The sequence below is a fragment of the Saimiri boliviensis genome, chromosome 15 (genome assembly GCF_048565385.1).
Source record: "Saimiri boliviensis isolate mSaiBol1 chromosome 15, mSaiBol1.pri, whole genome shotgun sequence".
Classification (NCBI taxonomy): domain Eukaryota; kingdom Metazoa; phylum Chordata; class Mammalia; order Primates; family Cebidae; genus Saimiri; species Saimiri boliviensis.
Genome location: NC_133463.1, coordinates 49,909,418 through 49,981,506, shown reverse-complemented (window position 1 = coordinate 49,981,506; position 72,089 = coordinate 49,909,418). Strand labels below are relative to the sequence as shown.

Here is a 72,089-nt window from a genome sequence, read left to right as displayed (position 1 = left end):
GCTTTGGAGAAGATGATTTGAGTCTTACTCCATCTCCCATATGGCATGGCCAGCTTCATGTCTATTAAACTCTTTCTCTACTGCAATACTGTGGTCTTTCTTTATGCAACAGGAAAGAACCCCTTGAGTGGTTACAAATTACTCCTTCTCTATCACAGTGCTGTGGTTTTTCTTTATGCAGTGGGCAAGAAGAACCCTACGGGTGGATTAACACCCTTCTCTGTTGAAATTCTATTTTTTTCTCATGATTCTGATAAAGTACTTTTTTTGTCCTATGAAGCTTTCCCTATTGTGCTAATTAGAAATGCTCACTCATAAAATTGATAATGCTATGTTTTTACTTTTAAAACTTTACTGATTAACCTTTTCTTGAGCTATGACTACTGTGTATATCTTTTGCCTTACTCAAGCATGAGTTACTTGAAGGAAGGGACTGGGTCTATCTATGTGTCAGTCTTCAGTGGCCAGCATTAACTTCTAATTCATAGAAGGGTCGCAGTAAATGTTTGCCAAAGGTTTTCTACTGCTGTTGGATTGATACTTTTAAAAAGTATCATATTCTGAAATACACAGAAAATATATTTGGCTAGAAATATATTAAAGTACAGCTATTTATTGAAAAACAGCTGCATAATGATCTTGACTTTACCTAAAAGGCTGTGTGAAGAACATGTTAGAGTAGGTATATAGGTGGCATGAGCCGTGCAGGAGAGAGCTGTCCCCCACCCCACTAGGAATGTGAAGCAACCATCAGGTGATGGTCAGGCAGTTGTCACACTGACTCTCTAATTGGTTGTAGCCAGTTCCAGGAAAGGCGATTTCATAATAGACAGAAACACCTGAAACTGCTAATCAGGAGCTTCCTAGTAATATCTCAGGAGTTGGGTGTCTAGGCTGAAGCTTCTTCACTAAGGGGCAATATGGCGAGGTTTAACTGGTATATGATCTTCTGGGGACATTCCACTGGTAAACAGAAGACCTCAGTGAGCATGCATAAGACTCCAATAAACACACTATATGTGCTCCCTTCCCAAGTGCTGGAAGGCTATTGCACATACAGACAACCCCTGCCAAGGGAAGAATGAGGGGAGAAGGAATGAAAAATCCCAGAAGTATGCCACCATATAAAACCCTAAGTCAAAAGGTCAAATCCGGAACTTGTCCTCCAAGATGCCACTTGACCCTCTTCGAAGTGTATTTTACTTTCTTTTCATTCCTGCTCCAAAGCTTTTTAATAAACTTTCACTCTTGCTCTAAAACTTGCCTTGGTTTCTTCTCCTATCTTATGCCCCTCAGTTGAATTCTTCTTTCTGAAGAGGCAAGAATGGAGGTTGCTGCAGACCCATACAGATTCACCGCCAGTCACTCAGATATCTGCCACTGCTAACAAACAGGCCAATGTGTAGTGCTCACCTTACTGTAGATACAACAAGCGCAGGCCCATGATGTGGGTTTTGAGTCTATGGGTTCACATTCAGTCTTTGCATACATATTAGTGGTGTTTAGGAGTGGTTAGAGACCACTGTTTTTTATATTGAAAGAGGGCATGATTATCAGACACTATCTTAATATATCAAGAGAAAAAATATGCCACTTCAGCTCCTCTTTCCCCCTTCAAAGTTTTGCTATTTTCTTACCTCAGAAATGGACCCTACTAATTTCTCTTCTTTGATAACATCACAGGTAGATGTTACCAATATATACAAGCCAAGAGAAAAAAAGGCAGCTGTCCCTCACAGTTTTCAGTGCTGGCAAATTTTCTTTGCATTTCCAAATGTGCGAAGCCATTAACACAACTCCATTTGGCTAAAATCTCATTAAAGGTCACTTCTGACATGAGGTCCAACCTCAGCCAGGGAACTGATGTGGAATACTTCCAGGGATTATCTTGTCATTTGAATATCAAAGAAGGGGATGCTGAGTGACCCAAGACTCTGGACCTCCTTCCCTTCCTAGAGCTCAGGATCTCAGAGCTTTTGGCTCAGAACCTCTGCCAGAGTGAAGTTGTGGTTCTCTGAGTTGGTCATTGTTATTATTATTCCAGTCTCCAAGACAAAATACAATTGTGTGACCAGCGATGTAGGTAGTGCCAAAAACTACCTGGAAAAGACCCATAGCTGTCACAGGGCCACATTGAAATGTGAATCATTGAAACTGCTGACTGCTACAAAACCATGGCAATTTTGTTTTTTTGCCCTCAGCCGGATAATAGTTAAATAAAAGGACCAAAGTGAAGGTATTTAGAAGAGTTCAACTTGCTAAAAGTGACATTTATTTTCTTCTGACTTACTATGGCCCACATAATGTTATTTTAACTGACCTATTTAGAAACATTTAAGAGTAATATAACAAGCAGTTGGTGGAGGATTGGCAATTTTCTTAAGCTGGTTCATGCGTCACTCTGCTTTTGTTTGTCCAGCTGCCAGTATAAATTATGATCTGTTGAAGTGGATCTTGCTTGGCATTCTCTGAAGTTGGCCCGAACATTTGAGTAATCACATGTACCTCTTTCTGAACAAGTGCATCATTCGATGTACTAATGTAGCTCAGATGATGCACAGATACTCTGTGAGTACAGAGGCAATCACTATTGGTGGGAAAATGAAACAAGGAGAAAGACCAAAGGACACTTGTGTTTGTGCAGTTCTAAATGTTACTCAGTGTGCTGGAACAGTGTGACACTAAGACCTCAATGATGTGTCTAGACATCTGGGATTTCACAGATGTTCCCACTGAGTCTCTTTACTGCCTATTTATCCTACACATTCCCTCTTCCCTTCCCCTTCTCAGTTTCTTCCTCCACTTTTCCAAGTAGCCACCTTCTTCAGGAATTGGTGTAGGCTCCTCTGGCAGCTGGTCTGACCACCTCACACTGAGGTTAACAGTGGCATTGTGAACAGTGTGGGAGAATGTGATCCTTAGAGATAGACAGTTGCTTCCTTTTGACCTGTTTTTCTTCTTTCTTTCACTACGCTAAGTTCACATTTCTCAAAAATGTAATTCTATTACTCCCTTCCCAACCATGTACAATTTTTTTTTGAGACAGAGTTTTGCTCTTGTTGCCCAGACTGGAGTGCAATGACACAACCTTAGCTCACTGCAACTTCTGCCTCCTGGGTTCAGGTGATTCTCCTGCCTTAGCCTCCCAAGAAGCTGGGATTATAGGGCTGTGCCATCACACCCAGCTAATTTTTGTATTATAGTAGAGACGGGCTTTCTCTATGTTGGTCAGACTGGTCTTAAACTCCTGACCTCAGGTGATCCACTCGCCTCAGCCTCCCAAAGTGCTGGAATTACAGGTGTGAGCCACCACACCCGGCCATCAGAACATGTTCCTTTTCCTCTTCCTTAAAAAATCTGGACATTCTCCTTCCTTTCATCTCTTGCCCTCCCACCTCCTCACTCTCACAATTTCTCCCCTCCTCTCAGGGTTCTTGGACACCCGCAGAAATGCCCTAGATGTGCTATGTCATACATACATGTCTGTATAATTGTGTGCTAAGTGCTTTTCGTAGGTTACTGCTTTTTAATTCTCACAACAACCCAGAGAGGTAGATTATAATCCCTCTTTTAAAGAGGAAAAAAAAAAATCAGGTGTAAGAAGGTTAGGTGACTTGTTGACAAGCCTACAGCTGGGAAGCAGTAGAGCTGGACACACACTGGAGGTGACTGTGTGTTTCCAGAGGACATGATCTCAACTGCCCTGCTGGGCTGCCTCTCACTTTTCTTCTCCAGTATAGAAGAAGCTTGTGGTAAATGTGAGGTTGACACTTGAATAAACTGGAGGTATCCTAGAGCTAGGAAATAAGAAGGAAGAAATCTTAAGGCTTAATTTCTACCATCTCCTGAAGAAGAAAAATACAATTTTCTGTGTTATAGATTTTTTTCAGCTTTTGGGTACCACTTGTTACTTTTCAGATTCTTGAAGAGTTGGATTGAAGATATGGTCTTTGGCCAAGTTTACAAATTTAGGGGAGTTAAGAGATTACATTGCTGACATTACATTGTGGTAGGAATATGTACACTTAAAAAAATCCCTATGTTGGATAAACAACTGGAAATTACAAGAAAAGTGAGTAATATGGGATGACTTTTCCACCACAATGTTGGCAAATTGTTCTCATTGCTTTAATTACTGTTAATCAGAGACAGATATTGCACATTGTTGTTTGTGAAGGACAATTCAACTTGAGACATTAAAGGGGCACACACAAAAGGTACCTTTCATAGGAGTTTCTAAGGGTTTAGTTTGATCACAATGCAAGGATTTTTGTATCATTCTCTTTCACTCATACTATGGTCATTACTTCTCATTAAGCTAGGTTGCCTTTAACTTTCTTATGTGTAAATAACTGAACGACCAAAAAGTATTTATTGAGTCTATATTATGCACAGATTACCTTTCTAGATACTATGGGGCTACAGAGGATTATAGTCTTTGTCCACAAAACAAAACAAAACAAAACTGTGATGTATGGTAGTTAGCAGATTGATCCACATAAAGCAGAAGGAATAATATTTAATCAAATACAAAAGAGTGACATCATTGATAGGATAATTCAGAAAAATGAGATAAACAGTGGTTTGCACTACCTCCTCTTGTCCCTAAAAAGGTTTTGAAACAAAGCATTTGAGACAACTTGTGGAAGTAATTAATACCTTGTAGAAAAGATTTGCAGAGGTGAAGAAAGAATGAATTTACACCACTGCAGAGACATACTGTGAAGACTGGATGACAGCACATTTGCTTACAACATGGCTTACTGAATATTTTAAGCCCAATATTGGGATCTACTGCTCAGAGAAAAAGATTTCCTTCAAAATATTACTCCTCATTTACAATGCATCTAGTTACCCAAGAGCTCTGATGGAGATGCCCAAGGGGATTCATACTGCTTTCATGCCCGCTAACACAACATCCATTCTGCAGCCCATAGGTCAAGAAGTAATTTTTACTTTCACATCTTATTGTTCAAAAAATACATTTTGTAAGGCTATAGCTGCTGTAGATAGTGAATCCTGTGGTGGATCTGGACAAAGTAAATTAAAAACCTTCTGGAAAGGATTTATCATTCCAGATGCCATTAAGAACACTTATGATTCATGGGATGAGGTCAAACAATCACATTAACAGGAATTGGAATGAGTTGGTTCTAATCCTTACAGATGACTTTGAGGAAATCAAGACCTCAGTAGAGGATGTAATTGCAGCTGTGGTAGAAAAAGCAAGAGAACTAAAATTGGAAGTGAAGCCAGAAGATGTAACTGAATTTCTTCAATCTCATGATCGAACTTAAAGAGATGAGTTGCTTCTTATGGATGAGCAAAGAAAGTGGTTTCTTCTGATGAAATCCACTCATAGTAAAGGTGTTGCAAACATTGTTGAAATGAAAACAAAGAATTTACAATATTTCATAAACTTAGTTTATATAGCAGCATCAGGATTTGAGAGAATTGACTTCAATTATAAAATAAGTTCTACCATGAGCAAAATGCTATCAAACAGCATTACATGCTACAGAGAAATCTTCTGTGAAAGGAAGAGCCAACTGATGGAGCAAAGTTTTTTTGTTGTCCTATTTTAAGAAATTGCCACATTAACCCCAACCTTCAGCAACCACCACCCTGATCAATCAGCAACTGTCAACACTGAGATAAGACCCTCCACCAGCAAAAAGATTATAAGTTGCTTAAGGCTCACATGGTAGGGAACATTTTTTAGGAATAAAGTATTTTTAAATTAAGGTATGCACATTTTTAGGCATAATGCTATTGAACATTTAATATAATATTGTATAGTGTAAATATAACTTTTTATAGTCATTGGGAAAACAAAAAATTCATGTGACTCATTTTATTGTGACATTCACTTTATTGTGGTGATCTGAAACTGAATCTACAAGATCTCAGAGGTATAACTGTAGTCTCTTCTGGTATTACTGAGTTTGAAGCCCTTTATCTCTTAGAAGGTACTGTGGAGTATGAGGTTGGGGTTTGAGTGAGAAGTTTAGTCTGAAGATAATAACCTTTCAACAACTTTCTTAGAGAAGTACTGTTGAGTGATAAGGAACCCAAGGCCTGAGATTTAAGGCAGTGGTCCCCAACTTTTTGACACCAGAGACTGGTTTTGTGGAATCCAATTTTTTCATGGACCAGGGAGGGGGTTGATACAAGTACATTTATTGTACATTTTATTTCTATTATTACATTGTAATATATAATGAAATAATTATACAATTTACCACAGTGTAGGATCAGTAGGAGCCCTGACCTTGTTTTCCTGTAGCTAGACGGTTCCATTCGGGGTTGATGGGAGACAGTGACAGAACATCAGGCATTAGATTCTCATAAGGAGCGCACAACCTAGATTCCTCGCATGCACGGTTAGCAATAAGGTTCATGATCCTGAGAATCTAATGCTGTTGCTGATCTGACAGGAGGCAGAGCTCATGCAGGAATATAAGAGATGGTGAGCTGCTGCAAATACACATGATGCTTTGCCAGCTCACCTGCCACTCACCTCCTGCTGTGAGGCCCAATTCCTAATGGGCCATGGACCAGTACCGGGGGGGGCCCTGATTTAAGGCATATCAAAAGTTACTAGGTAAAAGTGAGGAGGGGCAAGTTAAACTTATTTAAAAATTGTTCAGAAATAAGTAGAATTTGTGAGAAATTTGAGTCAGGGAAAAGTAAAAATTGTAGAGAAAATATACTGAAATCGTTGGAAGGGGAAGTAATACTTGTAGATGTGATATGCCTCCTTATGAAAGTGAGATGACTCCTTTCCACATTTATTTCTTCCAGAAATGCAGGAAATCAAGGTTGTAAATTTGAAGATTTAATTTTAAGAGAAAAAAAGATGTATTTCTCTAAGAATGGGGATGAGGGATACTAAATTAGACATAGGCACACACACACACAAACAATGTAGTGAGATAAAAATGAGAGTAAATGTGTTCGTTTAATCATTAATTCGGTCCATGCTTATTACTGTGCTAGGTATCAGCCCTGGGGGAGTCCAGAGATAAATGAGACAGTCTTCTCCTTGTCGTATTACCTGGTGAAGCCTGCTTCATTAGTATGAAATTAGCGACTCTAACTATACAAATAACAACAATATTCTTCTAAGCCAGTTGTTCTTGTGGTCCCCAGACAAGTAGTGTCGCCAACAACTGAGCATAAGTTAGAAAAGCAAATTTTTGAGCTCACTCTGGTCCTACTAAATCAGAGACTTTAAACCAGTTAACGGTGTGTTAACAAGCCCTCCAGGGAATGCTGATAAATGCTCGAGTCTGAGAATCTCTGCTCTAAGAGAATTGAAAAGGTAAGGCCAATTACAACAAGTGGGGATTGGAAGGTCCTTAGGGACAGATAATCTATGGCTTTCAAGGTGTACGTATGAAGAATCAACTTATGGCATTAGTGTATGGATGGGAAAAGAAGGTGGAAAGTATCATGAATGCATTTTAACATTGGCCTTATGTACACATTTTCTTTGCATTTCTTGACCATTTCATGAGGGACTCTAAGTTTGGGCATTTTCATTGGTGAAAGGGCAGGGAGGGAGAGGGCGAATAGTTTGGCGATTAGGTAGTAAGTAGAATCTTGAAATTTGCTCAAAACACAGCATAATTGGTCACTATATATCCATGGATCACCAGCATAACACAATGACATCTTTGCAATATTCAAGGACATTATATGATATTATACAGCTTATTATACTATATTTATTTTTATAAATCTTTTAAATGCAGATAAGGTAGAGTGAAACATAATGAGTATAATCATAGTTACAAAAATGCCAACATAGTTCCTTCTTCTTCTCTTGGTCATTCCTTCATTTTATCTCTTTCTCTAACTCCTTTTATTTTCCAGTGACTGTTCTCTGACCTATACATTTTGCTTTCTTCCATCACTTCTTAAATGGCTAGTACATATTTAGGAATTTTGTGAACCTCTTTAAATATTAGCTATTTTTTTTTTAATTGCATTTTAGGTTTTGGGGTACATGTGATGAACATGCAAGATTGTTGCATAGGTACACACATGGCAGTGTGCTTTGCTGCCTTCCGTCCCCTCACCTGTATCTGTCATTTCTCCCCATGCTATCTCTTCCCACCTCCCCACCCCCCGCCCCTCCCCCATTTCCCCCCAACAGACCCCAGTGTGTAGTGCTCCCCTCCCTGTGTCCATGTGTTCTATTTTTATGCATAGTCTTTTAAGAGTATTTTTGAGTGTCTAATGCTCTTTATTATAATGATAGCTTCCAAAATCTCATGGCATTCAGTCTTCATTTGCTTCTAAAGACACACATGTTTATCTAATCACTCATCTGTAGCTTGTGACATATGACTAGGGACTCAGATGAAAGACTATATTCTGATTTTGCTTTCTTCTCCCCTTAAATTGATTTCCACTTCTTTCTTCTATCCATATAGACTTCTTACATTTTAAATTGGTTTCCTTGCCTGAGCTAAGAAGATTCACTTATCACATATTTACTAATGCTCTGGTGTTGACTGGTTTCTGGACAGAACCTGACCTTCAGTGTATTCTGCGTGTTGGTCTCATCTGTCCCAGTGTGATAAATCCTGACCATTACTTAATTCCCAGTACAAGGTCTCGAACTCTACAACCTGGTATTTCTAACTGGATATCATTTTAAACTGAGCACATGCAAATTAAGCTTCTCATTTTATTCTTCAAATTTATTATCCAAATTCTTGGTGGAACTTTGTTTCCAAGCACGTAGGCTTAGAACTTTTGAAGCATTCAAACCTTATTATCAATCTACTTAATAAATCCTATTTCCTGGATACACCTAATAGATCTTCTCCCCCAACACACTATCTCTTATTTTTGCCTTTGTGCTTAATTTCTAACAATTTCCTTTATGTGGAAGTCTCTGTCTTCACCATCAATTTTATTCTTAGCATCCTTCAGATTCAGCTTAATTTTCATTTCCTGAAAAGAAATGCCCAGTTGACTTAATATTTGTGCATTTCCTTTCCTTTTAAAACTTCCAGATGAGCTTCTTTTACTGCTTAGTACATGAATATATTTAGCTATAAATTATTTTCTATGGTTTTTAACAGTTCACTATATATTAATAACTAATATATAAGACATTTAACACAGGTGGATGGATTATCATTATTACTACTATTGTTGTTATATTTAGTGCTAAAAAAAGACTGAAAATAATTAAGCATCTAATCATTGTTTAATAATTGATTATTTATTTAAATAATCCCCACTTTACTTCAAATTAGTGGTATATAGCAACTAGGAGATCAGGTTTTTCTCCTAGATATAGGTTTGCATCCCAGCTCAAGCATTTTCTAGCTTTGTGAATTTGAGTAAATTGCATAATCTCACTAAACCACAGTATTCTTAGTAGTAAAATGGAAATGTATAGAAACTTTTTCATAGGTTATGAGTTGTCATGAGGGTGAAATTTTATCTTAGAAGAGTTGCTATCACAGGAAGTCTCAATATGCCATGGCAGCTATTATTTTTTATCATTATTTGCTGTCATTAATGAATACTGGGTAACATATAAAAATGAATCAGAACAATATTAAGGGGAAAAGCAATAATTGAAAATCAGGACGAGCAAGAACACAAATAGATCAGTGACATAAAATCTGAAGGATACTTAGATATGCAATCCTAGAGTGGCAGCTAATGAGACTTTCCCACTCTGTTCATCCAGACCTTCTTCACAGTGACACGACTGGAGAGAATTTTTGATTCTGGCCAGAGCGCCCATGGGTTTTGGACAGCCTAAGTTTATCCTGGCTGTGTGCCCAGGTCTTGGATTAGAAAAAGGCCATGCTGATATAGCTTTTGCTTATTTATAAAATTTAACAAATATCCTTTGAATGTCTACTATAGGCAAAATCTGAAATGATGCCATGAGTAAGTGCATTAACATCTCTCAGTCTACTTGACCACTGAATAGACATCCTATGGGGCTTTATTTTGACGTATTATTGGCGTGTGAAACATAAATACCCTACTCGCATGTCACTATTGTTTTTCTTTTTTAGCATCAACTTTATCTTAAACACAGGCTAGAGTAGAACTTCACTGCTTATCATTTCTGTAGGGTAATCACATAATTTCTGCATGGTCCTAGCATCTTAATCCTTTCCCCTCCACCATATAACCAACAATCATATCCCAACTCCAACCATCTGCCATTAAGATGCCTTGGGTTTTTCATGGGTTTCAGCAGATATAACCAATATTTCCTATCAGAATTGTCCACTGTCACTATAACTCATCTACTCACTCTGAATGTGATTTTGCGTTTTTTAAAGCCAGATGATTATAAATTCAATTACCTAGTCTTTGAAACCTATTAAAGCCCAATGGTTCTACAGTCCTTTTAGTGGAGAACGGCGTAACTCTCCAACTTGCTGTTTTGCTGACAGCAACACAAATGCACCAGCTATTTGAGAAGTTTCTTCCTGCTTATTCTTCTTCAGGGCTGGCAAAGTCCAGATCGATCAGGTTTAGTTTAGCTTCGAGATTCTGCTTGACTTGCCAGACACTTTGTTCTTTTTAAGAGCTTTCAGCTTATTGCCCAGGCTTTCAGAAAGATGTCTGATAGAGAGAGAAAGATGTCTTTATTTTAAGTACTGATTAGAAAATTCCAAAATGAAGGTTACCCCCTCTTTATCCAGGGCCATCCTACTGTACTGTAGGAACAGCCATATACATGCTAATTCAGAGCCTCATTTCCTACATTGAACTGGAAGATAAAAGCACAGTCTCAAGCTCAGTAAAACATGGAACTTAGACAAGGGCCATCTAAAACATTGAAGGGTTATTCCCAGAGTAGGGTGACTGAATTAGATTAAAGCTCCAGCCAGTTAGAAACTTCTGTAACATAACCAAGCCCAATGAGAGAAATACTAGGCAAACTCAAATGTAGTTTCAGTTTTATCTATGTCTCCAGTTCTGTTATGTGTTTATTTGTTCATTGAATATATTTTAATCCACACAGTTTACCAAATTAATTTCTATTAATTAGTAATTATCTTTTATGCTAAAGTTGCAAATGTATATAATTTTCAAAGTCAAATAGTTTCATAAAGTTAAAAAAAAAACATTAATCCCATGTTGCTCACTCCCATCTATATTTCTGCTTTCCAGAAGCAACCACTTTTACCTCATAAAAAAGTTTCCTATTGGTAGTTAACTCCGAATATCCAAGTAATATAGATATTTATTTATTTTTAAATAGCTATTTTCATTAGCAAATACTTTCAGGCTGGGCACGGTGGCTCATGCCTGTAATCCCAGCACTTCGGGAGACTGAGGTGGGTGGATGATGAGGTCAGGAGATCGAGACCATTCTGGCTAACATGGTGAAACCCATCTCTACTAGAAATACAGAAGTTAGCCAGGGGCAGTGGTGCTCACCTTTAGTCCCAGCTACTCAGGAGGCTGAGGCAGGAGAATCACTTGAACTTGGATGGTGGAGGTTGCAGTGAGACAAGATCACACCACTGCACTCAAGCATGGCAACAGAGCAAGACTCTGCCTCAAAAAAAAAAAAAAAAAAAAAAAAAAAAAAAAAAAAAAAAAGAGAAACTTTCAAATTTTATTTATTGTAGATTTGAGGGTATATATGAGGTTTTTTACATGGGTCTATTGAATGATGTTGAAGTTTGGGTTATGGATGAGCCCATCACCCAGGTAGTGAGCATGTACCCAATAGGTAATATTTCAACACATGCCACGGTTTCCTCTGCCATCTAGTAGCCTGCAGTGTCTATTATTCCTGTCTTCGTGTCTGTGTATACTAAGTGTTTAGCTCCCATTTATAAGTAAGAACATGTGGTATTTGGTCTTCTGTTCCTGTGTTAATTGGCTTAGGATAATGACCTCTAACCGCATCTATGTTGCCGTAGAAGACATGATTTTATTCTTTTTAAGGCTATGTAGTATTCCATGGTGTATGTGAACCACATTTTCTTTATCCAATCCACCACTGATGGACATCTAGGTTGATTCCATATCTTTGCTATTGTAGTAGTGCTGCAATGAACAGATGAGTACATATGCCTTTTCTGCAGAACAATTTTTTCCCCTTTGGGTATATATCCAGTTATGGGATGGCTGGGTTGAACTGTAGTTCCAGTTCAGCTATGTTCCAAAATTTCCCTATTGTAGCCAGCCTTCAAGATGACCCTCAATAATTTTCAATTACTGGTTCACGGCTTTAAGTAGTCCCCCATTACATTGAATAGGTTGGAGTGACCCATGTTTACAATAAGATGTGAAAATGCTGGTGTGTGACTTCTACAGGTAGGCCACACAACACATTGTATCTTCTACCTTGCTCACTCTTGGATCATTCAACTTGGAGGAAGCCAGCTTCAATGCTGTGAGGACGATCAAGCAGCTCAATGGAGAGGTCTATGTGGTGGGGTCCACATATACTGGCCTCCCTCCAGAAGCACTCAGTTGCCAGTCATGTGGATGAGCAATCCTAGAAGTAAATCCTGCAGCCCCATTTAAGCTGCAAACATAGGAAGAGATTGTAACACATATATATTTTATAAAATTTCTCAAATATTTTGGTAATATAGTATTTTGGCATTTTATAATGATATATAAATGTAAAGTATATAATATGTAAATATATAATGATATATAATATATTTATATCCTAAAATATATAATACAAATTACACAGAGCACTCAAAATTTAAAAATATGTTTTGTGTGTTTATAGTCAAGGCTCTTGTAAGGCAGGTCAAGGCAGTTGAACTTGGCCTTGTGGACGATGGAGAGCCAGTAGAGAGTTAGATGTAGTTGAGTTAAATGATTCTGTTTGTTTTATAGCAAGGTAGCTGAAAGCAGTGTGGATAATGGGTAGGAGAAGAGTCACTAGAGTGAGAAATATCAGCTAGAAGGTGATTATTCTAATTCTAGAAAAAGATAAAGGCATTAACTTTAAGTAGTCACAGTAATAGTGACCATGATAAAAAGAGTAGATTGGCAAAACAGGTCAGAGACTGAAAAATACACATGTATTCCGGAGTTATTGAATGTATGAAACAACGTGAGAGAGTGAGGAAAAATGTATGATTTGGGCCTCTGTCCTGGGGAGACGGAATAAAATAATAGTTTTTTATTTATATGCCACATCACAGTTTATGAGCCCTTTCACATATACTGCATTTCATTGTTTCAGCAATCTTGTGATGAATTAATATGTATTAAATTAAAAATACAGTTGATAGTAATCTTGCAAAGGTTTTCACCACTGCTAAATAACGTTTTGCAAGATGCTGTGTGTTCTTTTCCCAGTCTTTCTTCTTTTGAGACTGAGTCTGTCTGTCACTCAGGCTGGAGTGCAATAGCGCCATCTTGGCTTATTGCAAGCTCTGCTTCCTGGGTTCAAGCAATTCTCCTTCCTCAGCGTCCCAATAACTGGGATTACAGGAACATGCCGCCATACCCAGCTAATTTTTGTATTTTTAGTAGAGACGGGATTTCATCATGTTGGCCAGGCTGGTCTTGAATTCCTGACCTCAGATGATTCACCCATCTCGACTTCCCAAAGCATTGGGATTACAGACATGAGCCCCCAGACCCCTCTTTTTTCATATAAAATAGAGGTTGACTTATGTTCTCCACTTCAAAGACATTTGTGCATACCTCTATTGTCTTGAGTTCTCTCCATGTTACTAGATAGATCGCCTTTTCCAATAGCTGATTCAATGGGCATGTGTGTAGTAGATTGTGTCTCTGTGTCTCTAAAAATATAGTGATTTAGATAGTACTTCTCAACTTCTCAAGTCTTAATGTGCATATAAATCGGAGGATCCTGACAAAATGAAGATTCTGATTCAGCGAGTCTTGGCTGGACCTGAAATTCTGCATTTCTAACAAGCTTCCAGGTGATCTCAAGGGTACTAGTTCACAGAACATATTTCAATTAGAAAAGAATTAGACTACAGTCAAATGCATATGTGGCACATACACACATACATGCACACACACACACACACACACACACACACACACACTCACATACACACACCAAAGTAGCTTTGCTTAAGCAGGTGTACCATTCTGGAATGCTTGCATCTGGTTTCCATTTTAAAGTAACAACCATTTTCTCACAGGTTTCAAGACACTGCCGAATGTATATGCATTTCTTCTCAGTAATATAACGACATTCCATTTCTGACTCTGTTGGCAAGCAGTTCCTAAAGGTTTCAAAACATGTCAATGGTCTTTTTCAAGAAGAGTCTTCATAAAAAAACACCTCATTGTTAGTTGTTCATTAATAGTCCTCTTACTGACAACTTGGATATATGCCTCTTAATTTTGCAAGTATTTTAAAATTAAAATTACTTCCAAAGCATTTCAAATACTTCTGGCAATAATGTCTGCTTGGAAGCAGAATTCTTAACTTTCCTCCCACAGGTCTTTTCTTTTATGATTCCATAGCCTTGCGGGTTTCCTTAATAGTCCGAAATTCCGCAGCATAATCCATGTGTGCTGAAAGACATCTGAAATCACTGACATGCCTCAGGGTCTCTGGATTAACCAACTATCAGCTCCGCCCTAATGTAATTGGACTCAGAGGTGATCTCCTGTTTAGCTATGTCTCAGAAATTCCTTCTCCTCCTCCTCCATCCCGCCACTTCCTGCACTTAGAGGAAATCCATTTTTGGTATAGACAAGTTTCTCAAGCATCACAGTTTTATCCCTATGGAAGTCTTTCAAGTCAAACCCCAAGAGGTGGACAATACCTCTTTGTGTATATGACAAAGGGTGTAGTCTTAAATATAACTTTTGATTCTTATGAGGTTCAAAGCAAGAACTCAGTCACCCTGGAGGATGAAAGGCTCATGACTACTGTTCAGGCATTAAAAGCCTCTAGTTCCTCAGATAGCTGGGAAGCTGTATGAGAGATGTAGAGAGAGTAAAGGGTAATGTACGCTGCCACTAATTTCTCAAAAAGTCCAGGGATCGCCAGGTGCGGTGGCTCAAGCTTGTAATCCCAGCACTTTGGGAGGCCGAGGCGGGTGGATCACGAGGTCGAGAGATCGAGACCATCCTGGTCAACATGGTAAAACCCCGTCTCTACTAAAAATAAAAAAAATTAGCTGGGCATGGTGGCACGTGCCTGTAATTCCTGAGGCAGGAGAATTGCCTGAACCCAGGAGGCGGAGGTTGCCGGTGAGCCAAGATTGCGCCATTGCACTCCAGCCTGGGTAACAAGAGCGAAACTCCGTCCCAAAAAAAAAAAAAAAAAAAAAAAAAAAAAAAAAAAAAAAAGTCCAGGGATCTTAGAGCTGGATGGCCTACAGAGAGTTTCTCTTCTAATCTCTGATTTGATTCAGGAATCCTTAATATAGCATCTTTGAAATATGTTTAAGGTGCCCTGAATACTTTCTGAAGTTGTGAGACCCTGGTTGGACAGCTCCACTTGTTAAAGATCTGCAGCTGTGAACAACCCTGTCAATTTCCTCTGGTTGCTCCAATGTTTCATAATATCCATGCTCACCTTCTGAGTTTATATTATCTGTTTGTGCCTTTTCAATTTTAGTGTTAATTCCTTGTTTACAGCTCTCAGTATTTCAGCTAGAGCTCTTAAAACAATTTCACTTTAGTTAGGAGTTTAATAGTCATCAAAATATGTCAAAAACTGACCTTTGGTATATATTATTGTTAACTCTGTGTCTTATCACTGTAGTTTGAATTTTAGTGACACTTCTGGCACACTTCACTACCCTCTTAAGTAACTTGATGACGTCTTTCTCAGCACAGAACATGCATCTTTTCTCTCCCATTTTTAGGTGCACCAATGAAGAGTTAAACAGTGTGCATTTGGCCACACATACTACTTGTGACCCACCTGGGAATATATCCTAGGAAACTTGGCTCCCTGTCCAGTGTGCCACATGACCATCGTTTCTGATGACTGTAAATTCACATAGTATTTCTTCTGCTGAAACATGTGGGAGACAATCACATTAGCAAGCTGGAAAAAATCAGGGTATGTTAAGTAAATTTCTAGAGTGAAGAGTGTGTTTTCCAGGATTCCTATTGCTACTGACTGTAAATGGTCCATGTATTGTTAATGAGGTCAGGATGCATTTTGGGGAGAATCCTTTCAATACAGAGCACCAATATTCACATTCTTCTTCTTGCTTTGCCTGACACGGATTTTGCCTCTATGACATTCTCCTAACAATTGTTGGCAGCTGGTGCTGCTGTTAAAATTCTTCATGGCCTCTGTGTTGTGCCCTTCAATATGTTTCCTGAGAGGCTGAGCTATTCTCTGCTTAAAATTTCAACTATATGCTTCTAAACCTGAAACAGATGTTATCTTGGCTGCTGTCATTTGCCATGAGCTTCTCTATTCATGCTTTATACAAGGCAGGTAAAAAGCAAGTAATTTCTGACCTCACTCTGTAGAGAAAGAAAAAAGGGAGAGAAGGCAAAATGAGAAAGGGAAGAATAAATATATAAAGTTCGGGAATGCGGCCACATTGAAGCAGAGAGCACAGCCACTTGAGCATCTATTATCCTAATATCATATGCTATAGTTTGGTTACTACTGATTTGCCTGGCATCCCTCTTGAATCATATTTGTGGCCACCCAGATTAACTATGTTAGCTGATCTCTTGATTTAATATCAGCTTGTTCTTTTTAGCTCCCATGTCATTTACCGTCTTTAAAAAATGTACTGCTGTTACTCAACCGTCTGTGTTTTCATGAACCCACAGTCTTTTTTTTTTTTTTTTCTTTGTTTCTTCTTTTTGTATGGGAACTGGGAACTAGAAAGCATAAAATGAGAGAAATTACTCACAGAAAAGGTGGAAGCCCAAAGAAAAAGGGGTTTGTCTTTTATGGCTTGCACTTTGTAAGCTGTGGGTGTGACTCAATTTCCTTACCACCCACATAAAAAAGTTGCCACCAATCACTGTTTTTTCTACCCCAAATCCCTCCCATTTGATTTTGGCTAAGAGAGACCCTTAGAAAGACTGCCCTTTCTGGACGTTGCAAACTGTGACATATAAAAGCTGTTAGCTGCTCCTGAAGCCAGCAGCATTCAAACCTTGCAGAGCTTTGCTCTCAGAGAGTTTGTAATAAGACACACTCCTCTTACAAGAGTTCATGCTACAACATAGCAAAGAACTTTAAATTTTTGGAAGAACAATATATTCATTTTGGCATTGTGCAGAGAGGTAAGCCATTTAGTTCAACAAGTTTATATTGCATGCCTTGATTTTAAAGTAGCTCACATTTTTTTTTTAAAGAAATGAGATTGGATTACTGTAAATTTTGTATGTGTTCTATCATTTGGTGTGTCTATATGTCTGGCAGACATTATCAGCACATTCTCTGTTGTCACCTGTGATTCATTTTTCTTCACTCTCAAGGTGAATTTCAATTCCTGAAGATTTCCCACTGAAAATAAATATGCAGTAATGCATTTTGTGGTTCAGACATTTGGGGCAAATGGTTCACATTCATTTCAGTGTTAGTGGTTATGCTGTTTATTTTTCTCTGCTGTACGAAGTTCCTCTCAGGGGTCTGCCTCATGACACTAAACAAAATAAAAGGGATTTTACTGTAGGTTATCTCCTAGGCTTGAGTTCAACATTTGTTTGAATTTTTGGAGAAAGTCAAATCAAGCAATGCTCCCAAATGATGACTTTGTAAATTCATACCCTCTGGCCATATTTTTTTTTCAAAGACCCTAACTCTACCTTTCTGCTTTAAAGCAAAGTAAACTCGGTGGCCTCTTCTCCACCCCTCAAAATGATAGCAGTCTCTGCCGTCGGCAGTGCACTCCTGTTCTCTCTTCTCTGTGAAGCAAGTACCGTCGTCCTACTCAATTCCACTGACTCATCCCTGCCAACCAATAATTTCACTGATATTGAAGCAGCTCTGAAAGCACAACTGGATTCGGCGGATATCCCCAAAGCCAGGCGGAAGCGCTACATTTCGCAGAATGACATGATCGCCATTCTTGATTATCATAATCAAGTTCGGGGCAAAGTGTTCCCACCAGCAGCAAATATGGAATATATGGTAAGAAGAAGAATTCTCTTTTTTTTTTTTTTTTTTTTTTTTTTGAGTTCGGAATGAGAAAGCTTTCAATTGTACATTAGCAGAAGCTCAAATGACCACGAGTTTTTATACATCAGGGTATATGGACTTTTTACATATCTTAACATAAGATTTGTATGTGCCTAATAATGTTTAGTACTGTTGCATCATAGAATCAGAGAGAGAGAGACAGAGACAGAGAGACAGAGACCGACAGACAGGCAGACAGAATATACATAGACTTTCTTCTTAGAGTTCCATAGCTACTGGTGGATTGTATCTTATATAAGAATCATAGATAAAGAGTGGGGTATATTGACTGATCACATTTGAAAAGTCCACTTAAAAAATGTCACATGAACATTTTCTGTGTTTATCTAATAGTCATATTTATCAGTTATGACATTTTTTGAAAATACTTTTAAAAATTATAGGTTTCATATGCATGATTTATTCTCTGGGTAGGTATCTTTTCCCTTCCTTGGACAAAGCTTTTCTGACGCTAATCTATTTGTATTCTAAGAGAACATGCTGACTTTTTCTCCTTGTGATTTAATGCTTTTCCATCCAGATAACAGTGAAGCCAGTGGATTTGCACACTGTTCCAACTTGCTGTGAACACATTCTTTGCTCTCTCTTAAAAATAGACAATGTTTAAATCATTTTACTTAGGAAGTAAAAAAAAATTATTTAGTATTGAAAGGAAAAGGTCTTGTTAAAGTTTATATTTGGTTTTGAATTTATGCAAGGTTATGATTTAAAGGTTATGATCCAGCATCTTACAAGAGCATAGTTTGGAGCCTGTTTAAGGCGATGAAGACCATCAATATGGTTTTTCCAAATTGGGCTGAGGGGAGGTGGTACCAGTAACAGTTTTATATGTGCTGAACTAAAATTTGGGATTTTTATCATATTCTAGATTCACTTATTTTATATAAATAAGTTTTATATTAAAAACTTTGGCTAGTTGCAGATGCCAATGTCACAGGAAAGCTAGAAACTTGCTAAATGATGTAAGAGAGTCATAGTTCAAAGAAGTACAATTTAGACTCTGTGAAAATGCGTATTTTAGAATTTATAAAGAAAGAGAAGATGTAATCAGTCCTGGTGTGTGAGGAGCAATATAGTCTCATGATTAAGAATGTGGGTTCTGTAGTCTAAATGCTAGGGTTTGAATCCTAGTCCTGAAGTATATGCTGAATGAACTAATGACCACATTGTTTCATTTTCATCATCTCTAACATGAAGATAAAGGTGGTGTCTGCCACATAGGTTGTTATGATAAATGTATGAGTTGAGGAATAATCAGACCAGAGCCTATTGCTAACTAGATCTTCAACAAACATTAGTTTTGATGGGTTTCTTTGAACTTCTTGTGAAAGATGCCCAGTGAAAACCCATTCAGGATCTAAAGGCAGAAACAGTTACTCATACAAAAGAGATGTTTTTAGAAAGTGATGTAAATATATAAAAAGTAGAGGAATAAATGTGTTTTTTAAATTACTAAAAATTATGAAAGAAATATGCCTAAGATGCCACACAAGCTCAGAAAGGCATAATATCCCAATTATGAGTTTAGAGAATTTGCAGCAATCACATGATTCTAAAGTGAGGACCAAGACTACTGAGGCAGCTTTGAAGGCGAGCTCATCTGGTTTAAATCCTAACTCTGCTGCTTACTTTGTGGCCTTGCACAAGGTATTTAACATGTCTAAGACCCAATTTATTTATCTATAAAATGAGAATAACAGTACATATAATAACCAATCAAATAATGCAATTCACTATTTTTATCTTATTGAGGTCAGCGGTTTCACCATGAGGAAAGGCATAGTTAGGTAAACACAGTAGAAGTAGGATGAAAAAAGACACATTTTTTTCTAGCTTTATTTTCCCTCACTTATCAAGAATTAATTCATTCCACATGCATTTATTTAATTGCTTCCGTATGCCAAGGACTTGACTAATTGTTTCCACAGATGATCTCATTTGATAGCTTACATTCTTCGTGTGAGGTTAACATTGTGATCTTCATTTCACAAGTGAAATCACTTAGACCCGAGATGTTAATGACCAGGCCAAGGTGGTAAGGATAATGAATGGTACCGCTGGAATTAGAATTTAGGTCTGTGTAATTTCAAAGCCCATGCTTCTCTTGGGGAAGATTTCTCACTTGCTGCATTGAGGAAATGCCCCATAGCGGGACCCCTGAAGATGTCAAGGTATCTTTCTTTCTTTCCTTAAAATGCCTTCTGAAATCCTATAATTTCATACTGTGTTTATTATTCCTTTCTTAATTTTTTTCAAGTATCAGAACCACTATATATGATTTATTTTGTAAGAACTAGAGATCCATTGCTGATTACATAGTAGATGCTTTGTAAACTCTCCTTAATTCAGTATAAATAATGAGAACATTAAGTGCTAGAAAGTAAAATAGGGCTTGTTTCAAATACTCATGTAAGTAGAGTGCATATATTTGATTCACCGATGTATTTGTTAATTTAATACTTATGAAATATTTAATATTTGTTGAGCATTGACTATATGTTAGGCTATATAATTGGGGACACATTCATGAGTAAAATAGACAGACAGCTTTGGCTCCCTGGGTAGAGAATTAGACAATAAGCCAGGTGAATAAGTTACATAGTATGTTAGGTGATAAAGTTATGAAGAAAAATACAGAGGATGTAGTGAGAGTTTGATTTTTTTTTTTTTTTTTTTTTTTTTTTTTTTTTTTTGAGACGGAGTTTCGCTCTTGTTACCCAGGCTGGAGTGCAATGGTGCGATCTCGGCTCACCGCAACCTCCGCCTCCTGGGCTCAGGCAATTCTCCTGCCTCAGCCTCCTGAGTAGCTGGGATTACAGGCACGCACCACCACGCCCAGTTGATTTTTTTTGTATTTTTAGTAGAGATGGGGTTTCACCATGTTGACCAGGATGGTCTCGATCTCTTGACCTTGTGATCCGCCCGCCTCGGCCTCCCAAAATGCTGGGATTACAGGCTTGAGCCACCGCGCCCGGCCAAGGGTTTGATTTTTAATAGGTAGCCAAGGAAGAGAGCTCACTGAAAGGGCCTGGAGATGGGCGAGGGAGTGAGCCACTCTCATAGATGAAGGAAGAGAGGTAGAGTAAGGAGTCTGGACAAGGGCCCGGAAGGGGAGAACATCCATCACTTCATTTAGAAAAATGTGCTCAACTGAGTGAAATCATAAATTAGAAGGACTCTTTGAGTAAATTGGCCACTGGAAAACGTTCATCGCGATTCCTCATGAAGATTCGGAGGAACTTGGAAGGAAATACAGTATAGTAGGTGGCTTGGAGATTGAAGCAGGGACTATAAGTGACTTTAATTCTCTAGGCTAGACAGAAAACGCAGATCTTAGTTTGACACTGTTACCTTTAGTTAAACTTGTTCAACATTGATTTGGATTGTGAGCATGTGAAAGATAGCAGAGTTCGTAACCTGTTCTACGTACCTCGGAAACTTAGGACACCCCTCACTTGATACCTCACAAATATATGTGCTCTGATCACCAGCCGTGTGTTCAAATTCTCCTCAGTGAGTGATATCACCCAAGGGAACTTCATAGAAGATGGTCTTTGGCTCAGGGCTTCTTCTAATTGCACAGCCTGATTTGTAATTCCTTTCATCTACAACTCCCTGAGCCTTTTAACACTCCATTTTCTCTCCCTCTGAAATCTCTTCTTTAGTTTATCTTTTTATTTACAATCCTATCCTTCAAGCTTTTGATGTCAGAAAGCTTCTTATATCCATGACCACAAGTGATTTCTCCTACTTTCGAGCTGGTATAGCACTTCATGGTCCCATAGCTTGCTTTCTTCAAGTGAGTTACAGTTACTTGTGCATGTCTTGCAAAATTCCTGATTTTGAGCTTTCTGGGTGCTGTGTTTATATTTATTCATTTTTGTATTCATTTATGTTTTCTTAGGCAATTTCTCGTATATAGATAGTGATCGACCATCGTTTGTTGTATTTAGTTGAAATCCCTGTGAACTGTTATATGTTTATAATTAGCATCAATTTTGATATTATAAATGATTTAATAGAGTTTTCTCATCATTTATAATAATATTTGATTCCACGCCTGAATTAAAAGTTTTTCTTAGATTCTAAAAAAATTCCTTAAAATCAGTTTTACTTTCCTTAAGTAAATGCTTATATTAAACAGTATACACTTGACTAAAGCACAAGCAATTTGAACACTAGTGTTGACATTCATCTTACAGTCGTATAATATTTTGTTCAATTATATTGTCCATGATTTTAGTAAAAAGAAAAAAAACATTTTTTTGAAATATTTAATTTTCTAAAACAGTGTCTTTTCACAGAAATAATATAGATAGCACTTAAAATTTGCAAGTAAAACTTTCTACTCTTGGCTTCTGTTCTACAATTAGTTTATTGACTAATTTCCAGAGCTCCTTGGACACCAGCTGTTTTTTATTCTTCCTGAGGGCAGCTTAAACCATGACTCTAAACCACAAACCACACTAGTTTCTTAGAATAAGAATTATCTCCAAAAGAATAAAATTGCAAGACCCACACATAGAGTAAAATTTGTAGGATGTTCTCTGAATTCAAGTCCATTGAAGAAATTAATTTGAAAAACTTTGAGGTCCCTCCATGACAGAAAGAAATCCAAAGAAAACAAATATTTTTGTCTTTAAAGTCTAAACAATACAGTAAAAACAAAACAAATGGAAAAACCCACTAAGGATATAATTCCGTATAATACACTGCTGCATAAGATTGATGCAATAAAAGAGATGCAGACAAATACCATGGAGGAGTTGAAGAAGGGAGTGATAATCTCTAGTTGGCAGATCATGAAAGGCTCCTTGAAGGAGGGGCATGTGAGATAGTTGCCCAGGAAGAGGCAGGGTTGGCTGTTACAGCAGGAAAAGCAATACGTGAACAAAATGTCAAGCAGAGGAAAACCATTACACTTGAGCTGTATGTTTTAAGAGTTTGAGAAAAGATTGAGGATTCCTTATTCCAAAGGCAATTAGGAAGACTGTGAAGGTTTTGGAGCAGGTTAAGGGTGTGTTTTAGAAAAATGATCCTGGCAGTTGATGGAGCTGATATTGGCAGTGTAAGTGACCAGAGAGGTGGTGACCCCTGAGTAAGCAATGCCAGTCCTTCAAGCAAAGGTAAGGAAGAACCGCACAGCTGCACCAGCATGAAGCGGCAGGCAGGACAACTCCCGGAAGTGTCATGCGTGAGACGGCAGTCTTCACAGACGACATGGAGTGGTGGAAAGGCAGGTGAGGGACAATGGGAATATAATGATGGAAATGACCCGATCACCTTAAAACTGAAAAAAACAAAAAAACCAAAAACCAAAAAAAAAAAAAAAAAAACCCACGTAATTTTAAGAAGCCAAAATAACTCTATTAATAATACAGTATCTATCTTATTTGGTGCCTGCAAATATTATTTGCAGTGCTACAGAAATAAGGCTTCCTATAGTTTTTTGGAAAAAAGAAAAATACTGCATACCAAAGCACAGCAGGTAGTAAAGTAACAGAAAGCGTGACTTGAATGAATGGAGAACAGATTAATCCATGCTTGAGAAGAGCCAACGAACTATTTGCCTAGGATGATAATTTATGACTTGGGAATAAAGAAAAATGCTGATTTTGTTTATTTGGGCTGCATGTGGAAGAGAATGTAGATAAGGTAAACTACTTTTTGTTTATCCTTCTTCAGCAGTTGATTAAACACTTGTAGTGTCCGTCCTTATATATACATGTGTACATCTGTTTTAACAAAGCCGTATATGGTCCCACATGGCACATTTCCTCTCATTTGGGGAGGATAACTCAATTTTCTTGCTATAAACATGAGAATTTTAACACATATAATCGGAATCTCTCCAATGCATGCTTTCATGACCACTAGAAGGCCTTCTGAGAGCCCCTGCCAGCAGGCAGTGTACTGAGAACAATTGCTGGCAGGAGTCATTTCTCCAGCACATTCAGAACTCTGCATTCCTGCTTTCCTAGTTGTAAAACCTTTTCAATGTCTTGGCTTCAAAAAGAGACTGGGCACATTTTGTAGGAATTTTCTTCCAAGGTGCACATTGCTTAGTATCACTTGAATACACCTGAAGAAGGTAGTAACCTTAAAGGTTCTTGCCTTTTGCTCTGCTCTCACCAAAGGGAGCCAGTCAAAGGTAAGAATGTTTCATTTGTCACCATTTTCAATATAGGCTCTAAAAAATGCAAATGTAGCAATAACAGGATGTGATTTGGAACCTCATCATCAGTTGGTAGGCAGAAAAGCTGTGATTGCAGGTAGGCCACATAGGTGGTGGTGACTGTACTTCTGAGTATCGGACACAGTTTTTTTGGAGGAAAGTGGCATTTGACCACATATAACAGTGTAGAAAAATAATTTTATTGTGTTCCTGCTGAATATTTATAGAGCCTAACATCATGTTTGCTCCACAGAGAATATGCAGTAATTACTCAATAACTATTTGTAGAACAATTAAATGAGGTATTTTAACTTTTTCTGGTTAGAGTGTGTGACTGTGGTGCTCTGGGGGTCAAGGGTATGCAATATTCAATCCATAATTTTTACTCACTCCATAATTTTTACTCATGTTCCAGGCACTGTGTGCTCAGGGAGCCAGTGGGGAGCAAAGGGACCCTCTTTGGTAGGAAGTACTATGAACAGACAAGTTAGGTGCAGAACAGCTTGCTGAATGCTGAACTAGGATAAATACAGGGTGTTTTGGGATCCCATGGGAGGACCTAGCTCAGATGTAGACTGAGGGTAAGAAGGCAGGAAAGGCTTCCCGAAGGAATGATTTTAAATAAAAAATATACAAGATAAAGTGAGTTAAGGAAAGAGGTGAGTTTCCTTAACTCAGGAGTGAGTTAAGGAAAGAGGAATTTATAGTGGGTATAGGTGGATGTTCTAAGAGGGTACGTGGTACACTTGAGACATGGATAAAAATTGAGTGAGGCTTGGATTAGTGTATAGAAGAAAGAGTGGTGTTCGATCAAGTTGAGGAAGGCACCCAGAAACTTGTTTGAATTTCGTTCTAAGATCCAGGGTAGTTATTGAAGGCTTTAAGCAGGGAAGTTAAATAACAAAGAAGTGAAGAAAAGATGCAGTCAAGAGGCTGTTAGGGTAGTCTAGGTGAGGTAGAATCAAAACCTCTGCTATGTTTAAGGCAATAAGGATGTTAAAAAACATAAAGTAGGGCTGTGAAATATGAAGGTATAAATCCATAGGAGTAAGTAGTTTACATGATAAAGTAGAATGGGAATTTATATGGTGAAGCAGACAAGGAGGATGTCTCCGTTTTTGATAAAGACAATTAAGTTTCTCTGAGATAGAGAACACAAAACAAGGAGCAGAATTCTGGAAGCCATTAGTGGCTGCAGGTTCATCACTCAGCACACACACCTGTGGGGATTGAAAAAAGTAGCTAGTGTGGGGGAAGGAACATTCTTCTACTACAAAGAATTTTGGATGGAAATATTCTTTGGTAGTCAAAATAAACCACTTTGCATAATAGAAGTTGGGTAGAGTCATGGAGACAGCAGGGATTAATTATTTTATACCTGGGAATCTACTCAACAATTATGCAAGAAAGTATCCCTCCTCCCTCCTCTTTTTTTTCCTAATGGTGTCATGAATTTAGTATTTATGAAAACCATTTACTAAGTAGTCGATGGCCATTAAATAGCTATGAACTTGAGATACTTGGTTGTCTATAAGAATTTCTGAAGAACAGTATGAAGGGGGCATGGAAGATATAAACTCTCAGTTTAAAATGGTCAAGAGAGATGTTTGGCATAAAATACAACCTAGACTGTGGCTTGGAAGGATGGGATTTGAATTCTTCCAGTCTATGCTATCCATAGCATTTGAAATCAGGTACCAAGCATTTTTTCTTGACATAAATATGGAAGAATGCCCAACAAGTTGTTTTTAGACTAAATCCTTCATAAAATATTTTAAAATTTCACACCACACACTCCAAACTGAAGTTCCAAAGTGTTACTTAAGGATACAATTTTGTTTTCTACTAAAAAGTGCATCAAATCCACTTTTCATAATTTAGTTAAATATGAACTTTCTACCAAATCTATCTCTGCATTCCAGAGAGATCATGTTTTCAGCAGGCTGTAGGTAGGTGGAAAGGCATTTGAATTCTTCTGACCAAGTGGGCAATGGCAAGATATGAGGTTTGCTGGAGTACCACAGGGGAGTTCAACAATCTAGAAATCAGTTCTTAAAATACAACATAGAGTTGGTAAAAAAAAAAAAAAACTAAACACATGTAGAAATCTCTTATTGGCTTATAATTACAGTATTAAATGATAGCTGGTGGGAATTATATTTTCCTGGAAAGTGGGATGATTGTTAGACTCTATCAGGAAGTGGGTTCATATCTTAAAAAACCTTTATGTCATAGATTGAATCCAGTTACCAAAACCCTTCTTAGCCTCCATATCCTTTGTGTTAAACACCTACACATATGTTAAACATATACACAAACTTCCCATCCAGATGTTGCCAGCGTAAGCTGTCAGGGGAAGCTACACAAAGACATTTGATTTTTGAATATCCTGGAAAAGGTAAGAAGTTTATTATTAAGGAAATGGAAAATCAGGACACTCCCCACCTGCCCTTACTCCACACATGCACATATGAACAGTGACAGTGAGATCATCTTGGGACCTGGAAGCCCTGAGGCCCTGAGCAATGAATTCCCATCACTGATTGCACTTTCTGGTTGGGTTACAACATGTGTGTGTTCTGACAGTGAGATGCCTAGGATTTATATGACAAATTACTCTCTAACTGCTCTATTTCTGTGGAGGTATCCTAATGCTAACTTGGCAGAGTCAGTGGCCACATTCTCTTGCTGATTCACATTCTCATGAACTAAGCTGCTTGTAGGTCAAATAAATGTGTGGTTTAAATGCAGACGATGCTGTTATAATGGAAAGGGATTAAGTTTTTAACCTTTGTTTCATTTATAGTCACTGCTGAGGTAAACTCATCCAGTCTTATGAACTGAAATACTGCTTATATGCTGATGATATTTCAAATTATATTTATAGCTCTCTCAGTTGAATTTCAAACTAATTTATTCACCTATGTGCTTTTACAAAATTGAGCTCCAGATTTTCACAACCTTACCGCCATCCCTTCAAATCTTACTTCAGAATTTTTAAAATCTTTTAAAGAATTTTGGATCTTCAGAAAGTTTCATACATATTTCTCACATGTGTCACATTAGGTATTTCAATTTATAAAGCCATTTGGAGTTTCTGTAAACATAGAACCACTTCGTAAGTACATGTTCAAGGTCTCCGACCTTGAAATTTTGATTTGATATGTTCAGGATCGAACTAGACATCTGCCTTCTCAGGAGTTCCCTGGGAGATTCTAGAGTTATTTCCCTGGTGAGAACTTTAAAATGTCCTTTGAGGTCATGGTACAGAATCCCAAACCGAGTTGAGAAAAATATTATATGGTTGAAAGATCTACCTATCTGTCTATATACTGCAAGAATTAATAGGTTAAAACAAAAATTATTCTGGGAACAATTTTCATATTATCACATTATTTCACTTGATCATTCAGCACTTACTTCTAGAAAACATGTGGGTACTATGGGTGAGCTATAGATATCTACAACAGGAAATGACCCTTACTTGGAATGTGCTTTATTGATTAAGAAAACTTCAAATGTTGTTTACAAAGCACTTAACCAAAATATGGTTTCACAGTGCACAATTAATGATGTATAGACTTAGAACACTAGAAATTTCATTCCTTGATTTTTTAATCAACAAGCTATTTAAATACTCTTTCTCAAAATATATTTCTCTTTCATCTATTCCTTAATTAATTTATATATTAAGGCTGTGTTGAGCACACTCTTAGAGTTTTTTGTTGTTGTTGTTGTTGTTGTTTTTTTGAGACAGAGTCTTGCTCCATTGCCAGGCGCCAGGCTGGAGTGCTGTGGAACAATCTCAGCTCACTGCAACCTCTGCCTCCCGGGTTCAAGCAATTCTTCTGCCTCAGCCTCCCGAGTAGCTGGGACTACAGGTGCATGCTACTACACCCAGCTAATTTTTGTATTTTTAGTAGAGACGGGGTTTCACCATGTTGGCCAGGGTAGTCTCAATCTCTTGACCTCATGATCCGCCCGCCTCGGCCTCCCAAAGTAGAGTTTCTTTTAATAATCCAGATAACAAATGATGATGGCTTTGACTAAGGTAGTGACAGTGGTGGTTGTGATCAGTGGTTATATTCTAGATATACAGTATTTTGAAGGTAGGGTCAATAAGATTTGCTCACTGGGCAGATATAGACTATAAAAAAATAGAATAGATGACTAGATTTTTGGCCTGAGCAATAAAGAACAGCAATCAGTATACTTTTTCTGTAAAGGGCGTCATAGTAAATATGCTCAGCTTTGCAGGTCTCATGGTTTATGTTGCAACTGCTTGAGTCTGCCTGTGTAGTGAGAAAACACCGTAGACAATATGTCACAGGCAGTGGGAATGATGTGGCCTGTCCACCATAGTTAGCTGATTCTTGGACAAGAGAAAGGGCATTATCATTCAGATACCAGGAAGACTGCAGGAGTAGTTGGTTTGGAGGGATAGGGGTAAGGTTATGAATATTTGGACTTCAATTTTGGAAAAGTAGATAGTTGAATAAATTAACCTGAAATTCAACTGAAAGGTCTAAAAATGTAATTTGGAATAATACCATCAGTTGGTGCTTCAGTCCATGAGACTGGATGAGTTTACCTGGGCAGTGAACATAAATGAAACAAGGATGGAAAAAAAACAGAAGTTGGTATGAGGACATGGGCTGAGCCCTGGGAACTTTCCAGCACACAGAAGCTTTGGAGATAAGGAAGACTCAGCAAGGGGATAGAGAAGAAAGAAGCAGCCAGAGAAAAACAGGCAAGTGTAGGGTGATGAAACCAAGGGATGGAAGTGTGTCCAGAAATAGCAGGTGGTCAGGCACGTCAAAAGCTGCTGATAGACCAAGGAAGGTGATGACCAGGAGATGACCTTTGATGACCTTGAAGACAGCTGCTTGGGTGGAGTAGGGATGGGGTGGAAAATCTGCCTGGGGTGGGCTCAAGAGAACATGGGAAAAGCAAAACTGAAAATTTCCAGTGAAGACAACTCTCAAAAAATTCTGTTGTGAAAAAAAGGAGAAGAATGGCATAGCAGTTTGAATAGGAAAATGTTTCAAGAGATGGTTTTTACAAATATCTATGTGCTTTTAAGATCTTTATGCTGCTGGCAACGATTCAATTCAGAGCCCCTAAAAATAGTACATCTTACATCATCTCTTCATAGATAAAGAAATTTACATGAAAAATAGTACTCATCTTATTTAAGGAAATACATTATTATCTTTTTTCAAACATTACAAAAATCCTTTGGCTCTCACCTTTATATTTCTTGAGATGCATAATATAGTGCCATATTTCGTAGTTATTTTTGCGGTTGAAGGGAATGCTTTTTAAATCAAGTTTCTTTAATCTTCTCCTTCTACTCTTACAAAGAACTATTTTAATATCATGGAATTAATCTAATCAGCACTCCCAAATTCTCCTATAAAAACCCTTTCTCTTCCTTTGCCCCACCCTCCCCTTCCCTGGACTAACAAGGGCTCAGTGCTGCCCTCCTGTCTGGACTAACTCAAGTTCTTGTATATTCAGCTGTCAGTTTCCCTTACTTGGCATTTCACAAGTATTTCTATCTAATGAGGATAAATCCACTAATTTTAAAACAGAACCGCAATCATGACTATGAAGTGCTTTTAAGCTTTTGGCTGCTTTAAAGGAAAATAATGTTGGCATCGCTTAATTTTTTTAATGGCTTTTTCTCACTTCTGTATGTTAGCACTCTTCTCTCAATCTAAGCAAAAGATCAAATAGCCCTAGCTAAATTATTTTTAAAATAAAATCTTGTCTATGTAAGATGCCTTTGCTTTTTATATTGTATATGTGAAATTACACATAAGTGTCCAAGAAAAAATAAATGTCTATAGAACATGCCATATAGTCTCTGATGCCACTGTTAAACAGCATCCATGAAAATAAATGTAAATCTATCCCCCAGAATTCAAAGGCTGATATTTTTTATTTTTAGCATTTTGTGTATTTCAAAATGGTTTCCATGTGTAGAATGGACTTCCCAAATGTCATTTTAATTTTCAAAATTAATATTCTTGTTTTTTCTTTAAAATTTTAACTTTGTAAATTTTTATTCTTTTTATAAGTGTAGCAAGTTTTGACAATCACATTTATTTAATGTTTGTAACCAGTTGTAAGTTAAATTTCTTAAACTGCATATATAGGTTTAATAGATTTGATTTTTTTTAGTATTTCAATTGATTTATTGATATTTTCCATATAGTTAAATAAGTTATATAATTCTAAGAAATGTAGTGATTCAAGTTCACCTAAATTTTGCAAAATTGTTGAAAAAAATTGACAAATTGTCTTGTCATTTTCAATGTAAAATTATAAATTCAAGTATTTATATGCCTATAGATTTTAAGTTGAAAATGTAAGACTAACATGTTACTGCAATAGAGCATTTTGTAACCATTACATATATTAGTAATACTGAATAAGCCCAGATTCCTTACCCCAAAAGTCCATTCTTTTAACCTTTTTTGAAAAGTAATTTCAACTTTTATATTTTAGGGGATATATGTGCAGGTTTGTTACATGTTCAGGGTATATTTTGTGACGCTGAGGTTTGGAGTACAATTGATCCCATCACCCAGGTAGTGAGCATAACACCCAGTAGTTTTTCTACTGTTGCCCTCCTCCCTCCCACCCCTCTCAAGTAGTCCCCAGTGTCTACTTTTTGCATCTTTGTGTCTATGTGTACTCAATATTTAGCTCCCACTTATAAGTGAGAACATACATTGCTTGGATTTTTATCTTAAATTTTATCTTTGAAAACATTTCTACATTTAATTTTTATATTTGGAATTAAAGGATCTTACCCAATTAAGGGGGAAAAAGTCATCTCAATAAAGTTTAGGAGCAGAGTCCCAAGTAATTTTGGGGGTTGCCTTCCATTTCTTATTGCATTTCTTATTGGCCAGAGATAGTGGCTGGGATTTAAGACATCTTTAGATGTCAGCATGCTTCATGGTCTTGGCTGCCACCATGTTGAGGATCGCAAAACAGGAAAACAGTTGATAAGACAACCTCATACCTGGTTTGGATCAGTATCATCAACTTTTTCTGTCTACTTATGGAAGTCAGCAACCTTTGCCCATGCAGCAGCATTTTTTACTCAATTTTGTATTCAGCTCAAGTTCTAAAGATCTCTGAACTTGATGAGAATCCTGCATTCTTTTCATATTCCTTCTATCTCTTAGGATCACAACTCTTTTAGATATTTAAATGACTTAAGTTTGAATTCTGGATATGTGTCATGTTTTAGTTTGACTATGTGATTTCAACTTCTTGTGCTTAGCAGACAACGTACTGTGTCTATCTCAAACTCTCTAATTTATTTATAAGTACAATAGCTCATGGTGAATATTTTAGTCCAAAGCTAAATCAGTCAATTTATGAGGGGACCAAATGAATGACTCTTAATAAAAAAGAATAGAAGAAAACTGCTGGAAGCAATAAGGCATCCTACTAGCACATGCATGTTCTGACACCATTATGAACCATTTAAATTTGATAAATTAAAATTTATCTAATTTAATCATAATATATAATTTCTAGTGGGTCCTACAGATATTTTTGCATATTTATGCATAATATTCTTAATTTTGCCTCATTTTTAAGTTGAAAGATTTAAGTGTTTATGAGCAAATTATCTGTGAAATACCATATCTATTTAGAGGGATAAGAACTAGGAAGTCAGAATGTTGAATCTGGTTTAATAAGAGATCCGTAAATATTAGGTGTTTAGATCTTCCAAGCATAGATAACAATATGCTGCATATTTACTAGACATTTCATAGAAATAAGTACACACCTGTACCCTTCTTTCTTCCATTGATACATCTGTAGAGTATAATATTTTTATAATATTACATTAAATACTTTTTTTAATGAATGCTACAAACGCTCAGAGAAATTTGTCGAATAGATTGCCTATTAACATCTGGATATTAATAAATTAAGTCAAATGTTTAGACAATTTACATCCTAATTTTCTGAACTTTCATAAGTTGTTAAATATTTCCCATAATTACACTGGCAACATTCATTACAACTTAGAGCTTCCAGATAGGAAATAGTTAATCATAGGTTCTTACAGACCCCACTTTTTTTTGTTGAAATTTTCTATACTTTTTGTTTCTTATTTTTTAAAATTTTTTATTGATACATAATAGAAATATTTTAGGGCATATGTGATAATTTAGTACATTGATGTAATTTGTGAAGATAGCCATTACCTTAAATTTGTGTCTTTTCTTTATACTAGAAACATTTGAAATATTCTCTTCTAGTTATTTTGAAATATACACTAGATTATCATGAACTATAGTCTATTTCTCTATCAAGCACTAGGTCTTATTTTTTCTATCAAACTCTGTATCCATTAATCAATTTCTCTTCATATGGCTCTAACAATTATTAAATGAAGTTATCATTGCTTGTCACTTTCAGACTTAAAAGATCTCATCATATTAATAAATTTAAATAATTGGAGACTAAAGGGATAAATCACTTATCCATCTTTCCCTGGGAATTGTAACCAATGGAGAAAGACAGAGAAAGTAAATGTAGGTCTTAACTTTACCAGAGGATATAATGTAAGTCCCAAATTAATTTTACCAGAGGATATAATGTAATTCCCAAATTCTCACTACTCAAGCCAGACCTTCCCCTGTCTCTCCAGTAGATGGGAATTCTGCCTGGAGACAGAGGCAAGAAAGAGCATGGGGCCCTCTGACATCCCCTGCAGTGGGCATCAGAGGGTAGGTCAGTCCTATCTTCCACATGGAGGCAAAGTCAACCCACTCTTTGTGTGAGACCTAACCAGTACCTGTCAGACTTTTCAGAACCTTCCTTTAGGTTCATGGAGACAGGTAGAAACCCTCCCAGTTTCCTAAAAGGAAACACAGTAACAGAAAGCAATCATTCTTCCTTCCCTGTAACTACCTTCTCCAATATGTAATATTTGTACATAGAAATACCTAAAAGTGTGGATGTCAGTGAACACATTTTCTTCATATCAAAATTACTTATAATAGCTAACAAAGAATGATACAAGATATTTTTTCAGGCATGAACTTTTTAGTTTATCTTTTTGACATATGCAATATTTAGCTTTTAAATATATGATTGAGTATAAAGACAGGATTACATACGGTAAATTACTTTAAAAATTGTTAAATGTCTTATTTTTTCTTTTTATTATCTATTTTTTATTGTACTTATTTAAGGTACACAGTGCGATGTTTTGGTACACACATAGAGAGTGAAATAAGGAAAAAGAAAGGTCTTGAATATGTTTAATTTTTTCAGAAGTAATCTAGATTTGCTTTCTCCATGATATGGAAAAGGCCCGAACTGAGCAAGTCCCAGGCCAATACAACATAGATCTTCCTGGCTCTGTTGCTAGGGCTACTCCAGTGTATCTAAGTCACAGGAAGTTAAAGATGAAAGGAACCCTGGAGATGACCTCATTCAATCTCATTTTACAGATGAGCTAAATGGGAGACAGAGATCATAATTGACCTGGCCTCAGTTGCAGATGACCTTAGCAGTGCAACTGGGGTTAGAGAAGAGGATCCTTGATTAGTCACTGATCCCGATCAGCACTGTGTGTGGACGCTGTGCTGATATCTTAGCATAAGATTATAGGAAAGTGTTTTTAGCAGTTATAGATCTGAGTGCACACTCTAGTTCAATGTGTGCGGAATGTGTGCATGTACTTTTTCCCAAGTAACTACAATTTGTTAAGAACATTTAGGGGACATAATTTGTTGATGCTATTCCATCTGAAATTCTTTTATAAATTAATTATAGTGTTTTGTATTGTGTTGAACTGCAATCAATATTTTGAGAATCAACATTTTGTTAGTATTTGGTCAAAAGAAGAAATATTTGATAAATCAACTTTCAATGGAATGAAATGTTTTTTTAAAGTTCATTTCAGCCCCAGAATACTATCATTTTTTATATGAACTTTGTGAGTCAGTTTATTTTATAGAATCCTAGATCAATTTATGTAAGATGACTTTGTTTTTCCTAATTTAAAACAATTTCTCAGTAACTAACAAATGTCTTTTGAAAGTAGGCCTCCTGAAGTAAGAGGTTCTCTTAAAGAGTTCATCTTTTTTTAAAAATTTTATTTTAAAGTCACTAAATCAGTTTCTTTCAATTAAATATGTTGTTATATTAAATAAATCTATGCAATCCATTATCCTTGAGGAAAATGAATCAGTGATATGGTCAAGAATTCCCATGAGTTTGCTTGAAAGCTTGTAACTTACAGAGACTGCATAGCTACTAATCCTCACCTAGCTGAACACAATCTGATGGAGGAAAAGCAGAACAGCAAAGATTAGCAGGACATTTATATAACTCCTTATATTATCTCCATGTAAATATGAATGATTATAAAACGGTTGCTTCCTTCTTCATACAAGGTCTCAATTACCACTCTCTAGCCACAATTCAAACACTATTTTTTCCAGTTAGAATAATATATAAATATTATAAATAATTTAGGAAATCAGATTGTGACATTGAACTATGATACCAATTTTAAAATAATTATGTTCAACAGTTAAATACATCATTAAATATATTACCACTAGGGAAAATTTTTTTTAAAACTTCTTTTTCTATACTGTGTATAAGAATTATAAATATTCTCTGTTTTGTGTTTTTGTACCTTACGAATTGCCGGAAAATAGATTACCATTTTAGAGCTGATTTATTACTGGCAGGTCCACAAATGCTTGACTTGATTTCCTCTTGCAGCTATGGAAATAAGTATGCCAATCCATATGGTAACTAATATAATTAATGTACGTTAAATCCATGGCTCATTCAAATTTTGTCCTATGATGTTTTTCAATTGAAGAAAATTTGTCATACATCACTAACATCCTTATTAACTTAGCTTCCTCTATAAAGGAAAGCAACAGTTGCTATTTTCTTATTTCATTTAATTGAACCATAAAGTACCGTGTATTTATAACACTGTGTAGCAGTGTTACTTTTATTAGTTTGTTTCCAGTTTATACCAACAAAAATGTAAATTCTCATAGTATTATTGTTATTACCACTAATGATTCAAATTACATTACATATGTTGACTCTATGGGATTTTTTTATACCATAATAGAGTATAACCATATCAGTTGCAATGTAAAATTAGACATAGTTTATTCTGGTAAAATCAATTTGAATAAATTGGATCATATTTGTTTCTTGAAATATGTTAACAACATGGCTCCTGATGGCTGTGAAAATTATCTCTAGGAAAACCAATAGACTTAGTTGGATTCAAATTTCAGTAGTCAGGATGAATGGTCCCCAAGTTATAATTATAGTATTTTTGTTAACCTTTTCTTTACTAAAACTAACATATCAGTGTTGGATATAGATGACACTGAGAGGCAATAATTTTTTGTAATATAACCATATAGTATTATAGAACTTTGAATAATTTGGTCTAAATTTGCTTTCTTTTAGTTATAGTAGTTTCAGGAACCAGAATTAAAAGAACTGTAGGAAGCCTGGAGCAGTGGCTCACGCCTGTAATCTCAGCACTTTGAGAGGCCGAAGTGGGTGGATCACTTGAGGTCAGGAGTTCCAGACTAGCCTGGCTAACTTGGTGAAACCCCACCTCTACTAAAAATTACAAAAATTAACCGAGTGTGGTAGCGCACACCTGCAATCCCAGCAATTTGGGAGGCTGAGGTAGGCAGATATCTTGAAGCCAGGAGTTTGAGACCAGCCTGGCCAACATGGTGAAACCCCATCTCTACTAAAAATACAAAAATTAGCTGGGCGTGGTGGCACGAGCCTGTAATCCCAGCTACTCAGGAGGCTGAGGCAGGAGAATTGCTTGAGCCCCGGAGGCGGAAGTTGCAGTGAGCTGAGATTGCACCACTGCACTCCAGCCTGGGGAAAAAAAATCTAGGAAATGGTAACACTGTTTCTTTCGTTTTACTTTTTGTTTATTAGCAAATCCAGTAACGCTGAAAATTTTTTGCCCCTACAGGTTTGGGATGAAAATCTCGCAAAATCGGCAGAGGCATGGGCGGCTACTTGCATTTGGGACCATGGACCTTCTTACTTATTGAGATTTTTGGGCCAAAATCTATCTGTACGCACTGGAAGGTAGGAAGTAGTTTCACTGATACAGTTCACACATATGGCTTTATTAATTATGAACTCAAGGAGAGAATTACATCGGTTTCAAGTAATATCAAGTACTTACTGAATACTCACTATGTGTCAAGTACTAATGCTTGACACATATGAATATTTTAGATTGCTTTCAGAATTATTTAATTAGGTAAAAGGGCCAGTTCCGCTTTTCACCCTTGGAACAACCTCTCTTAGCATTTTTTTTTTTTTTTGATTTCACAGTATCTTAGAAAGGGTCAAGCCTGTGCTGCATCCTGCCCTCTCCATCTCAGGAAAAAGCTCCGTGACTGTGCAGAGACTGTGTGTGTGTGTGTGCGTGCATATGCATGTGTATGCAACTTTCCCCATAGCTGCATATGCTTGCATATACATAAATATATAAATAAAAATGTATGTATTTACATATATATATTTATACACACATATATATGCAGGTATATGCAGCTATGAGAAAAGCTATTCCCATTGTTAGGATAATTTTTCTCCCACTGTCTAATGCCATTATCCAACACTCCAAAGACCCATCTCCCCCAAATAGGGAAAGAAAATCAAGTGTGCTATTATTAAAATTAAGGGAATTCAGGTCAGGTGCAGTGGCTCACACCTGTAATCCCAGCACTTTGGGAGGCTGAGGCGTGTGGATCACGATGTCAGGAGTTCAAGACCAGCCTGCCTAACATGGTGAAACCCCGTCTCTACTAAAAATACAAAAATTAGCAGGGTATGACGATGGACACCTGTAATCCCAGCTATTCAGGAGGCTGAGGCAGAGAATTTCCTGAACCCAGGAGGCAGGGGTTACAGTGAGCCAAGATCATGCCACTGCACTCCAGCCTGGGTGACAGAGCGAGATTCCGTCTCAAATTAAAAAAAAAAAAATTAAAAGAATTCAGACTGCAGAGTGAAAGGAAAAAACGCACTAAGTTCTAATATTGTGACTATTTTGGTAGATCTAATTCTGGATTATTTATAAAATTCTGAAGGAGGAAATTTTTGACTTGGATTAAATAAGAAATTGATGATTCCTGAAAATATTTGCATTTTCTTTGTGGAATGGCCAGACACATGTTTAGATAAATATAGAGTCACTTGCTCCAGCCCTGGGCATTTCCATGCTTGGCTGTACTTGGAAGAATAGAGGACCCGACTAGATGGAGATCACGATTGTGAGGGGTGGATATGCTTGTGGGTCACCGTGAATAATCTGCAAAAAGAACCATTTCCAGTGTAACATGAGTCTCTTATATATTACCACTGCTGTACTCTAATGTCTTTCTTTTCTTGATATGCAGATATCGCTCTATTCTCCAGTTGGTCAAGCCATGGTATGATGAAGTGAAAGATTATGCTTTTCCATATCCCCAGGATTGCAACCCCAGATGTCCTATGAGATGTTTTGGTCCCATGTGCACACATTATACGCAGGTTATTTCAATTACCTTGTTAATTTTTTATTCGTACTTTTAAAGTATTTGCTAATACTATTTTGGTGGACATGCATTGTCTTAGCTCTGACTTCTGTAACAGTATATTGGTTTATTTTCACAGATGGTTTGGGCCACTTCCAATCGGATAGGATGTGCAATTCATACTTGCCAAAACATGAATGTTTGGGGTTCTGTCTGGCGACGTGCAGTTTACTTGGTATGCAACTATGCCCCAAAGTAAGTACCACGTTAGATTCTATTTCCTGGATTCTTTAAAGATGTTAAATAACCCCAAGCTGATATGTATCTGTGACAGGTAAGTGAGTAAGACTTAGCTAGAATAGCCTCTAATCCTCAAATCCACCATCCTTCCAGTATTTCTGAAAAACAATTAGCTGAAAGGTTTCTTTTCACAAAGACAGGGATTCTAGTCTAAAATTGTAGGCAAAACAATTTGAAATGCTGGGACTCACTAAATTCTCCTTACCATATGTTTCTGTTATGACAATTGCAAAATAAACACGGTACCACACAAACTTTTAATAGCTATATAAAATAAATCAAGAAAAAATCTTCCATGATGTTTTCATCTATCAGTACAAAAATGTTGGCTTACCTTTTTAGCAAAGCATTGAAAGTGAATTCATTCTTCCTTCTCTTATTTTTTAGATAAAAAAATCCACAATTTCATCCTAGGGCATACAAAAATGTATTATGGAAATTTGTCAAACATTATAAGATATGGTCATATTTGTGAACATTCTTTATGAGGATAAACATTTATCAACATTTGGTAACATGCCTCTTGATTACAATAACTCTTCAGATGATAAAATGTTTCAATATTTATACACAATTCTGTTCCCATTTGGAATAAATACCAAAATGTGCAAAGGATTTATGACACTCTTGGTGTCTTCCAAAGTAAGTCTCAAACAAAGAATTTCTCCAGCTATTCCAGCATGGGGAGGGAATGAGAAAATGCTTCACAAATAACTGCATTACTCATTTATATGGTAGTATGCCAATGGCAGTGTTTTTACAAAGTTAGAAAAATAGTGATTCTCCCTGTGTTCTCCTCTTCATAATTATTAGAATGGGAAGATTTGGAAAGCAGACTGTGTCTGCATTATTATAAAAAGCATTAAAATTGTACATTTGTATAAAATTTTTAGTTTCACACATTGCATTTTTCTATGAAGACTTTACCCTTTCTCCCTGACACAAACAGGCCAAGCAGAATACAAATAGTCTAAGAAATTTTTGTTTCATTCATGTAACTATTCATTTTTGGCTAACAGTTATAATTTTCTAATATTATTGATGAGATATATTATTGTTTTATAGGTCCAACATGCTACATTTCAGTGGTAATAAAGAACAATTTTTCTGGAAACTAAGTAATGAAGAAGGTTTTAAAATCCTGATTGGTCGTTGAATATAATTCTTCTAAAGCTAATATAAAATTATGTCAAGTCTAACTGTTATTTCGTGGAAAAAAGAGAGAGGAAGAGAGAGAGAAGGAGGAATGAAAACAAGAAAAAAGATAAGTGAGGGAGAGAGAGAGAGAGAGAATTTAATTAGAATAGCACAAAATAAAAGAATGAATAGTATAAGTATATAAATTGACTGATTCACTGTTTTGAATGTAATTATCCTCTATGCAATAAAATCTGAGATTTATGTAAAAGTTTATAATATACGCTATGTAACAATTTTACTTACAATACAATTTTATTTCCAAGTTTCTGTTTCTAAAATTGTGTTCTCCAAAAATTGTGTGGGAAAAAAACCAATGAAAATATGAAATTAATGTTGCATTGGCTTGGTCCATACGCTTTTATAGCTTTGGTATATCCAAAGAGGGAGGGTCAGGTGAGATGGCTCACGCCAGTAATCCCAAGACTTTGGAAGTCCCAGGCAGATGGATCACCTGAGGGCAGGAGTTTGAGACCAGCCTGACCAGCATGGTGAAACTTGTTTCTACTAAAAATACAAAATTAGCCAGGTGTGTTGGTGCATCTCTGTAATCCCAGCTACTCGGGAGGCTGAGGCAGAATTGCTTCAGCCCTTGGGATGAAGGTTGCAGTGCACTCCAGCCTGGGCAACAAGAGTAAAACTCTGTCTCAAAACAAACAAACAAAAAAACCATAGAGAGAAATAAGATTATGAACATAGAATGGTACAGGATAGGACAAGAAAGTAAGCTACACTCATAAGATAATGAGCCCCCTTGAGCATTTTTGAGCAAGTCCGTGATGGCATCAAAATTATGCTTGAGGAAGCTTGTCCTTAGAGCATAGTGTAGAATAAATTTAATAGAGGTGGGCAGTCTTAAAATCTCATCTCACTTTGTAATATGAATAATTAGCAAGTTTTTCATTTTATAGCTAGATTTTCCCATATAGATATTTTATAGATTAAAGTCTGAATTTTTAACTGACTGGTTGATCAAGATATTTTCATATCCTGTAGGTAAACTTTATGAGTTACTGCTCGGTCTTAGTTGGGTCTTAAGGAAGATGAAGACCTTCTGTTTCACATTTTAGCCTCTTACCTCGCTGTCTTATCTGCAACTCTGAATTTTTACCAATGACAACCAAATTTTCTCCTGAAGATTCAATTGCATTCACATTGCTGTTTATATTGCTATTTCTTCATATTTTAGTTACTTACCATGAAACTACTGAAAACACATTTATTAACTTCTCCTGTATAATTAAAATAGCGAAATAACAGTATGACATCATGGCCATTTTGAACTCTGTTACGTGGATATTTGGGGTTATTATTATGATCATGACCATCAATACAGTGAAAGAAAAATACTGACAATACAAAGTAACTCAATTAAAAGGTTCAGTATTATCAACAATCTAATAGCACTAATTTAAAGAAATTAGTAGCTATCAATTTGCATATGAAATAAAACTTTTGGTATCACCTTTAATTGTTCCTGAGAGACATTGTTCTCCTAATATGAGAATAATGGTATATTGGTTTATACCATTTTACCACATAAGAAGTTTTTCTCATTTCATTTTATGAAGATTGAGAATCTAAAATACTTCACAGCTTTAGAAGCAAATGTCATGAACATATGTAAACATATATATGATAAATGTATATGATAAACATGGTATATTGTAAACATATATCATGAGGAACATGATATATTTTGTTTATATGATAACTTCTTACTCATTTCATTATTTTTAAGTCTCCCAGAATATTCTATTTTTTTCTTAATCATCCTTCGATGAGCATTAGTATGAGTTTGAAAGGAGTAAGTTTAAGGGAATATGGCCTGAGTATGTGCTCCAGAAAGCTGCTGTAATAGGAGAGAGATTTGAGTGAAATGAGCCTGATGTCCCACGACTCTGTGTCACCAGGCGTTGTAGGGATTCATTCCTTAACTGTAAATGAACATAGTATCAACAATACCCAGAGAGAATATATTTTAAAAGCAAGATATACAGAATAAGTTACAATTGAAATAAGAAATGATTATAACTTTTAGTGACTTTCTAAAGCAACTTCTTGAACAGATCATCACATGTCAATACATGTGAACACATGGCTTAAGGACAATCTACGTTTAAAAAATGGGTGGGTTGCACTAATGCTGTCTTTTTTGTTTTCCCTTCTAGGGGCAATTGGATTGGGGAAGCACCATATAAAGTAGGGGTACCGTGTTCATCTTGTCCTCCAAGTTATGGGGGCTCTTGTACTGACAATCTGTGTTTTCCAGGAGTTACATCAAACTACCTGTACTGGTTTAAATAAGTTTACTTTTTCCTCCAGGAAATATAATAATTTCTGGGAACATGGGCATACATATATATATATATATATATATATATATATATATATATTGAATTTTGCACATATTTTGCATATTTTATGATAATCTTGTTTTCCTTTTAGTATTCCTTTGTATAAATTAGTGTTTGTCTAGCATGTTTGTTTAATCATTTGAGATATTTGAAACATCAATTTCTATTTTCTGACCTCTAGCCTAAATTAAAATATTGTATATGTGATGACAACACAATTGATGCATCCAATCCTAAAACTTACATTCCAAAGGAATTATATCATTATGTTCCTAAGGAATAAAATATGTATTTAACCTGTGTGTGTATGTATACATATACATATATATGTGTATGGATTTGTATATGCATACAGACATATAATACGTGATGTAACACATAGATAATAATATGAGTCAGTAGCAAACTTGAGGGAAATTTTTAAAAGACTATTCTCAAGTATATGTAAGGTGATGGGACACCTTTAGCACCCATTTCTCTAATACCCACAAAGTGATAATTTATAAAATAATACTTAGTGATATCTGGAAATAATAATTTAATTAAACAACCTGGAGATAGTTTTTCTTATTAGAGTCCACCAAAGGATAATGCCAACTTGTATCTTATGTAAGTTCTCAAATCATGCCTTTTGCTTAGTCTCATTTTATTGAATCAGTAGTCATGAGTTGAGTGCTTACTACATGCAAGACACTTCGCTAGTTGTGTTCTGATAATGCAGAGATAATTAGACATGGTTTCTTCCCTCAAGAAGCTCACAAAAAATATTCAGGAAGTAATTCAGACTAGCGATTTTACTGTAACATTATTTTTGAAGGGAGCAGACACAGCAATATTTACCTGTAATTGGAGAAAGCAAAACCCGCAGAAAACTAATGAAGTCCAAGAGAAGTAAAATTTAGAGGACAGATATGAAAAGGGTAATTGCACGTAACTACCAGATGGAGAGCTTCAGAATGGCCTATCCTGAGGCCTGTCAGGAGACGAAGGATTCCAAGAAGAGACGTGGAGGTGCTGACGACGCCTCTGTCTCTTTGTTGTTAGCCCATCATTGGATCAATCTACTTATCATCTTGAGTCTTTGAGTATTGTATGAAAGATCCGTGATGCAGACTTCATACAGTCATGACTTTGTTAAAGTAGCCTTCTTCACATGCTTTCTAAGGGCTAGTTATCAACTTTATTTCTGTTTCTGTAGAAGAAACATGTTCAGTTCTTCATTGAGTTTGACTATGAAAATCCATTCAGAGTCACTATGAAAATTTTACTCATGTAATTTGGAAGTGTCACATTTTCCTGTTCATGACATCTCTTTCAGAGAGGAGAATACAACATCTTGGTCAAGATATTTAACATATTGCACTTCAAGTACGTGTGTGTGTGTGTGTGTGTGTGTGATTCAGGTTATGTAATGCTTCCATAGAATTACAGAACAATTTAATATGGTTAGTTTCAGAACAATTAAATATGGTTAGTTCCAGAGTGCAAATAACAGAAGGAAGCTACTTGTTTAAAATTACATACACATTTGTAGTTTTTTAGGTTGGATATTTTGAAAGATGACAGATCATTAAATCCATTCAATGGTAAGGGAATTCACCATCTGAAGGTTGGGTCTGCTTGTTAACGAATGACTGGCCCAATTAGCCTTATAAATTGAACATGGAGACAAAATGCTTTGATATCATACTACTTTGCCTTTGTGGGCACTTACATAGATGCTGTTAAATGTTTTTGGAGATTAAAATGGAGAATAGAAGTAATTACATTATTAGGTGTTAATCCTAATTTTCTAATATATCTAGACAATTGGAGGGAAAGCACATTAGTGGGATGCTTGCTTGATTTATCTAGATGGTCTTTCCTTCTTCAATTTTGCTATATTCATTCTACAGAAACAGCAATAAGTACTATGAAACAAGATGGCTACACTAATTTCTGATTTTTTTGATGAATTGCTTCTGTGAGTTCACTTTTCAATTCTAAGGAAGAATAGTAATATTTGCTACATATTTCACAGAGGTTCTAATGAAGGTAAATTTACTAGATTAATAAAAATTTATGAATATTGAAATTATCATTAATATTATAAAACATTTATTTGAGATTAAATTAAATTTTTCATGAGCTCCTCTTTGGCAGAAACTCTGTTTAATTCTTTGTATTATCCCAGCTTCTTAAATGGTGGCTATAACAATAAACGTTTAATAAATGCTCATATAAATGGATTTTTAGAATTAACTAAAAAGTCAAGAATGACAACAATTTACAAAAATCTCATCTCTCCGTGCTTAAGACAAAAATGTTTTAAATATAAAGTTTTAATTGTATCAAAAATCCAGATGAATCATCAAATGTATCAGATTAAAACTAGGGTCTGCACACTTAGGCAACCGTCCTTTCTAAACCATGACAAGAATTACAAGTTTATTTATAATTTAACAAATCAGCTGAAAACATAACGGGTATATTTGTTATTCTAACTCTATTTTTTAAAGTTAATAATATAAAGTGGCCATGTAAAGTATTGTATTTTCCAGGCTAAAGCAAATCAAAGTTTGCTAGTATCAGCACAGCCTGCCACATTTTTCACAGCATGCAACAATGGTGCTAGGATAGCTATTTTTCACTGTAATTGCCAGAAGCAGGAAAGGTCTGGGTATAAGCTATTTCATAAGAGCAGCTTTAAATGGTCAGTATTAAGGTTTTCGTATGAAACAGTGTCATTAAAAAAAAAAAAAGTAATTGGCATACCTATTCCACAGCATTGATCGTCTCTATGGTGCTGATTTTTTTTTTTTTATATGACGGGTAGAAAAATTGTAATATTTTTGTGGTATAGGTTTGGGGCTTCCATTGTCATCAAAAAGCTGAAAAATTTTAAGTTTGGAATTAAACTGATGGATTTCATGGTAGAATTATCTGTGAGTTGTGTAGGCACAGTCTTAATATTTCTGGTTATGGTAGATAAGTTTGCTCAAGAAATGCAGATGAAGCCATTATTGTTATTGTTGTTTATGCTTTTGTTCAGTCGTCTAAGCATCATCCCTTCTGTGGCCCATCATCCAGCAGAATTGCTTTACAAATTTCATTTGGCAGCCCGATAACATTCATTTGAAAAGTTCATGGAAACATTCATTTGAAAGTTCCATGTAGCTTTAGCACAGAGTTGGCCAAACACTAGGACAAGTTCCGTTTAACATAGAATATTTGAATTGAAACAATATGTATTTTTCTCATAATATGCACTTGTGTGAAACCAACTTATCTACATCATTAAATCTAATATATATTTAAGCCAGTTTAAGTGTTTTGTGTTCACGCTGTGCTTATAAAATACATGCACAAGCTAAACATATGATTTGAATGGGTCTATGAAGGAAAAATAATGCTTAGGCTTTGATGTATGTTCTTCTTGTGTAGCCATAAACTCAGGTTCTGCAGTATCAAAGGATGCAAATCTCTACATAGATGGAAGCCTTTACCTACCAAAGTGTTTAGGGAGAATAAAGTTACATTTGTCTTACTGTCTAACATTACCTTTCCTTTTATGTTTCATAAAAATTTGTCACTATTTGTGTGGGTGAAACATATAATCACATGCTATCATTTGAACATGTGCAAAATAATTTTAAAAATTATGTTATGGTTTAAATTTGACTTATTGGAGGTCAGTCAAAAACTTAGAAGGTTTACCAGTTCACTGATTAATGGTGCTGAAAACACATTACAATTACCACGTATACTTGCTATAACTTTTGAAGTTTCTTAGCAAAGTTTTTTATTCAGTGTGAACTGTCAGTATCTATTCTGGTGCTAAATATATGGTGCTAAATGAATTGTCAGTGTTGATGGCTTTAGTAATGCTCCTTTTATTCATTGTTAAAAGGGTTAGCCATTCAATTCCTATTTCTGAAATATTAATGAAATCCTATGTTAATCTTTACCAAAAATAGGCAAGTTAACTCTGTTGTTTTAATGGAACAGTCCAATGTTATTTAGGTGTTACAGAATTTAAATATATTTCTTTGGGAGTTATCTTTATTATTATTTTTTAAATCTTTTCCAGCTTGACAATGTCCAAAGTCAAGTATCACCTAAACTGATAGAGTACGCCTGGAACTAATAATGTTGCAGGCAGTAGCGCCCTCTGGTGGTAATGAAGACAAATTCTTAATTGCTGCTTGACCCACAGCAAAAGCCATTTCTGTTTCATACAAATTTGTTGTGAAATATTAGAATTTTCATATATTTCCTAAATCTGACAGCATCTAAAATGTTTGATAATATGAACATATGTCTCTAAGAGGAAAAGAGAGTTAATACATTTTGGCACCCACTTTCCCACGTAATGATGTTTTTCGTGATTTTCCAGTTCTGAGGCACTTATTAAAGTGTTTTTTTTTCTTTTCTAAATTAGATATTGCTAAAATATATTTTAAAATTCTGTTAGCTTCATAAATGCAATTAGAATTATAATTGTCTCATTTTCAGAAGTGGTGGTTTATTTTTATTTAGCTCAGTTCATAAGATAAAAAATATATAGAAAAATAATTTCATATATAAAAGGATTATTTCTCCACCTTTAATTATTGGTCTATAATTTGACAATATTATTTGGTCATATCATTGAATGTGTTATTCCATTGAAAGTCCTTCTAGATTGAAAAATGTGTGTAAAAGCTTGGGAGTATATCATCTGTAACTAATATAGATAATATTTTCAGGTTTGAATATATATAATTGACTTCACTTTATATATATAATTGGCTAGGTGTAATCTCTCTGTTTTGACAGATTTCTTAAATTATGTTAGCATAATCAAATAAAATTTACCTTGAAGCCCTTTCTAAAATGATATTTTCAGACTTATTTGAAAGCAGTAGAACTTTTTCTATGAACTAAATCACATGCAAAACTCCAACTTGTAATATGCATAAAATGGACTTACTTATTCTCCATACCTTCTCTAGTGCCTGGGAACACTCTTCTCTGAGCCCTAGGATTGATTCTATTGCACAGAGCGACTTTAATCTAAATCATTTAGTTCCCGCCTTTTCCTCTAAAAACAACCATTCAATGAAAAAAAAAAAATGTGAGGGCCTAAATTATTTCAGTGGTTTTTTTGAAATATTCAATTCAGTTTGTACGTGTTAGCACCCTTTTAGTTTGGGGGAGGGTTAAATACTGTGCTAAGCTGGTGCTTGGATACATACTGCAGCATCTTGTGTTTTGTTTGACAAACAGAATTTTGGTACCAAAATATTTTGAGAATTAGAGATGATTGTGATGCACGTATATAAACACTATTTTAGAAAATATCTGAATATGTCTCACGTATTTATATAATCCTCAAATATACTGTATCATTTTAGATATTTTTTAAACAAATTAATTTGGAGAAGTTTTATTCATTACCTGATGCTGTGGCCAAGAAAAGGTGCCTCTGACCTTGTGATATAGTGTTGTGAGTGTGTACATATATAAAACCTGTGTAAAAACCTCTGTCCTTAAGAACCATAACAAATGTAGCTTTTAAACTCCATGGTATTATTTTTTCTTTTAATAAAAAAGTATAATTAATTGTGTTGTTTTTGAATTATATCTAATTGTTTTCTTTTTTCCGTAGTTTTAAAGTAGATTAGACACCAGATGAATTGGTATGTTGGATCGACCATCTGCCAGTTCTGATGAGAGATAAAGCAGTTTTCTAAAGCAACAATGACTGTATTTTTAATGCACCACTGAAACTTTTCTGTTTTTCTTTCTTCCTTCCTTTTCCTATTTTCTTCTCTTTTTCTTTCCTTCTTTTGCCGATAAATCTCCCCAAATATTTTGAGGCATCGTTATAAAAGATATTTCCATGGAGGGAAAGGAAAAGAATAAAACATGAAGGAGTTCTGACTGGGTAAAACTGCAGCAGTTGAACGTGAATATTTTTTGTTTCTTCATAGGGAAGAAACCAAAGGCTTTTTCTAAGCCTTTCTGAGGGAGCGGCACCATCTCAGGCAACTAGTCTGCCCAAGGCTGGAGACTCCCAGGGTTGCTCTTCCTTGTAGAGGGGTAACTCATTCCTCTCTAGCGAGATGGTTGATCTCATAGGCCAATAGAGAAAGACCAGAATCTAGGACTTCATTTATTATCATTATTATTATTATTATTATTATTATTATTATTATTATTATTACCATAGAGAGAGCCTCACTAACTCAAGCCTTTTCAAAGAGCATCTCTCCCCCCAACCCTGTAGCTCTCTCTCAGCTTCTCTTTCTCTTGCTGGTCGTCCTTGCTCACTTCATTTCCTCCTATTTCAAGCCTCTGGTTTTCCACTCACAATTTGGGGAAGTTCTGTCATCTCTCGAGGAGATGGGGTCCCGTTCACTAATCTGTGAGTGTGTATGTGCATGCATGCATGTGCAGGTGTGTGTGTTGCAATTTCTAGCCCCACAGAGGCCTGATGCTAGCAAAATCTCACTTTTCTATTCTTGGACATCACTGAAGGTGAAGAAATGGGGCAGGGAGTGATGATACCGTTCAGTCTTACCCACTGGTTAGCACTAATTAACCTATGCTCTCATGAGAGGCAATATCCCTGACAAGGCAGACACTGGCTTTCCCAGATACAGCATACTGTACTCTTGTGAGCAAAGCCTATTCCTGCTGTCACTTGACTCTACCCTAGGTCCTTCTGAGACAGTAATGTTGACATTGTGGTCCCAGGGAGCACTGACTCCCCTGTGCTGTACTTACACTTTGCAGGAGGGATTGGTCCTGTCTGGTCCTGTCTTAGCAAAGTGGAGAGGTGGCACACATCCTTAGTTGAATATAAAAGGTATGCATTTACCTTTTAACTCAGCAATTCCTCTTCTACACATCCGTTCCAGAGACACACTGGCAAAATAAGAAATGACATGTGTACGATGTGAATTATTATAGAATGATTTGTAGCTATTTGTAACAGAGAAACACCAGGGATTCAGTCTAGCTCCTGCTGCTCTCAGCATAGAAAGCCAATCATTGAGACAATGATTATTGTCAAAGAAGAAGGCTTTGCAATGGAGGAGACGAGAGATCAGTCTCACATTCATCTCTCTCTGACTAAAATTAGGCATTTATATAGCAGGGAAGAAATGTCACCATGTATGGGAAAACAGGGACTCTGGAGAGGTAAGGAAGAAATCGTGATAAATGAAGGGCCTGGCTTCTCATTGTCTGGATCTGGTGAGTTTCAGGCTTTAAGACTAGGAGGGTCAATCTCTATGTTTATCAAAAACAACGACAACAACAACAGCAACAACAACAACCACAACCACAACAACCACAAATAACTGTCTTTGGAACTACGGGTGCAGTTTCAATAGCAAAAAGCCAGAAACAAAGGTCAATCAGAATGGGGCTGCCTGAGTAGTATGCCCACTTGAGATAATACATTGTCTTCCTCTGTTTGGGATGCTGTAATAAAGTATTACCGACTGTTCGGCTTATAAACTACAGACATTTATTTCTCACAGTTTCAGAGGTTAGAATTCTGATATCAGAGTGCCAGCCTGGTCAGGCTACGGAGAGAGTCCCTTTCCAGATTGCAGACTGCTGGCTTCTCCTCAAATCCTCACGTGGCAGAAAGAGAATCACACCAGCCCTCTGAGGATTCTTTTATAAGGACACTAATTCCATTTATAAGGGCTCCATCCTCACGACCTTATCACCTCCCAAAGGTGAGCCTCTAATATTGTCACATTGGGAGGCCAGAATATCAACATATGAATTTGTGGGGACACGCTCAGTTCAAAAAATTATGCAGTTGAAAAGAAAATCTTTATAAACTCATTCAAAATGGTCTCCCAGGATACATTGCTAAGTGAAAAAAGTATGGTACAGAAGATTATAACTGGCATACTACCCTCATGGGAAGATTCTGGGGGAATACTACACGTATACACACATGCATTTATGATACTATTAGTTTCCATTTGCAGAAAGAAAAGTAGAATGGTGAATTAGAAAAGAATAAAAATACTACCTCTAGGGGGTAAGAAGGGACATGATAAAGGAACAAAAAGATTTGAAATGACTCTAAAACTTAGTATTTTGGGCAGATATCCTTAGTGGAACATATTTTAAAGATAGAGTTGCAAAGAAAGATTTAGTTTTATTCAGTAGCCTGTAAGTAACTAACTACTCTTTTTAGAAATCAAAGTTTTCAATGTAAGAGAAAAGAGGTATCATCTCAAAAAATAACACTGAAGTATGAATTTGAAACATCAGTGTTAACTCAAGATATTTGAGGTAATATAGTCTTAAAATCTCTGAACACCGTGAAGTCCTAGAAGCTCGGAATCCAACAGGGCTGAGTTCGTTTAGTGTACAGATCGTTGTCCGTAACACCATAGGGACAAGCAAGGCTTTGGCTTACTTCAGCGGCTAGCACCTAATCCACGTAATGTATGTCTCTCACGTACATTAATGGAGTCCAAAGTGGGGTTTGTGGTCCCTAGTGCTCAAGAAGCACTATTTAGAGTCGTGCTTAGGAAACAGAAGAACTTGTTTTGATATTTAATTTTATCTAAGAAAAAGAAAGAAAGAAATGAAGAATCCCTGCAGGATAAAGGATTGTAGGCAATGGCTCTCCCTTGGTCCGTAAATAAGGAATGCGTTTCCTGAGAAGAGTGTGATGTCTGAAGGCTGGAGAGTGGCCCGTAACAGCAGCATCATCTGTGCTTCTCACATGGCTGTTTGCTTTTAGGGCTTTTCCACCTACTGTATTTTAATGAACCAGATAAGAGAAATAACTAATTTTGAAATCCAGCTTTTAATGAACATTGGCCAAAAGTTTCATAAAATTTCTGCAGAACCAATATTAAAAATAATTTGGTACTGAATGCACAGGTAACACTAGGAAATGTAAGAGCTGGTACTTCCCTTACTTACAAGAACAAGCTGCTAACCACATTGTTAGGTAAAAACAATGATGATTTAATATGATAGACTAGCCAAGGAATTCAAAATCTTCCAGACTCCTAGGAATAATAAATGTGCTGTTAATAATAAACGTTTGCCTTGATAGATTAGCGGGTGAGTTAAGCCATTGTTAGCAAATATTTGTAAATGAAAATAAATGTGTAATGATTGAAGTGATATACTAAACAAAACTTTTCAAAATTATCGAGCATATTTGATGACGTTGCTCTACTAAAAATGTAAATACTAGCAAAATTTAAAATTAAAATTCTAACAGAAATATCACTGTATTGTTTTGAGGAAAGCAAAATGACTTTATAACATTGATAGCAAAATATTTTTAACATTCGTTAGAAATTTCACTCTAAATATTTTGTTGTTTAAATATTTTATAATATAGACAATGTATATAATTCGTGGAACCTATGGGATCTCATGTGTAATGTCTAATATGTATTAGCACAGCTTATAATTTATATCACGCACAGGGGGGTGAGCAAGATCCAAAGCTTTTTACTATCATATTGCACAGCCAAAAAATTTAGAAGCATTAGGTGAGAGCCAGGGAAGCTTCCTAACAGGTCTCTCTGCTTCCACTTTTGCTCTCTGAATGTCCAGTCCTACAGCGCTGGGACTGATTATTTTCAAAGTAAAACACGTTCCATGACTTTCCTGCACAGGACCTCCCAGCCACATTCCAATGCACTTTTATTTTCCTTTCCTTTCCTTTTCTCTCTTTCTTTCTTTCTTTTCTTTCTTTCTTTCTTTTTTTTTTTTTTTGAGACAGAGTCTTGCTCTATCACCCAGGCTGCAGTGCAGTGGCATGATCTCAGGCTCACTGCAACCTCTGCCTCCTAGGTCCAAACGATTCTCCTGCCTCAGCCTCCTGAGTAGTTGGGACTACAGGCACACACCACCGCTCCTGGTTTGTTTGTTTGCTTATTTATGTATTTGTATTTTTAGTAGAGACTGGGTTTTCCCATGTTGCCTAGGGTGATCTCAAATTCTTGAGCTCAGGCAATCCTCCCGCCTTGGCCTCCCAAAGTGCTAGAATTATAGGCACGAGCCACCATGCCCAGCCTCCAACGCACTCTTAAGGAAATCTGAACTTCATCGCTAGTTGAAAGAGCTTGGCTGGGTGGCTCCTGCCTCCTTCTCCAAGGTCCTTCTCTGCTTCTTTGCTGCTGCTCACTCTTCCCCGACCTCACCTGCTCTCTTTCCTCCAGGTTCATCTCCTTGGTGGGTTTTTTTTTTTTCCACTTGTTCTTCCCTCTACCTCTACCACCTCCCAGATAGTTACATGGCTTTTTATCTCTCACTTTATTCTGGCCCCTCCTAATGGACAGTTTTTGGACCTCCAGATTTAAAACAGCCCTCTTGCCCCTCCATCACTCTCTCTATTTGCTCTAGTGTTATTACCTCCATAGCAGTGACACTGTGATTACTCTGCTAAGATTCTTGTGTATAAGAAATAAAAGACTCATCTCAGGACTAATTTTACAACTAGAGTAAGTAAGTCAGTGTAATATTGGCATAAGAATACTCAAATTCAAATAAATAGAGTGACCAGAAACAAACTCATACGTATACATGTGTGTGCCTGTGTTTCCTGATTTATGACATAAGTACGACTGCAATTCATTGGGAAGAGGTTGATATTTTCTATAAATTCTTCCTTATATTTTTACTATCCATTTAAAAACAAACATAGTAATAATATTGAGACCTACCTCACACCATACACAAAAATTAATTTGACATAGATTTACAGAACGGTAAGAAAAAAGTAAACACCAAGTTTCTGGAAGAAAGCCTAAGAAAATATCTTCATAACTTTGGGGTAGACAAACACTCCTTAAACAGGACACAATAAACATTAACTCAAAAAATAGATTTATTAATATAAATGAACATTGAAATTAAGACCTTTGCTTATCAAAAGATGGCATCAAAAGAATAAAAAGATAAAGTATAAACCAGGAGAAATAATTTATAGTGCACTTTCAGAAAAGTATTTATATACAGAATAGTTGAATAAATCATAAAGATATTTCAAGTAAAAAAAACCTGACAAAATGTTTCAATTTTTTTCTTCAATAATATAATTGATTTTTACTCAAAATTGCTTGGTTATTTATAGTATCTTATTCTATTTATGTTTTTATAGGCTTCTTTTAATTTTTTGAATAAATGAAAGGTAATTGATTGTTTTATAGTCTGCATTTGCTAATTCTAATATCTGCATTACTTGCTAGTTTATTTTTGTTGTGATTTCTTTCATAAAGCCCTCCCTTCCCTAAACACAAACAACACAAACACACACACACACACACACACACACACACACACACACACACACACAGCAGGAACTTTACCTGTAGATAATTTGAGGCGTGTGCTGAAGCTAAGTTTCTCTAAGAGGACTTTGCTTCAGTTAGTCCCATAGGGACACTGCCAATCTGGAGCCACTTTAAATTAAGTTCTTTGATTTAAATTTTTCAGACTGCAAAGACAGAGAGGATTCAGACTGAAACATTTGTCATGTAAGTGCTAGCTTGTGGTTACAAATTCTCAAGGATGATTTTATTATCTTAACAACTTACTGCCAAGATCAAGTCAGCTAAGTTTTCCTGCTGTTCGCTTCTGTGTGGTGGGTTTCTCATCTGCTCCTACACTGCTGGGGTCCAGATTTACCTGGAATCTCCTATGAGAATATCCTGTTGCTTCCCCTCTTATTAAATTGTTCTTCAGATTTCTTCATTTTATGTCAGTCCAGTGATGCACTAAAGCAAGTATTTTATACAGAATTTTAGTGATTTCAAGTATGAGGGTTTTGAAGGTATTTATTTTACTACACGACTAGAAACTTGCATCTTTGCACTAACTTTAAATCTAAATAGGGTTTGGATGAATAGTTGTGTAATATGAAGAAGGGAATTTTTAGCTAGATCTTCAGCTAGTAAGCAAGACAGAATTGAATCCATGTAAGTAAACTCTAGGATATGTTCTTACCAATACTCAATTTCTTCACATGATGACTAGTGAATTAATGAAATTGGATAATTGTTGAATAACAACATTGTTCTTAGTTAAATATTGAATAATTAGTTGAAAATATTGCATAAAGGTATAGTAAAACTCAAGTGAATGTAGCTGGAGTGGAGAAAATTAAGGAATTTTGTCTTAGATGAATTCTCCACATGTTGCTATGTTTACTCATTACATGAGGAGAAATGGTCTGGTTTTGGATCTACCATTTGACACTAAATCATCAAATACTTTTGCATTAATGTTTTTGATTCTCTCTGGAAGGCAGGAGTTTTGCTATAGATAAATTAATTTCTGATGAACTCAAGTTTTTTTTTTAATAAGACTTTTTTTTTTTTTTACAGTTTTTTATTCTTCCAAATCAGAATAAAGCTTTCCTTTTGGCTATTTTAAATTTTTTAAACATGTACTCAACTACCAGAGTTTTCCCAAATTCTCCATTGAAATATTGGTAGGTTATTTTTCTACTTAAATTTTACTCTTTTAGAGATTTTATCAAATTTATAACACTTTTGCCAAACAGAAATTCCCTTTCCCAGGTTTAAAAGAGTCTTTGTTTCAGTAATTCCAGTTTTCATGGATAGGTGGTTGAGAAAGGACACCAATATATGTTTTAAACATAACAGTGAAAGCGCATTTGCTTTCATGTACTGCTAAAATACCTCTGGCACCTACCATATGTAACACACACACACACACACACACACACACACACACACACTTGGTTTTAGTTGTCTTACATATCTTTTTTAATTCTAGAATTTTGTGCAAGTAGGAATAGGTTTCCAATCCACAATTTTATATGTTGAAATTAATTAAGTTGCAATACAAATTTTAAAATAGAAGTAATATGTAATTTAAGCACAATGCAGTAAAATGTAGATGGGTATAGATTTTTAAATAAACACTACTTTGTTACTCCAAAAGACTAGCTGGATGTCTAGAGTTGAGCAAAGGGCAGACTGATAGTTAGGGAACATTAAATAGAAATCAAATAATATGCAAGGTAACTTTTTTTTTCTTAGCAACAAACATAAGCTAATGTTAACTCCTGCTTTGCCAGCTAGATTAACTTTTTCTTTAGAATACTTTTGCTGTTGTTTTGTAACAAGATGGAATTTGTCTCCTGGTTATCTAAGGTTCACAAGTACTTAAAGAAAGTAGCTTAATTTGAGATTTTCCTTACAGGCATCACATTTTATATTGATGAATCATGCAATAGACACTCGGATAGAAGAAGAGATTTGAGAAACAATGTAAGGAGAGAACACAAGATACTTTCATTGCTGTCATTTCATGTTATAAAACCTTAACTAATTTTTAAAAAGTGGATAAAATTTTCAGTACCCTTCAACTTAAGGCTTTCACATGAACAAAAAAGAAAAAATGATTTCCAAGAAATTTTCGTAAAAGCCTGAGAGAACTTTAGAAAAAAATTAACATTTCTGCTAAAAAAAATTACCAAGACATTGTAATCGTTATGAGAAGAAGAACCTATTAAACTAGAAAAGTAATACACATTATTCAATATGAGCGATAAGTAGGAAAGGCTGTTTTTCCAGTTCTAATTTGTAGTGTTTTGTTTTTTTCACCTGTATTTGCTCAATGGGAAACAATTGGGCACTTTTGGGCATGGGCTATGAATGGACAAATATCCACACCGATACTTCCTCTAAAACGTAAGCCTGTTCATTAGTAAGACCATGTCAGCACCTGGAAGGAATCCTCTTGAGCCACGCTCAGCTCAGTTTAGAAACCGGCCATGCCTACATTTAGCTCCCGTGCTTATTTTTTAATGTGATTATTCTTCCATCTGCAGCCACAGGAACCCAGTATTAGTTGACAGGCTTTTACTTAAAATAGTTATCTTTAAAGCAGTTTCTCCAGCTAATTTATTTTGCTGCCATCAGTTAAACTGAGGTTAAAAGAAGAAATATCTCCAATAACCTACCGCCAATCAAGCACAATTATCCACTGCTATGGCAGCAATTCTAGACCATAAAAGAACTTCCAATGCTTGAAATCAAAATATGAGAGGGTGAAATTATTTTCCATTCAGTCATTATTATCTTCTTTGGATTAAAAGTTTCAATTTCACCAGATTCCTCAGATCTGTTTCTTTTTAGTATTTTGTTCAAAAGTTGTCCCCCCACCCCACCCGGATGGTTCTGCTTCCCAGAACAAATAAGCATTTCCACTAACCACGGCCAGCAGTTTGGCTGGTCCTTGGGCAGAGGTCTCAGTGCCTGCTTGTACACAATAATTTTTCAAAAGGTAGAAAACCAATTCCTGGCTTAGAGAGAACTTGGGGAAAGAAAACAAAAACGAAACAAAACAAAACAAAACAAAACAAAACAAAGTTTACATTCTCTTTGGCCCATTTCTAACGTATCTGTGCATTCAGCAGATGAGTCCATTAATACTTCGAGCCCTTAATAAACAAAAAAAGCCCACCCAGCTTCACTGCAGATACGCCTATGGGTTCACCTGATTTTAATATAACTAGCCCCCCTTCTGTACTCACTCCACCACATTGAATGGAAAACTGGACAGCTTCTTTGCTCTAAAGTTCCACTAGCTCTTTGTGTCCTTTAAGGAGCCATTTACTTTATTGAAATAGTGATTGGAAAAGTGTTTCAGCGCCTAAAAGATTTGCTCTGTTCCAGAGTTTAAACAAGAGGTGGAGGCTTTGCTAAGGCACCAAGGGGAGTATTGCTGTCATAAACACATTCTCTCTTTCTCATCTGGGGTTGGCCTCAGGATTGGCGCAGTCTTTCTAAGGAGCATATGAGTTTTTCACACACTACAGACAATACCCTTGTCTTCATATTCTGCCTTTGCACACACAAGTATATCTGGGACATTTTTGTGGAGGCTTCTGTGGTCTCAGCTCATATCGATACAAAACAAATACCTTCTTTGGGTGTCGTGGAAGAATAAAAGCATCAGGGTTGTTTTACCAGTGGAGTCTCCCACACCGACCTTCTTCATAACAGGTGGGAAAAGTTTTCTTGTATACTTTGCCCTTCTTCCATAGAGGTTTGGCACCGCTGGAAGGACAACGTGATGAAAGAATGACCGGCAGATTTCTGGAAAGTGAGTCGGTGTAAGTGAAGATGAAGGAATTATGAGCCATTGTGACATCCTGGCAACGTCTCATGTGCTTCTGCTGCTTGTGTTTTTTTGCTGTTCTGTGTTCCCAATACTCTGGCTGCATTCATTCAGGAATGTCTAATTGGCAGTACATGTTGTATACATGTATTGTTTTGGTTTATTTTTGGCTACAGTATTTACTATACTTACTTCGTCTATTTGTAAGAATTCAGCCTGAAGAAAGACAGTCAATGAGGCTTGTCTGAGGAGTTGGCTACACAGGAAGCATCCCATATCTTAGCGCAGTTCCTGCCACATGGTGGGCTGAAAAATAGGCCTGTGGATTGAATAGCTTCTGCTTTGTCACTCTATAACATCAACTACTCTTTCAGTCCCATAACTCTCAGACAGTGTCACTTAACACTTAGGCTAACACTAAATGTCTGGAGCCTTCTACTTAAGCAAGAAGACAGTAAGAGAATTTAGATCTATGCTAAGTGAACTTCCAGAGTACAAGACATAGTTTGGATCTGTGTCCTCACCAAATCTCCCTCAAATTGTAATCTCCAGTGTTAGAGATGGGACAGGGGAAGAGGTAATTAGCTCATGTGGGTGGATTTCCCATGAATACTTTAACACACTCCCTCTTGTTACTCTCTCGGTGGTAGTGCGTTCACATGAGATCTGTTTGTTTAAAAGTGTGTGGCACCTTCCCCTTCTCTCTCTCCTGCTTCTGTTCTTGCCAGCTAAGAATCCTGATCCCCCTTCACCTTCTGCCATGATTGTAAGTTTCCTGAGCCCTCTCCAGAAGCCAAACAGATGCCAGCACCGTGCCTCCTGTAAGCCTGCAGAACTGTGAGCCAATTAAATCTCTTTTCTTTATAGATTACCCAGTTTCAGGTATTTCGTTATAGCAATGTGAGAATAGACTAATATACAACTGGTGTCAAATATTCCTCTGATTTGGTCTTGAGTTCTCTCTTTCTGGAGGGTGACCATAATTCTAGCCCTGACCTGTTGGCTCCATGGGAAGTGGTTGTGGATGTTTACAGAATGCCTTTCAGGGGATACTTCTTTACCTGGTTGATGGGTGGCCTAATAACTAAGTGTCTAATCCATGATCAGATGTTTCTTTCACAGGAAACTTGTTTTTACTAGCAGATGTCCTTGAAGCTCTTGGCTGACCTGTGTTCAGTTTATTCTAACCAAGATAGCTACCCTTTAGGATGGCTCTGAGCAGGAGGAGTGTTATACTTGGGTGTGTCCATCAGGTGAGACACAAAGAAGACCACACAACAAAACACATGAAATAACACAAGCAGTGTATTACTTACAGATCCAGAGAGAAGATGGAAGCACACTTTGCAGGGCCAGTGTGAAGGGAAGAACCAGGACACTTGCTTCAGCCAGCAGGTGAGAAGAAAGTGAGAGAGATAGAAGGACCTGTGGGCCGAAGCCTTGACTGGGGTCCGGGGCATTATACAAGCAGATTACCTGCAGGGGGTTCTAATTAGCTGGCTTACAGCAAGCAGGCACAAGTTATGTGGATCATGTGGCCTGTCTGAACAGTCCATGCCAGGTGTGGGGATCAGTGGGGTGAGTCAAGAGAATTGTATCTAGCTATCCTTAGGCAGGTGGTTATTAAGAGGTGGTTGTCTAAGGCAGATATCCGGATTGATCCCATTGAAAAATTGAGAGGAGATGAAGAACTGGAAACTATGTTCAAAAGGGACTAAACTCTACTTCTGTTATGAGAAAGTACAACTCTTATTCAAAAAGGATACTGAGGCAACATAAAATTACAGGAATTCATTCCAACAGCCAGTCTAGGACCTTGGTGTTCTAGCCCTCCAGTTCTTGGGTTTGCCTTTTCTGCTGGCTTTCCTTTTTGCCTTTACATATCTGCTAACCAGGCTCCTAATTGGTTCCTCTAGTCCTTCCACAGAATAAAGTTCCACTTCTGAACTCCAGCCATCTTGTGACTATGTGTCTGTTATCAGTGGAAAAACTCCTGTGAAACTACACATAAACAGTTAAACTTGAAACTCTAAGGTTGATTGACTGTATTTTTTTGGCTCAAGCCACCGCTGCTGGATAAATGAAATTCTAGGCACCGGAATGTAAAATGCCTAACAGCTTCTGTGTACACATTTGTTTTTCTCTTTTAATTGATATTCTGGCTTTAGCCCCACTGCAGAGTTATATCTATTGAACAAATAATTCTGATGCTCTTATTTTCTTCATTCTCAGTCCTGGAGAGATGAGGAAGGGAGGAGAGTAGGTAGGAGACAGGATTTTGTGGACTTTTAGCTCACCCCCTTGTAAACGCTACTGCTCCATCCCAGTACTGTCCAAGCAAGCTTGTTTATGGCATCTTTTTTTTTTGTTTGTTTGTTTGTTTGTTTGTTTATGGCATCTTTATACTAGCTTTCTAAAACCTCCAGAACATGGAAGAGGCAGAATAGCATAATGGTATTCACGCTGGAGACAAAAGCCTTGATTGACTCTGACTTTGAGACTTATTCATTCTCATTTTGTGTAAGTTTTCTCTTCTATAAAATGGGGATAATAAAATATCATAGGATTATTGGAATAGTGTGTATAAAAGGGCTTCAAACAGTGACTGACTCACAGAAATTTTTCAGGAAGTGTTGGATATTCCATCTAGTTTTGCTCCTGAAGAAAAGGTAATGATTTCTTAAGTAGATTTGCCCATTTTACAGTACCTCTTAGGCTAACAATAGTCCAGAAAACTGTTCCAGTGCTTTCTATTCTTAGTTCTGGATCTATTCTTTTCCTCTGCTTAGAATTATCTTTTCTAGAGTTTTGCATGAATTATCTTTTATTGTTCAAAGTTTTCAGCCAAGAGGCATTTACTAGATAGGTAATAAAGTGCTGGTGGTCGTGAATGCAAAAAAAAAAAAAAAAAAAAAAAAAAGTCAACTTGAATAGTCTCCCCCATTAGAAAGACCTGCCTTGGCCATGCTTGATAGAGTCACACTGCCTATTTTCTATATTCGACCCTGTTTATTATGTCCTTATAGCATAATTTATAATTATTCTTAATGTGATAGTTAACATTTTTGTGTTTCCTCTACTTGATAGTAAATTTAATGAGTGGAGACAAAGTTTTTGATATGTTTATCTAACATATGTATATAAATAAATATATATGTATACACACATATAAACACACTATGTGAGACAGAGAGATAATCATTAATATTGACTGAATGTTGACATACTGCAAGACCATCAGAAATTTCAAAAACAAAACACCCATGTTACATTCGTTTCCTTGAGTAAAACCGAAGAAATGCAGATATTTTCAAAATATTGTCAGAGCAATTTTTATCTGAATTTCCCCAAAGAGCCCTATATTGGTTTAATATTTGCTAGTTTTGTTGATTCTTTCAACACCCTACCTCTGGTTTTGTCAGACTTGGGCTTGAATTAGAATTTGACATCACATTAAAGTTTGCCAAAGACACTGCTTAAAATATGATTAATTGGCAAATTTATTTCTCCTCCTGAACCAGGAGAATTTAGGATTGATTGAGTCAGATTCTAAGTAATGCAAATTCTACCCTAAATGTGCAAACACACCTCAGCTTCCTCACACTCTTGTTCCTTCTGATCATCTGCTCTTACAAACAAGAAAGAATAGAGAGAATAATTTGCTCTCATATATGATTGAATATCACCAAACCCTTATATAAATGTCAAGTCAATAAACTCTAGCTAATATTTATTAAGAGCCTAGTAGCCTGCATTTTGGGAGGCTAAGGCAGTTGGAGCACCTGAGGTCAGGAGTTCGAGACCAGCCTGGCCAATATGGTGAAACCCCATCGCTGCTAAAAACACAAAAATTAGCCAGACATGGTGGCAGGTGCCTGTATTCCCAACTACTCAGGAGGCTGAGGCAGGAGAATTGCTTGAACACAGGAGGTGTTTGCAGTGAGCTGAGATTGTACCACTGCACTTCAGCCTGGGAAGCAGGAGCAAAACTCTGTCTCAAAAATAAACAAACAAACATATAAATGAATAAATGAATAAGGAAGTATATAAAAAACATTTTCATACAAAATATTTGTGTTCATATCTGTGTGAAATGTAGTCAGTTGTAAGGTAACTTAACTGTCCAAAATCAAACCCTTCCCCCAAACAATCAAATAAATTAATAAATAAATGTTTTGAAAAATTGCCTTAAAGCATACAGAGAAAAATATATATATATTTCACACTTAGAGACTCAAAAAAAAAAAAAGTCAGATTCTAAAATTTGAAGTACTATGTTTTATCCAAAAAGTTGTCTGAGAATAACAATGGACATATTTTTCCTATTACATCTCAAATGAATACACAGGCATCGATTTTAGTCATATTAGAACATTAATCTTAAAAAACATCAATTGAGGTAAGCTTACTCCTGTTTACAAGACATCATTATAATTGGAGTAAAGAAAACTTAAAGAAGGATTAAATGACAAGACATTTTCATTTTCATTTGAAAATTCAGACATGGGGAAGCATTTGTTTTTTAGAATGTAATTGTCCAAAATGAACACATGTCATTTATTACATGTATCGGTTAGTAAAGGAAAAAAATGTGTCTGAGATTAATGACATGCAGTTTCCTAACATAAGTTTCTGAGAGTTAGAGATGGCCTCAGAAGATCTCAGCCCTTCACTCTGCTGTCTCCTGGCTCCTAGAGGGTGTCAGTGGAAAATGAAGGTCCACATCTCCTCTTAATCCTGCAGACTTTTCTGGAGTGGCTTCACCATCCAACATCACCACCGCTGGGGTGGGCCTGAATTGGGGCAGAATCTAGCATTCCCTTTCCAAGGAGCCCAATACCTACCAATCCTCAGCTGTTCTCTCGTTTTTCCTGTCCTCCAGTACAGGGTTACTGTACGGTCTAGGTGGCGTTGAGGATGGCTAACTTTGAGTCTCATGGATTTAAAAAAAATTATATTGTTGTCTTTGGCTCAGTAAGAAATTTGAGAAACAAGAATTAGGTTTCTGTTATCTGTGCTCTGCTGTTATCCCTTCACTGGGGCTGTGCAGGTGTAGCTGCTGCAATGAGGAGAAGCTGAGGTTTAACTGGAATGCTAAAAGCAAAAGCATGACTTCTAAACTTTATCCCATGACTTTGGTTATTGTTGTTTTTATTTCGTCTCCTATCAAATGTAAGGTCTGTGAAATAATCTTATTTTCAAATATATTGAGTGCCTTTTTTATGATATAAAAACTCTGTATTTATTAAGTAAATAAATAAATACAGAGTTGGTTAAGACCTAATCAAGCACACTGATTTTTCAGCTTCCTATTTTCTTTAGGTCCAAAAATAAGCTACTAATTAAATAATTCATGCCTTAGCTTATCCAGGCTGCTATCATAAAGTACCATAAACTAGGTGACTTGTGACTTATATAAATATTTCTCACAGTTCTAGAGGCTGGAAAAGCAAAGATCGAAGTACCAGCCAATTCACTGGGAAGGCAAAGATTGAGGTACCACCAGAGCCAGGTACCGCTTCCCGGTTCATAAATGACACCTTCTCGCTGTGTCCTTACGTGGTGGAAGGTGCAAGGGGTCTGTCTCAGGCCTCTTTTATAAGGGCACTAAACCCATTCAGAAAGACTCTACTCCCGTGACATGATTATCCAAAGGCCCTGTCTTCTAACACCGTCACTTTGGGACTTAGGATTTCAACGTACGCATTTTGAGGGAACACAAACGTTCAAACTATAGCAAGTTGTGTATTACTTTTTATGTCTTTGGGGAGATGCCTCCTTTACTTCCCCCTCTAAATGAATAGACTTTATTTTTTAGATTAATTTGAGGTTTTGATTGGTAGAAAGTACAGAGAGTTACCATATACCTCCTCACCCCACACAGCTTCCCTTATGCTGGAGTGCAGTGGCACAATCTTGGTTCACTGCAGCCTCCATTTCCCAGGCTCAGGTGATTCTCCCACCTCAGCCTCTCAAGCAGCCAGGACTACAGGTGTGCATCATCATGCCTGCTAACATTTTGCATTTTTGAACAGATAGGATTCAGGCTGGTCTCTAGCTCCTGAGCTCAATCTATCTACCTTCCTCAGCCTCCCAAATTTCTGGGATTACAGGAATGAGCCAACATGCCTGACTAATTTCCCCTATTACCTTGCATTACTGTGGAACATTTATTACAGTTGATGAGCCAATATAAATTATTACTTACTAAAGTCCATACTTTACATTGGAGTTCCCCCATTCTGATGTATACTCTGTGGGTTTTGCCAAACAAAAAATGACATATATCTACTATGACATTATCACACAGAGTAGTTCCACTGCCTGAAAAATCCTTTGTGCTCCAGCTTATCTCTTTCTTACCCCAACCCCTGTAAACCACTCATCTCTTTAGTGTCTTCTCAGTTTTGCTTTTCCTAGAATGGCATTAGTTGAGATCATACAGTACGTTTGTTTCCAAGTATTAGCAATTATGAATAAAGCTGCTATAAACATTCATCTGCAAGTTTTTATGTGAACACGTGTTCTCTACTCAAATACCTAGCAGTGCAGTGACTAGGTCATATGGCAAGAGTGTATTTCATTTTGTGAGTAACTGCCAAAATGCCTTCCCCAGTGCCTCATTTACTGTATAATATTTATTATTTAAATGCATTTTAAATCACTTTTAGGATAGTAATTAGAAAATGTTCATTTTCATGTCTTACTCTTTTTTTCTTTGTGACTTGAGTAATTATATGTGTGTGTCACAGTGTCTCACAATGGCAGTGATGCGCTCACAACCCTCAGCTGCCCCCACCATCTTCCCTCTTTTCCTGTGCCTCAGCTGGAAAATTAACAAGCATTTTAAATTTATTGCTTACAATTAGGGAGAAGGACTAGAAAAGTATAAATAGAACTGTTCATAGTTGACTACTTGTCTATTTAATAGCTGTTTAATTTATTGTTACAGAACATATAATTATTAAACTATTAACATTGCGTTGAGCCTGACAAAGTGATTGTGCTAATCCAACATTTATTCAATAGCTACTTATTGATTTCCTACCATGTGTCACACATTATATATTTGTTCATCCTTTGATTAATGAGATTAAATGTTAGATTTTTGTAGGATTCTTTGTTATGCCCCCTGCAAAGCAAAACTACTGATTATCATATATAGGGATACAGGCTATTTTACTAGCTCAAAATGTAGTGTTTTATATGTGCCTGTAAGAATAGATAACACTCGTCATAGGCAAAGCCTGAGTCCTGTCCTGTCGCTCTCCTCCTGGGACAGCATGAGCTTCAGCACTGGCTCTACCTTCTCCACCACCTACCAGTCCTGGGCTCGGTCCAGGTGCCCAGCTACGGCGCCTGGCCAGTCAGCAGCACAGCTAGTGTCTGTGCAGGTGCCAGGGGCTCTGGTTCCTGCATCTCCATGTCCCACTCCACTAGCTTCCAGTGTGGCATGGGGTCCGGGGCCCTGGCCATGGGGATGGCCTGGGGTCTGGCAGGAATGAGAGGCACCCAGAATGAGGAGACCATGCAAGGCCTGAAAGACTGCCTGGCCTCTTACCTCGATAGAATGAGGAGCCTGGAGACCAAGAACCAGCAGCTGGAGCGCAAAATCCAGGAGCACCTGGAGAAAAAGGGACCCCAGGTCAGAGCCTGGAGTCATTACTTCAAAACTGTAGACCCGAGGGCTCAGATCTTCACAAATACTGTAGACAATATCCGCATTGTTCTGCATATTGACAGTGCCGGTCTTGCTGCTGTTGGCTTTAGAGTCAAGTATCAGACACAGCTGGCCATGTGCTTGTCTATGGAGAGTGACATCCAAGGCCACTGATGACACCAACGTCACTTGGCTGCAGCTGAAGACAGAGATCGAGGCTCTCAAGGAGGAAATGTTCTTCATGAAGAAGAACCATGAAGAGGAAGCAAAAGGCCTACAAGCCCAGATTGTCAGCTCTGGGTTGACCGTGAAGGTGGATACCCCCAAATCTCAGGACCTCGCCAAGATCATGGCAGACATCCGGGCCCAATATGATCAGCTGGCTTGGAAGAACTGACAGGAGCTGGACAAGTGCTGGTCTCAGCAGATTGAGGAGAACGCCACAGTGGTCACCACGCAGTCCGCCAGGGTTGGAGCTGCTGAGATGATGCTCATGGAGCTGAGACATACAGTCCAGTCCTTGGAGACAGACTGGACTCCATGAGAAATCAGAAATCTGAAGGACAGCTTGGAGAACAGCCTGAGGGAGGTGGAGGCCTGCTACTCAGTGCAGATGGAACGGCTCAAGGGGATCCTGTTGCACAGGGAGTCAGAGCTAGCACAGGCCTAGGCAGAGGGGCAGCACCAGGCCCAGGAGTACCAGGCCCTGCTGAACATCAAGGTCAAGCTGGAGGCTGAGATTGCCACCTACCACCACCTGCTGGAAGATGGCTAGGACTTCAATCTTGGTGATGTCCTGGACAGCAGCAACTCCTGCAAACCATCCAAAAGACCACCACCCGCTGGATAGTGGATGGCAAAGTGGTATCTGAGACCAATGACACCAAAGTTCTGAGATATTAAGCCAGCAGATGGAGGGGACCCTTTGGGGAGCGGAAGGCCAATAAAATGCTCAGAGAAAAAAAAAAGAAGAGATAACACTTTAGGTTTTTTTTTTTTATATATTAAAGTTTATTATAAAGCTATATAGTCACCAACATCATATTGCAGATGGACTTGATACCGAAAGCACAATTCACACAAAAAAAGATGAATGATCTCTCTTGAAAATTTTAAAGTCTTTTTAGGTGAAGCCCAGGTGCAGAGGGTGAAATGAGCTGCAGACTGGGAGAAAACATTCTTCAACATACACTCAACAAAGGACTAGTATCTGGAACACATAAAGATCTTTCTGTATCATAACGAAACAGGATCGGAAAGATCTCATGATCTGGACAGGAGAGACCCAGGTTCAATCCTGGCTCCTATTTCTACGTCTAATTTTTTTTTTTTTAATAACAAGAAAAAGAATAAAGAAGAGGAAGAAAGAGAAAGAGGAAGATGGAGAGAGGATGGGGGTATTGCTTTATTGCTGGGGCTAGAATGCAGTCTAAATATGGGAATGCCTATAATTGTCCTTAATAATGGAGACATAAAAGAAAATGAGGGAAGAGAATAACAAACAAGGAGCCAACCAACATTTTGTTTAAACTTCTAAGTTGATATGATGTGGTGCTGATAAGAGTGTATATTTTGTGTATTTAAAGTGGAGAGTTCTATAAATGTTAATTACATTTACTTGTTCCAAATCTGAGTTCAAGTCCTGGATATCGTTGTTAATTTTCTGTCTCATTGATCTGTCTAATATTAATGTTGAAGTCTCCCACTATTATTATGTGGGAGTCTAAGTCTCCTTATTAGTCTTGTATGTCTGGGTATTCCTGTATTGGGTGCTTATATATTTAGGATCTTTAGCTCTTCTTGTTGTTGCATTGATCCTTTTATCATTATATAATGTCCTTCTTTGCTTCTTTTGATCTTGTTGCTTTAACGACTATTTTATCAGAGGCAAAAATTGGAACTTCTGCTTTTTATTTATTTATTTTTGCTCTCTGTTTGGTTGGTAAATCTTTCTCCATCCCTTGTTTTGAGTCTTTGTGTATCCTTGAATATGAGATGGGTCTGGATGCAGCATACTGATGGGTTTTAGTTTTTTACTCAAATTGGCTGTCTGTCTTTGGATTGGGGGATTTAGTCAATTTAAATTTAGAATTAATAATGACATATGTGAGTTTAATACTGCCATTTAATATTAGCTGGCTATTTTGCCCATTAGTTGATGTAAATTCTTCATTATATTGATGCTCTTTTTAGTATTTTTTAAGAAAGGCTGATACTGTTTGTTCTTTCTATGTGTAGTGGTTCTTTCAGAAGCTCTTGTAAAGCAGGCCTGGTGGTGGTGAAATCTCTGAGTGCTTGCTTGTTCACAAAAAACTTCACTTTTCCTTCACTTATGAAGCTTAGTTTGGCTGGATGTGAAATTCTTGGTTGAAAGTTGTTTTTTTTTAAGGATGTTGAATATTGGTCCCCACTCTCTTGTGGCTTGTAGGGTTTCTGCTGAGAGATCTGCTGTAAGTCTAATAGGCTTCCCTTTGTGGGTAACCTGACCTTTCTCTCTGGCTGCCCTTAGTATTTTCTCCTTCATTTCAACCTTGGCAAATCTGATGATTATGTGCCTTGGAGTTGCTCTTCTTGAGGAATATCTTTGTGGTGTTCTCTGTATTACCTGGAGTTGAATATTATCCTGCCTTACTAGGTTGGGAAAATTTTCCTGAATAATGTCCTGAAGCATATTTTCCAGCTTGGATTCATTCTCTTCGTCACATTCAGGTACAACTATCAAGCGTAGATTAGGTCTTTTCACATAGTCCCATATTTCTTGGAGACTTTGCTCGTTCCTTTTTATCCTTTTTTCTCTAATCTTGTCTTCTTGTCTTATTTCATTGAGTTGATATCCTTTCTTCTGCTTGATCAATTCGGCTGTTAAAACTTGTGCATACTTCACGTAGTTCTCGTATTGTGTTTTTCAGCTCCATCAATTCACTTATATTCCTCTCTAAATTGTGTATTCTTGTTAACATTTTGTCAAACCTTTTTTCAAAGTGCTTAGTTTCTTTAGATTGGGTTAGAACAAGTTCTTTTAATTCACAGAAGTTTCTTATTATCCACATTTTGAAGCCTGCTTCTGTAATTGGAACACACTCGTTCTCCATCAGGCCTTGTTTCATTGCTGATGAGGAACTGTGATCCCCTGCTGAGGGAGAGGCGTTGTGATCTTGGGTATTCTCAGCCTTTTTTGACTGTTTTCTTCCCTTCATTGCAGATTTATCCATCTGTGGTCTTCATAATTACCGTCTTTGTAATTGGGTTTCTGAGTGGACGTCCAACTTATTGATTCTCAGCGCCGAAATCTGAGCAACCCACTGCATGGACTAAATCAGTGGCGTTAAGATTGGTGGTGCTTTTCTGACTCTGCACCGAGAACCCACGCTCCGAGGCGCCGGCAAAACCGCCTCGCCGGTCACAAGAGTCGCGCTGGCAACCCATAGCGCTCCTCCGCTGGGAATCTCTTGGTGCGTGAGCAACAAGAATTCATGTGAAGGTGTGGCGTCCTCTCGTTCTTTGCTCTTTCACTGGGAGCTACAATCCTGAGCTGCTAGTGATCAGCCATCTTGGATCTCTCTCCTTTTATTTTGTTTTGTTTTGTTTTGTTTTTTTTTGAGACAGAAGCTGGAGAGCAGTGGCAAGGTCTCATTTCACTACAACCCCCACCTCCTGGGTTCAAGCAATTCTCCTGCCTCAGCCTCCTGAATACCTGGGATTACAGGTGCCTGCCACCACACCCGGCTAATTTTTGTATTTTTAGTAGAGACAGGTTTTCACCATGTTGGCCAGGCTGGTCTTGAGCTCCTGACCTTGTGATCCACCCACCTTGGCTTCCCAAAGTGCTGGGATTAAAGGCATGAGCCCCTGTGCCTGGCCAACACTCTAGTCTTTAATTAGCATAGAAACATTTCTGTTGTGGGTTACATTTACTTTTCATACAACATATCATGTGCATGTGGCCTTTATCAGTGACCTTAAATCATGTACTGTGGAAAACTCAGGATTTTCTTTGGGAAACTTCCTCCACTATTGCTCGGTTGTTTTTCTTCCTCTGGTCACTCCTCTGTGAATTGCGTTGGCCTCTATTCCTCTACCTGCTTTAAAAATATTGTATTGCCCATATTTTCTGTCTTAGTACTTCTATTCTCTCTCAAGATGATCTACCCATTTCTCCAAATGTCGCTACACATTAAAGAATCGGCAGGGCTCGGGGTGACTCAACGCCTGTAATCCCAGCACTTTGGGAGGCCGAGGCGGGTGGATCAGAAGATCAAGAGATCAAGACCATCCTGGCCAAGATGGTGAAATCCCATGTCAAATACAAAAATCAGCTGGGCGTGGTGGCACATGCCTGTAGTCCTAGCTACTCAGGAGGCTGAGACAGGAGAGTCACTCGAGCCCGGGAGTCGCATGTTGCAGTAAGCCGAGATCTTGCCACTGCACTTCAGCCTGGGCAACAGAGCAAGATTCCGTCTAAAAAAAAAAAAAAAAAAAAATCAAAAAATCACTAAGTTTTGTTTTTAACCTGCAGTTTCTTCTTTCTCATCCTCTATACTGCAAGTACAACTGCTTCTGAAAATATATCCCTGATGTCCTGTAAGTAGCACATATTTAACTGGTCTGAATCTTAACTCATTACCTTCCTCCAAAGGTCCCCTTTCCCTTCCCCTTTCTCCCTTCTCCTTCCGCTTTCTCCCTTCCCCTTCCCTTCTCCTCCCCTCCCCCGTTCTTTTCCATGCACATGTCAAAAAAATGCAATCAGTACAAAGCAGTTCCTCAGAGACAACCACTCTTGCCAGTTACTTATGTATTATTCCACAGACATTTGATGCAAATAAAAAAACATTTATGTATGTGTGTTGTCCATTTTGGGCACAAATGACATACTGTGTACACTGTTCTGCATCTTGCTTTTTCTCATGTAATATATTCTAGAAATTAGTTCATAATCAATAATCACAGACAACTTGTTGCTCTTAGTGAATGTAAAATATTCACTAATATGGATGTACACACTTTAACTTATTGATGGGTATTTCAGTTGTTTCCCATTTTTGTTCCTAAAGCATTTCTGAAATGAATGTTGAAATGTACAATGGGCATTTATTTACAGGTTTGATTTACAGAAGTAAAATTAAGTCAAAAGTATGTACATTTAAAATTTTAATGGGCAAAAGCATTAAAAAGTCCATGTGAGATCCTCCAGGGTGATGAGGAGGCACATACCACCCCTCTCTAACTAAAAGACAAAAAGAAAAAAAATAATAAATGTTACTTAATTTATCTCCAACCTACCTCCATACTCTGGAAAAATATTATTTTTATAGTTTTCATTTTATGATACATTTGATTAGAGAAAAATAATACCCCATTATAGATTTAGCTTATATTTCTCATCTTGTGTTTTTAACATTTTTAAAAAATAACTTGAAATGTTTACCCTTTGTCCTATTTGGTAGTTAGTTGTTGCTTTCACATTTGCATAACCTTTTTGATCATTAAATATATTAACTCTTTGAAACTTTAAGAATATCTCTTTCGTAGTATTTCATTTATATTTTGCAATTATTTTTGGCTTTTTTCATATAGTGTTTATTAAATTTTTTGTGAAATAAAATTTATTTTTCTGTATTTTAATAGCTTTGGCATCAGTGTTGTAGTGGGTTTATGAAAGAATGTGAAACTTTTGCTATTTTACAATATTCTGACATAGTGTAAATAACATGAGTGTTACCTATTTTTAAAACTTTGGTAGGAATTGTTTCTCTTGCTCTTAATTTTAGAGGAAGTAGGTATTTAAATATCTTGTCTATATTTGTTGTTATCTTTAAATTTCCTAGCTTTTTCTATGTAGTTTTGACAAAAACTTTCACTTTAATTCAGACTTCCAAATATAATTACGTAACCTTTTTGAGCCGAACAATATCTTTATATTTCTTTTCATTCTCAAGCATTTGTGATTCCTCACTGATTATCATTTGTATTCTGTGGATTTGTGATATCTGTATTTGTTTAGATTAACTATATTTTTAATTTTTTAACATTTTCGAAAGATACGCCCTTGGAATTAACTATATATTTAATGCTTTCAAATTTCATTAATTCTTTTTTTTTTTTGAAATGGGTCTCATCCTGTCACCCAGGCTGGAGTGAGGTGGGGGGATCATGTCTTAGTGCAGCCTCTACCTCCTGGGCTCAAGCATTCCTCCCACTCAGCCTCCTGAGCAGCTGAAATTACAGGAACATGCCATCATGCCAGGCCAATTTTTCTTTCTTTTTTTATTTTTGGTAGAGATGGGATTTTACCATGTTGCCTAGGCTGGTCTTAAAGTCTTCTATGCTTTTGGTTGATTTTGTTACTTTTATTATTCTTTATTTGAATTTTTATTTATCTTTCATACTTCTTTTATTAATGTAAATGAGTAAAGCTATTTATTTCCTCTGATTTTGCTGTATCTATTAGATTTTGACACAGGATTTTCATTGTCAAATACCATATATTTCTCACTTTATCACCACATTGACATGGTATTTTAAAACATATTTTCTTTAAAATTTCCAGGTGAAAAGTTATGTATTGTCTATTTTAACTCATTTTGCTATCGATTCTTACTTATATTTTCTTTAATTTCTTATGGTTAGAAGAATGTTTACACTGTTTATTTTTTATTTTTTATTTTTTATTTTTTTTGGAGGCAGAGTCTCACTCTGTTGCCCAGGCTGGAATGCAGTGGCACCATTTCAGCTCACTGCAGCCTCTGTCTCCTGGGTTCAAGTGATTCTCCTGCCTCAGCCTCTCAAGTAGCTGGAATTACAGGTGCATGCCACTACATCCAGGTAATTTTTGTATTTTTAGTAGAAATAGGATTTCACCATGTTGACCATATTTACACTGTTTCTACTCTTTAAAAAAAAAAATGACCATGTTCTAGGCCAAGTGTGGTTGCTCAATCCTGTAATCTCAGCATTTTGGGAGGCTAAGGTGGGTCGATTACCTGAGGTCAGGAGTTGGACATCAGCCTGACCACCTTGGTGAAATTCTCTCTCTATCAAAAATACAAAAGAATTACCCAGGTGTGGTGGTGCATGCCTATAATCCCAACAACTCAAACGGTTGAGGCAGGACAATGGCTTGAACCTGGGAGGTGGAGGTTGCAGTGAGTGCAATTTAGTCATTGCACTCCAGCCTGGGTGACAGAGCAAGACTCCATCTCAAAGAAAAAACAAACAAAAAACAAAACCATGTTCCTTATGACCAATTTTTAACAGTCTCTTTGTATAACTCTTCAGTCAAGTCTCAATTTTGCCCCCAACCGCTTTTCCTTCCCTATACCATGGGATGTGTGGGGTAATAACAGTGCGCCCTGAAATAATTACAGTAGGATATCTGATACGTGTGTCACCATTTGTTCTTTCTGACCTTCAATAAGGTAAAGGTTTGTCCTCTAAGTCTTAACCATTAGCCTTGGTCTATTAGCCTTAGTGCATTTTGCTGGAACTGAGAGTCTTCTCATGGCTTCTACTTGCTTCATTATTATATACTTTCATCTTTCTCATAACC

At 36.9% G+C, this 72,089-nt stretch overlaps 1 protein-coding gene and 1 pseudogene across 1 annotated transcript; both read left to right on the top strand.

Annotated features, from left to right (window-relative positions):
- Nucleotides 1-17,782: 17,782 nt before the first annotated feature.
- Nucleotides 17,783-41,716, top strand: PI15 (peptidase inhibitor 15). The gene is made up of 5 exons (XM_003940695.3): nt 17,783-18,082; nt 36,355-36,473; nt 37,796-37,928; nt 38,052-38,167; nt 41,581-41,716. The coding sequence occupies exons 1-5, from the start codon at nt 17,810-17,812 to the stop codon at nt 41,714-41,716; spliced, it is 777 nt and encodes a 258-aa protein (XP_003940744.1). The 5' UTR covers nt 17,783-17,809.
- Nucleotides 41,717-55,377: 13,661 nt separating this feature from the next.
- On the top strand, nt 55,378-65,446 carry LOC101033016 (keratin, type I cytoskeletal 18-like; annotated as a pseudogene).
- The last annotated feature ends 6,643 nt before the right edge of the window (nt 65,447-72,089 follow it).

Coding starts and splice junctions, on each gene's coding strand:
- PI15 (XM_003940695.3), top strand. CDS start 17,810: ATGATAGCAGTCTCTGCCGTCGGCAGTGCACTCCTGTTCTCTCTTCTC. Junction 18,083..36,354: donor CAGCAAATATGGAATATATG/GTAAGAAGAAGA, acceptor TTGCCCCTACAG/GTTTGGGATGAAAATCTCGC. Junction 36,474..37,795: donor CTATCTGTACGCACTGGAAG/GTAGGAAGTAGT, acceptor CTTGATATGCAG/ATATCGCTCTATTCTCCAGT.